Source organism: Dasypus novemcinctus, chromosome 1, assembly GCF_030445035.2.
Source record: "Dasypus novemcinctus isolate mDasNov1 chromosome 1, mDasNov1.1.hap2, whole genome shotgun sequence".
Taxonomy (NCBI): domain Eukaryota; kingdom Metazoa; phylum Chordata; class Mammalia; order Cingulata; family Dasypodidae; genus Dasypus; species Dasypus novemcinctus.
In genome coordinates this window covers 116,306,408-116,370,788 of record NC_080673.1, presented here as the reverse complement: position 1 = coordinate 116,370,788, position 64,381 = coordinate 116,306,408, and the positions used below count along the sequence as shown (strand labels likewise).

Genomic DNA, 64,381 nt, shown 5'->3' with positions numbered 1-64,381 from the left:
GCCTCAGCAGAGTTGCAACTCCTACTCTCTGGTTCGTTGGACTTACACAGGTCTGCTAACAGGGAGGTGAAGATGGTCAACAAACACACCAGGGAACTGAGAGTGCCTACAACTGCAAGCAGGAGAATTGAATCCATCATCCTTGTGTAATCTAAGCCCCCTCTCAATATAGAGGTATGGTGGACATCACCAACCCAGGGCCCACAGAATGGAGGAATAAAATATGGATTAGAGTGGACTTATTTATATTCAACTATAAAACTATCGTGACTACTAATAGAAGAAATTGTACCATTGATGGGGAGAAAGTGGCCACAGTAGTTGCTGAGGGCAGGGAGTGGGAAGAAGAGATGTGATGAGGGGGCATTTTGGGGACTTGGAGTTGTCCTAAATAATATTGCAGGGTCACATCCTGGACATCATATATCCTGCCATGACCCACTCAATGGACTGAGGGAGAGTGTGAACTACAGGGTAGTTTACAGGGTAAACTATTATCCACGTGGTGCAGCAGTGTTCCAAAATGTGTTTGCTGAGTGCGATGAGTATGCCACAATGATGGGGGAGGTTTGTTGGTGTGGGAGGAGTGGGGTGGGGGGATGTGTGGTATACGGGAACCTCTTGTTTTTTATAATGTAAAATTTTTGTGATGTATGTATCTTCAAAAAATACAATTTACAAAAATAATGGGAGTGGGGAGTGGGTATATGGGAAACTCATGTTTTTTTAATGTAACGTTCTATGTGATTTATCAACTTTAATAAAATAAATAAATAAATAAAATACTTTAAAAAATGTAAATGTGGAGAGATAGGAATGATTATCCATTGTTGGTGGGAATGTAGAATGGTGGAGCCACTGTGCAAGATTGTTTGTAGTTCCTATGGAAGTTGTATATAGACTTGCCATGTGACCCAGCCAAACCACTACTAGGTATTCCAGAAGAACTGAGAGCAAGTGACACATTACACTGTTGAGGAACATTTGTTAGAGATTATGAGATAATATCATCAGACTGTTATCACTAATTATGGTCTATAGTTTACATTTGGTATATATTTTTTCCATACCCCCCATTATTAATACAGTACTTCTTTGATATTGATGGAAGAATATTACAATATTTCTGTTAATTGTAGTTGATAGGTTACATTAATTCAATTTTTCCCATCCATCTCCATAGTTTTACCACTTTGTAAGAGTCATGTACATTTGTTCTAGTTCATAGAAGAACATTCTTGTATTTGTACTATTCATTGATTGTCATCCACCTCTGTGTTCACTATGTTATTCGGTTCCTCGAGTATTTGCTAGCTTTCTTGTAGTTGACATTTATGTCCTTAGACTAACCCTTTCTGTCACAATCATATTTATAAACCAGCCATGTTAGCTATGCTTACTGTAATGTGTTACCATCAACTCTATCCATTTCTACACTTTTGCAGTCAAGTTAATTAAAAATTCTACATATACTAAGCATTAATACCTCTTCTCAGCACCTATCCTATATCCTAGTAACCTATACTTTAGGTTTTAACTCCATGCATTTATTCTTTGTATTTAGTTCATAATATTAGTGAGACCATATAATATTGGTTCTTTTGTGTCTGGCTTATTTCACTCAGCATAATGTCTTTAAAGTTCATCCATGTTATCAGTTGCATTCCAATTTCACTTCTTACAGCAGCATGGTATTCCATTGTATGAATATATCAAATTTTGTTTATCCATCTATCAGCTGATAGATACTCATATCTTTTGGCAATTGTGAATAACGTATGACCAATTGATTTTTAAAATTAATTAATTTACTTTATCACCCAGATGGTTCATTCATCTGTCTGCTGATTGTTGTTCACTTGTCTGTCTGGTCATTGTTGTTTGTTTGCTCACTTTCTCTAGGAGGCACCAGAACCAAACCTGGGATCCCACATGAGAGATGAGTGCCCAATGGGCTAAGCCACATCTGTTCCCCAGGGCTGCTGCATCTGCTAGCTGCTTGTTGCAGTGGGGGTGGAGTCTAGCTTACTGCAGCGGGGATGGTGTGTAGCTCTGTTGCATTTGGAGGCAGCTCTGCTTGTCTTCTTTTAGGAGACACCAGGACCTGAACCTGGGACCTCCCATGTGATAGGCAAGTGCCCAAGTGGCTGAGCCACACCTGTTTTGATTTTTGACAAGGGGGCAAAGACCCCTCAATTGGAAAGAAGAGTCACTTCAACAAATGGTGCTTGACAAACTGTATCTCCATTTGCAAAAAGAATGAAGGAGGATCCCTATCTCACACCATAAATAAAAATCAACTCAAAATGGATCAATAACCTAAATATAAGAGCCAGAACTATCAAACTCCTAGAAGAAAACACAGGAAAGCATTTTGAGGACCTTGTGTTAAGCAATGGATTCTTAGATTTTATACCCAAAGCACTAGGAACAAAAGAAAAACTAGAAACATGGGATCTCATCAAAGTGAAAAACTTTTATCGCCTCAAAGGACTTCATCATGAAAGCAAAATACAACCTCCATGATGGGAGAAAATATTTGGAAATCATAAATCCAATAAGGATTTAATATCTATAAACTATAAAGAGCTCCTACAACTCAACAACAAAAAGACACACACCCCAATTTAAAAATGGGCAAAAAAATTGAATAGACATGTCTCCAAAGATATACAAATGGCCAAAAGGTGCAAGAAGAGATGCTCATTGGTCATCAGGGAAATGCAAATAAAAATCCAATGGGATACCATTTCACACCCTCTAAAATAGCTACTATTTTAAAAGTAAACAGAAATTACAAGTGTTGGAGAAGATGTGGAGAAATAAGAATACTCTTTCATTGTTGGTGGGAATATAAAATGGTGCAGACACAGTGGAAGATAATTTTGAGGTTCCTCAGAAATTTCCCCAGCAATCCTATTTCTACACATATCCCCAAAAGAATTGAAAGTAGGGACTCAGATATTTGCACCTTGATGTTTGTAGCAGCATTATTAACAATTGCCAAAAGATGGAAGCAACCCAAGTAACCACTAACTAATGAATGGATAAACAAATGTAATAAATCCAAACATGGAATATTATTCAGTCCTAAAAATATTGAAGTTCTGACATGCAGCAGTATGAATGAACCTGGAAGATATCATGTTAAGTGAAATAAGCCGGACACCAAAGGTCAAATATTGCATGATCTCACTGAAATATAATAATTAGAATCAGCAATCTCATGGAGTCAGAATCTTGAATATAAGTTACTAGTGTGTGGTAGGTTGAAATTATTTTATAAATCCCTAAGAGAGAAAGATTATGTTTGTAAACTAATCTATTCCACTGGGTGTGATACCCTTTCATTGCATTTAACTCAGCTGAGTGGCCTTTGATTAGATTACTTGATAAGATTGATATAGGGTTTTTGATTGGGCTATGTCAGTGAGGTGTGACTCAGGTTGAGTCCCCACCCCCTTGCTAGGGGACAGACACAGGAAAAACTCTACCATTTTTGACCCTGCCATGTGACAAAAAGGAAAGGCTCAGGAGCTGAGGCCCCAGGAAGAGATGAACCTTATACCTGAAAGTTTGCAGCTAAAATAGGGAAGAAAGTGGAGCAGGTTAGCCTGAGAGAGGAAGCCCAGAGGAAGGCAAAGACCAGGCAGAGATCACCTGTCATCTTGCTTCAACATGTGTCAGCTGCCTTTGATAAATTATGGTGCCTTGAGTTGATTTTTCACAACCTTGGAACTGTAAGCTTTTACCCCAAATACCCTTTTTAAAAGCCAACACATTTCTGGTACTTTGCATTGGCAACCTTTTGGCAAACTAAAACACAGGGGATGGGGTGGGGTAGGGAATTGGGAGTTAAGGCTTAAAATGTTACTACTTTTTTTTCATTGTGGTAAGAGAGCATATGCTATGATTTCAATTCTTTTAATTTTATTGAAACTTGATTTATGACCCAATGTATGATCTAACTTGGTGAGCATGCAATGAGTCCTTGAAAAGAATGCGTATTCTGCAGCACCTACAATCTGATTTATTGGACTTACCACACTCAGCTAAGATGGAGTTGAAGAAGGACAACCACCACACCATGGAGCCTAGAGTGATTACAACTGAAAATGGGAGGATTGCATCCAGCATCCAGGTGGAATCTGACCCTCCTCTTGACATAGAGGTGCAATGGACACAACCAATCCAATGTCCACATAGAAGAGGTGGCATTGAAATGGGAAAAGTGGACATAGTGGACGAAGGGTATGGGGAAAGGCAGGAAGAGATGAGAGGTGGAGGCGTCTTTGGGACATGGAGCTGCCCTGGATGGTACTTCAGAGGCAATCACCGGACATTGTAAATCCTCACAGGGCCCACTGGATGGAATGGAGGAGAGTATGGGCTATGATGTGAACCAATGTATATGAGGTGCAGAGGTGCCCAAAGATGTACTTACCAAATCCAATGGATGTGTCATGATGATGGGAACGAGTGTTGTTGGGGGGGGAGAGGGGGGGTGGGGGGATGGGGTTGAATGGGACCTCACATATATATTTTTAATGTAATATTATTACAAAGTCAATAAAAAATTAAAAAATAAAAAAAAAAAAAAGAATGCGTATTCTGCAGTTCGTGGGTATGTTTTATAAATGTCAATTAGATCAAGATAATTGATAGTGTTTCTCAGCTCTTTTGTCTTTACTGATTATGGATTTATCTATTTCTTCCTTTAATTCTGTCAAAGTTTTGCTTCATTCATTAAAGCTCCTTAGTTAAGTGCATAGGCATTTATATTTCTGATGGTCTGGCCCTTTTATGTTTAGAAATGTTCTATCTCTGATAAATTGTTTTAGCGTCTATTTTATCTGATACTAATTTGGCCACTCTAGACATCTTTTGCTTACTACTTGCATGTTATATTTTTCCCCATCCATTTACTTTCAAGCAATATGGGTCTTTATATTTAAAGGGCATCTCCTAAAGATACAAGTAGTATGATCTTGCTTTATTATCCATTCTGACAGTTTGTGCCCTTTGCTTAGGACATTAACATTTAATATAATTATTGATACAATTTATGTCTAACACATTATTTATTCACTCTATTTTGTTGTTGTTTCTGTGCCCAACTTTTTTTTTTTTTGCTTCACTGAATACTTTTAGAATTCCACTTTATTATTGGATTTTTAGCTATACTTCTTTACAGTATATTTTGTTTATCCTCTAGTGATTACAATATATATATCTTTAACATTTCTTGGTCCACTTAGAGATAAAGCATTTCACACAAAATGTAAAAAAAATAACAAGCATATAGTTCTATATATCCATCTCCCCTAACATCTTTAATAGTTGTCATATATATTACATGTACATGTAATACTTGAAACTTCCTATTGGGAATGATGGGATATGTTTTAGTAATGAATAGTGGTGACAGTAGCACAATATTGTGAACATAATTAATAACCTAAATATATTTCCGAATGTGGCTAAAAGGTGAAATGTTAAATTGTATATGTGGTAATAGAATAAAAATTAAAATAAAAAAATCCATGGGACTGCACAACACAGTAAATCCTAAGTTAAATCAGGGACTATAGCTAGTATAATTATAAAAATGTGCTTTCATCAATTGTAAAAAATGTTCCACACCAATGCAAGATGTTCATAATAGGGCGATATATGGAAACCCTGTTATTTTACACAATTCTTCTGTAAATAGTTTAAGCTGTTTAAAGTTCTTCTAACAATTCCTACTGCAGTTTTTCCAGTAAACCGTGCCTGGCATGTGGTTAATGCTCAATAAATGGGACTCATTATTTTTCTGTAAGCACAATACTGAAAGGAGTAGTACTTATTTATCATAATGATTAATGTTTATTGTGAAACAGTAAAAATTACCAACACACTTTAAGCCTAAGTGATCTTAATGAAGTCTCACTGAGGGCTTTCTCATAGTCTATTTCACTGTCAGGCAATTGGCAAGCTGGGGCAGGTATAACTCAATCAAAAGAAGCAGTTGAGAATATTTCGAAGTGTGTTTGAAATTGATTGTAACAGACTTTCCACCTTGCAGTGTCATTCTCTGGTAAGAGGATGGATGTTTAGGGAAATCTATAAAATCTGTGGAGATTCTAATGGCACAGTTACCTGAACAACCCTAAAGTGCTACTAGTATGTGGCTGATTTATGGAGAGGAATCCAAGTTATACTATTCAACTAAAATAACTTGAAAAGCTGGCTTTTAATTCAGGTATGTATTTACAGCAACTAAACACAGAATGTGGTCCAACAGCTATTAAATTTTAATGATTTGTGTTAGAAGAATGTAGTTGATGGGAAACAAGGAGAAATTCATTGCAGGCATAGCCCTCTGAAAAAGTTTCTTATATTGTTTAGAATCTGTGGTATAATCTTCCTTAAACAGATTATCATACTCTTTTTATAAGTGGAACTGCTGAGAGTGTAACTGGTTGAATGAGTTACTATAAATCAACTACTTAGGACTGTACCTGGCACATGTTGAATAAATATTAGTTTGTACTTAGAATATGAATCAAAATCTCTTACTCTGAGGTTTCCTAACCTAAATGTAGTTCATTTACAGGGGTTGGTTATGATGCCTTATATTTTTTCTGAGTATGAACTTTCTGATATAAGGAACAAATTTCTTTACTTTGTGTGTATGTCTGGCATACTCTGGAAAATGTTTTTCTTTAATAGAAACCCAACAAACCTACTTATTTTTCAACTGGTAGGTCTAATCTTATAGTCCCATCTCACTGTTCTTCACACTTAAGAAACGTCCAGACAATTAAAAAAAAAAAAGATACTCAATTAGATTGATTTAAGGATTAAGCCATGCTCTGTTCAAGATAAAAGGTTGGAAAACAAGTTTAAGTTTGATCCATTTATTATTGTTGCCATTTATGGGTACAATTTCCATCTCAAATCCCAGTGATGCTTTTTCACTTGTAAGGCAGGTCCATCTCTAGCTTCCCTGTGCTGAAATGTTTGGCATTGGAATATGAGGTATCTCTCAGGAAACTGAGTAGTAATATGCAGGATGAAATGTCCAAGAGTTATTTCTTACATCACATGGAATTCATTGTGTAATGCCTCTATAGTCCTTCATTTTATTTGAACCCGAAGTTTCTGATTATATAGAAAAGAAGTGAGTTACATAAAATTTAAGTGTAATTAAAAATAAAAAATATCTCAACAAATAAACATTCATAGAACAAATTTTACAAAATCTTCAGATGGGCCACAAAATCTTTGGAATAATTGTAAGATTATTTTTGTTGGTTTCATTTTTCATAAACTCCACTCCTAAGGTACTTCTCTCTGAGTTACATGAAATTAGCTTTCAGCTAAAAGGTAAGTTATGATAAATGAACTACCAGAGACTCAAGAGAAGATATTGAAGAAAAAATGGTAATTAGGAAAAGTCAAAGTCCAAACATGTATTAAAATTCTGATTAATATGAGATGAAATGAACTTAAACTGGTACCAATAAGTTTTCAAGAAATTCAGGGACTTATTGTTCTTTAGTTTTGTATTCAATAACTGCATCAAACTTAATATTGATCTTCCGTTTTAAAACTGCCAGGAAACGCTCAGGAAGCATCCTAAAAAAACCAAACATATAAACAATTAGGAAATTAATATTAAGTGCATGTGGAAAAAAACTTTGTTTAAAATCTTATATTTAATTTATCATGTCCATGCTCATTGTAAACAAGATCAAGAACTTTAACTACATGAGCTGCTACTGTGTTCTTTCCCATTGAATTTATTTCCTTTTCAGAGGAGATTTAACCTTTGAAAAAGTATATTACTATATTTTTCAAAAGATCTGAGACAGGAGGTGTATATAAATGAATAGGTGAGGTGTGCAAGTCTTTAAAAAAGAAAAGTGACACATGTCACTAGGGCTTTTGATTGCTTGACTTTGTTTCAGTCTCTAGCATAGTAATTCTCAAAGTATAATCTTTGGACTAAATGCTGGGATCTGTGGGATATTAAAATACAGACTTCTGGGACCCAAGTCAAACATCCTACATTAAAATATCTTCAGATGATAGACCAATGGAATAGAATTGAAAGTCCAACTGATTTTTTACAAGGGTGCCAAGTTCATTCAATGAGGAAATAACGGTCTCTTCAACAAATGATTCCTGAACAAGAGGATTTCCACATGCAAAACAATGTATTTGGATCCATACCTCACACCATAGAAAAATCAACTCAAAATGGATGAACCATTTAAATATAAGAGCTAAAACCATAAAATTCTTAGAAGAAAACATAAGGGTAAATCTTCATGACCTTGGATTTGGTGATGAATTAGTTAGACACTAAAAGTACTATCAACAAAAGAAAAAATAGATAAATTTGACTCCATCAAAATTAAAACCTTTTGTGCATCAAAGGACACTGTCAAGAAGTAAAAATGATAAACCACAGCATCAAGAGATATATGTGCAGATTTTATATCTGATAAGGAGTAAAAACCCAGATATATAAAGAATTCCTGTAAGTTAACAAAAACACAAATAACTCAATTAAAAAATGGGCAAAAGTCTTGAATAGACATTTTTCCTAAGATATATGAATGTTCAATTAGCACATGAAGAGATACCCAACATCATTAGTCATTAGGGAAATGCAAAACTAAACTACAATGAGATGCCACTTCATACCCACTAGGGAAAAAAACAAACAGAAAAGTGTTGGACAGGATGTAGAGAAATTGGAACTTTGTAGCACTGATGGTAGGAATGTAACATGTACAGCTGCTGTAAAAAACCATTTGGTAGTTCCTCAAAAAGTTAAACATAGAATTACCATAAGACTTGGCATTTTCATTTCTAGGTATGTACCCCCAAAGAAGTGAAAACAGGACTGAAACAGATGTTAGTAAACCAATGTTCATAGCAGCATTAGTCACAAGAGCCAAAAGCTGAAAACAACCCAAGTGTCCCCCAACAGATAAATGAATTTTAAAAATGTGCTATATTCATACAATTGTATGTTATTCAGCCATTAAAAAGAATGAAGTTCTGATACATGCTACAACATGAATAAAACTTGAAAATATTATGCTAAGTGAAATAGTCAGAAAAAAAAGGCAACTATTGTATGATCCCACTTATAGGAAATATCTAGATTAGGTAAATTCAAAGAGATAAAATGTAGATTAGAAGTTACCAGGGTTTGAGGGGAAAAGGGAATAGGGAATTATTGCTTATGGAGTAGAGTTTCAGTTTGGAACAATAAAAAAGCTTTTAGAAACAGTAGTGATGGTTGCATATAATTGTATATGTAATTAATGCTGCTGAATTGTTACATTTAAAAGTGATTAAAATGAATAATTAAAAAACTATCTATAGGTGAAATGCAGGAATCTATTTTTTAAATAGACATTCCAAGTGATCCTAATACCCTAGCCAGATGGAGAAGCCTGACTCTGGGAAGAGGCAGCAAGAAGCTTTTTCTCCTGGTTGACCAAAGTCTCCTCTTTCTGTTCCCCTCATTATCTGACCAGCCTCACAGTCATACAGCTTTCCCAGGTGAGTAACAAGAAATGTATTATGGGGAGCAGATGTAGCCCAGTGGTTGAGTCTGCTTCCCGTGTATGAGGTCCAAGCCCCAGTACCTCCTAAAAAAAAAGTATGATATGGTATTCTTTAAACCTGTGGTTTTCCATCTTGGCTGTACATGAGAATCACCTGGAGACCTGTTAAATCTTACAAAGTCCAGGCCACATTTTAGACCAGGGATTCTTAACCTTTTTGTCCTTGGACCCTTTTGCCAGTCAGATGAAAACCACCGACCCCTTACTAAGTCCACACTATACTGTGTATTATTTAAGAAACATATCACACCTGCAAAATGTCCCCACAACAATGTTTTCATGAATTATAATTCGAGCTCACAGACCCTTGTTAAGAACCCCTACTTTAGACCAATACAACTGAAATGTTGGAATATAGGTCTCAGGTCTCAGCCATCAGTGTTTTCTAAACCTCTCACACTAATTCCAATGTACATCAAAGTTGAGAGCTACTTCTTTAAAGAAATGCTTCTCAAAATTTTATTTGCATACAAATTATCTAGTGATCTTATTAAAATGCAGATTCTGATTCAGGAGATCTAGAGTAGGACCCAAGATTCTTCATGTACAATCACTTATAAAATAGGACCTCTAGAAGTATATAAATTTCTTTAAAAAAAAACACAAAAAACAAACAAAAAACCCTGAAACACTTATGGAAATGATTCAGTTCTTTTACCCAACAGCTAAACCAATCTTGCTTCAATGATTAACACATGTGGTTTTATAAATTGTCAGTTCCATAAGCCTATTATTATTAACTTGGTTCCATTTTATCAGTTGTGCTTTATCAACTATCTGATTTTAAATTTGAGTAAAAACATCATAAAAAAACAAAACAAACATGTCCTAAACAAATCTTAATTGCAAGTGCTGACAAACATAATTATTGCTTACTTTTCCATTAGTATCAAAAGGTGAATAATAGATGGAACAAAAATCATTTTCCTCTCAGTCAGGATCCCATTCATGAGTTCCTCCACCACGTGCTCAGGTTCCAGGGTAGGTCCCAAACTGAAATCAGAGGCAGTCTTCAGAAACAAAACATTTCACTTAGGCTTCAGCTTATTTTAATGCTGAATATTTAAGTTAAATTACCATAAGAATCATAACATAACTGACTTTAGTGTTGAGTCCATCACAGGTGCTCAATAAATGGTAACTGCTTTACCATTATTATTATTACCACTAATTAAATATCTAATAATTACCAATTGTTTATTACATACTATACTGTGTTAGGCATTCTACACATTCTTCAGCATTCTGTTGAAGTCATGCAACAACCTTGTCAAGGAGATACTATAATCTCTATTTCACAAATGAGAATTATAGATGCAAAAATAATTCAGCTAGAGTGGAAATGAAAAATTCACTTTTAAACCTTTAGGTGTCTTGGGAAAGAAGTCAGATAATATTGTACATGTTTTATTCCATACTGCTTAGTGAATAATTTCTAAAGTGTTAGAGGAATTAAATATGATAGGTATATGCCCAGCCCTCAGTCTTTCATCTCCATATAGAATCCTTATATTTAGTAGGTCTTGATTTAATTTTTAGCTTTGTTACTTGGTTCCATGTCAACTTCAGTCTGTAATCACTCAGGTATCTGCACAGCTGATAAGCAAATGGTACCTAAAAAGTGGCCTTTGTTACTTGGGTGTTGGAGGAAATGCAATTAGGAAGGAGTTGGACAAAAATGGTCCTGCTTTCTTGTCTTTCTTTAAATAAATTTTTTGTGGTAACATATATAACATAAAATTTAGCATTTTAACTTTTTATGTGTACAATTCAGGTGTATAAATTACATTTATAATGTTGGACTACCACTACCCCAATCCATTACAAAAACTTTTTCATCTCCCCAAATATGGTCCTGATTTTTTAACATTTTATTAGTGACTTGGAAAACTGGTATGTAATTTGTAATGAAATACCCTCGCTCAATTTGCCAGTGTCACCAAATAGTTAACATTTTGGCAAGGCAGATTTAATACGCATATGACAATGTGTATGATTAGTCAAAGAAGTGAGACCAAAACAAAACAAAACAAAACAAAACAAAACTGGATAAGTTTCTTCAGAAATAAAGTGTAGTTTGTGTTTAAAAGTGAGCATGATAATTGGATATATGAAGGAAAGCATTGCTTAAAATATATGATATGTGATTTCATTCTCAGCCTACTTCAGTCATTTATTAGAATACTGTATTTATCCCAGGACCCTGAAGCAAAAGTATTATGTATGAAAAGCTCAGACATGGGATGGCAGAAGAAATATAGTAATGAAAGTGAGTGGGATGTCAAGAGAGGAGATGAGTAATGCCCTCAAAGGTAAATGTACAAGTTTTCTTGTGCCGCAGTTGCCTCACCTGTAAATGGAGGCAGAATTAAAAAAAAAAAAAAGGAAACCTGAAGAAGACTAAGCAGACCCTTAGCCTGTGGAGTAGGCAGTCAAGGGTGCTGAGGGAGGACAGTCCAGAAACTCAAGGATGCTCACACCCTGGAAAAGTGTTCAGAGAGAAATTCACTTTACAGCATATTGGTAGCAGATTCCAATATTCCCAAGCTCCATGAAGGCTCATAAACATCTGTGTAAACAGTATATCACATTCCCTCGCTTACACTGTGGCCTTGCTAGCCTATTAATTAAATGCTGTTTTATTTAATTAGTTTTGATTTTTTTTTTGGAGGTCCTGGTGATTGAACCCAGGACCTCATACATGGGAAGCAGGTGCATTACGACTGAGCTACATCTGCTCCTCAATGCAAGTTGTTTTTTTGTTTGCTTTTGGGAGGTACCAGGGAGCGAACCCAGAACCTTGTATATGGAAAGCAGGCCCTCAACCACTTGAGCTATATCTGCTCCCTTCTTTTGATCTTTTATCTCACTGGATTAGTCAAAGCCAGCTTCAGTACTCCGCGAGTTGGTGATGGTTAAGTGGGAAAATGTACATAGAAATATTTCATACGGTTATACTATACAAACGTTACTAATGTAACCTTATATAACTGACAACAGCATATCATTATGTTAAAAAGGCAGGTTAGGGGAATGATGTATCATTAGCTCAAATGGTTGAGTGCCTGCTTCCTATGTACGAGGTCCCAGGTTTCATAGCTGGTACCTCCTAAAAACAAACAAACAAATGAAAAAAGTCAGCTCTCATATGGGAGCGGATGTAGTTCAGTGGCTGAATGCCTGCTTCCCATGTACGAGGTCTTAGGTTCAATCCCCATTACCTCCTTAAAAAAAAAAAAGGCAGGTAACAGACTAGTATAATATGCTTCCATGTACAAGAAAAAGAAATGTGTTGGTGGAGGGGTGATGTATGGGAATTCTGCATGTTAGGCATAATTGTTTTGTAAGCTCACTAATAAAATATGTATAGCTATATAAAATAAATGCATTAAATTATGGAAGTTTAGCTTGCTAAACTGGAAAGCTATAACTGAAAATCTGTAACTCTTTAAAAAAGTGGTTATCCCTAGAAGAGTAGCATTTATTAAGGGACTTTTCTCTATATTTCTATTTTGTTTACAATCATCATACATTATCACAAAAACAGATAAAAATATTTTGATGAAATAGTTAATATACATTTTAAAGATGATCATTCTCAGGAAAAAATTCTGATAAAAAGTTGTTAATGTGGGAAAGTGTGGGAGGAGGAGGGAGTGGGGCATATGGGAATTCCCTATGTTTTTAATGCAATATTTATGTAATCTAAAGTTTCTTTTAAAAGAAAGTTTATGTTAAAAAATAAAGCTAAACTTAGAATATTTAGAGTTAGAGGAATGTGGGATGGAATTCCAATTGTGCCAATTTGTGGCATTTTGACTTTGGGCACTTTTCTTAACTTCTTAGAGTTTCAGTTTCTGTGATTATAAAATGGCATCTTGCAGAGTTGCTGTAAGGATTAGAGCAGGGGTAGGCAAACTATGGCCTAATCTCTATTGGATTACAGATTAGAGGTAATTTATGGAAAGTACCTAGTAGGCCTTCAATAAAGGCTTTTAACAAAAGCTATTTCTTGATATCCACAATACTTAGCAAAACTCTTAGCTGTCAAAAGTTAACCAGACACCTGATTATACTTAATTCCGATACTTTCAGTTTATGTTGCATTATAATTTTTACAGCAAGCCACTTTGTTTGCAATTTTAGATGTGCAAATGTATGAATCAATAAATAATTTCTTAGATGTGCTTCAACAGAGAATTTAAGCTCCAACAAACATGAGATGAACTCTTTTTCAATCTAGGCATTTAGAGGTTGGTTCTGATTCTTCATTGAGAAACCCTGTCCTCCATATAAAGAGAAAAAAGAGTGGTCTGAATCTGTTCTGCTACTTCCAAGCAAGTTACTTGCTCTCCCTGAGCCACAGATAGCTGTTGTCTCCTAAAGAGGACAAAAAATATCTCCCTCAAACTACTATAATGAGATTTAAGAAAATAACAGATTTTACTTAGTGTTCAATATAAGTAACAGGACAATTAGGATAAGCACTCTCCTTCCTCTAATTAAAAGCACTAGATTAACACCAACTTTATCTCCGGGGTCCACTCTAGTGCCAACTTAGCCTCAAAGGGTTCATGTGGCAGGACCAAGTCCCCAAGGTCCTTCCTTAGCCGGGTTAATATTTCTGTGCCTCTATTCCCATTTCCCAATTATTTTTAACTTGTACTAGTAGAGTTTTGCCATGAGAGGGCACCCTTGCCCTTTGGTTTAGGTTTACCTAATAAAAATCAGAAAATACACTAAAAATGAAATGGGAGCTCGAGGGGGAAAACTTGTGCCCACGGTAAATCCCCAAAGGTAAAATTTGCCAGTTTTCCTCCATATACCATTTTAAGATGTAGATATTAAAATCACATATGTGAGCCAAGATTTTTACTCATACTGCATTTCAGTAATTCAAAATCTATATTTAAAATCTATATATAACTGAATTTTCAATTTCACCTCCAGGACATAGCTGTGTCTGGGATGGGTCTTAATCCTATTATTGAAGAAGATCACAGAGGGAGCAACGAGAAGCTGAACATCCACAGAACCCAGAGGGACGGGGGAAGCCAGGGGAGGCCACCATGACATTGTTGCCATGTGACAGAAAAATCAAGGACCAAGGGTCCCGAGCAGCCAATCACAGAGCACTGCAATCTTCTGAGAGAAAGCACTGCCTTGATAACGCCTTGAGTTTCAGTTTTCTCCTAGTCTCAAAACCATGAGCCAATAAATTCCCATTGTTTAAGCCAACCCATTGCACAGTATTTGCTTTAGCAATAAGGAAACTAAAACACTAAGTAATCAGTATAATTTATGATAATACTTTGTATTTACTGACATGAAAAGATGGATCTGATATAATGTTGGGGAAAGCAAGCAGTTTATAGAACCTCATGTACACTATATACCAGTAATGTAACATTTAAACACGTATCTATACACAGAGAGATGCCTAAAATATTCTCCAAAATGTTAAGGGTGGTTCCCACTGAACTGAGGAAAATTAAGAAAATTTAAAAAAAACAACACCTTTCTCATTTGTATTTTCAGTAATGTTAAAATTTAAAAAAAAAATAAGTATACATCATGTTTACAAAGACATTAGCTATTTCCAAAGAGAGGAAACATTAAAAATGAATTTCAGACCTGAATATTTTTTATTTTATTTTTTAACCAAGGAAAGGATTTAGTCTGGTAATCGTGTTGGGAGATAATCTCTAGATTATATAGAAGTGTTTCTCAAATAGTGGTTCTGAGTTCCCTTTATTGCAATCACCTATGATGCTTGTAAAACATAGAGTTCCAATCCCCTCCCCACCACTACCCTAACCCAGCTACAACCTTGAGGAGGGGAGGGGGATGGGGGGAAACAGGCAGGCTGGGAATCTGAATGGATTGCAAGCATTTCTGGAGTTATGTATGTATCCTTAAGTTTGACCTTAGGGAAAAAAAAAAGGAAGGGTCCATATGCTCACCTGTGTTCATATTTATATTTTTTTTCTCTCCCTTTCTCTCTCTCTGTTTTAATCTCTCTCCACCTGTTTTCCCACAATCTATAGAGCATGAAATCGAGATGAGCTAGGGTCATTGAATAACAGGAATTTTAGGGATTAAAGTATTTAAGAAAACCCACTGAATGGCTGACATTCACAGCAACCACCAATCTTTTTGTTTCAAATTCTGTCTCAACTTACTTGGTACTTGGATTTTTTATGAAACCAGTGTTTATGAAATTAGGACAGAGACAGGTTGTTTTAACTCCAGTTCTTCCTAAAGCAGCCAGTTCTTCAGTCAAGGCTCTATGAAATCCAACAGCAGCAAACTTACTTGAACTGAAAATAAACAGAGATCACAAAATAATTCAAGAATGTCCATCTTACCTATTCGATTAATTAAAATTTTAAAAAAGATTTATTTCTCTCTCCTTCCCCACCCTCCCTCCACCAGTTGTTTGCTCTCTGTATGTTCTTGTGTGTCTGCTTATATTATTGTCCGTGGCACCAGGAATCTGTCTTTTTGTTGCGTCATGTTGCTGCATCAGCTCTCCATGTGTGCAGTGCCACTCCTGGGCAGGCTGCACTTTTCTCGTGCTGGGTGGCTCTCCTTACGGGGTGCACTCCTTGCATGTGGGGCTGCCCTACACAGAGTACACCCCTGCGTGGCACGGCACTCCTTGTGTGCATCAGCAATGCGCGTGGGCCACCTCACCACATGGGTCAGGAGGCCTGGGTTTGAACCCTGGACCTCCCATGTGGTAGGCGGATGCCCTATCTGTTAAATACACTTCCCCCTATTTAATTTAGACAACTATTTCCCAAAGTTGAGTTCTCTGACCAGCAGCATGGGCATCATATGAATCTCAAGTTTCAGCCCAGATTTAATGAATCAGAATCTGCATTTTACAAGCTTAGCTTCTCAGGTTTTGAAGATATGCTTGTAGGCATATTAAAGTCTAAGAAGCATTGACATAGAACATCTAATTCATCATGGCAGCATCATTTATCAGAAACAATTTAGTATATTAAATGTTTCATTAGGAAAACCGGTGGGGTGTTTGTTTTCGTTGTCAAGTCCATAAAATTTAATGTCAATATTGGCTGTTAATGATTAATTATAAAATTTTGATCAAATTTGCTGGAAAATTCTCCTGAATAAACCCTATTCCTTTAAATCTCAGTTTGACTCCTAGACTAAAGTATTTCCCTATTATATAGTAATTTTCACTTTTCCTTTATTACATGTCTTGGATTTGTAACTAAATATTTACTTGTATGAATTTTTATTTAATATATGTTCCTCACACCTTTACTATAAGCTAGATGATTGTCTTGGTCACTGATGAATCCTCAAGACCTATGACAGTGCTTGGCTCTTGACTCTTAGCAGGTGCTCAATAAATATTTACTAAATGAATAAATCACAGTATAAAGCAATTTTTATTGTCATAGTTCCTTCATTTGGAAAGAGAAGGAAAATTAATCATATTCTAAAGAGACATTCCTTTTCAGACAAGTTGTTTTTTATACTTTCCTTAAGTCAGCATTTATACAGAATAGTAAAAAATTCATGAAAATTAACCTGTGTTTTGGAAAACAAAGTTGTGGAAAGTTTTCTCACTTTTTTTTTTTTAAAGCTTAGATACATATTAAAAGCTTAAAGGATGGGAAATGGATGTGGCTCAAGTGATTGAGCTCTTGCCTACCACCTGGGAGTCTCGGGTTTGGCTCCTGTGCCTCCTGGAGAAGATGAGCAAGACAGCAAGCTGGTGCAATGGGCAGCTGCAATGAGCTGATGCAACAAGATGACACAATAAAACAGGCACAAAGAGGAAAGATAATGAGAGATACAACAAAGCAGGGAGCTGAGGTGGCTCAAGCGATAGAGTGCTTCTCTCCCACATGGGAGGTCCAAGGTTTGGTTCCTGGTGCCTCCTAAAGAGAAGACAAGCAGATAGAGCATACAACAAATGGACACAGAAAGCAGACATCAAGTGCAAACAATGAGGGGGGCAAGGAGTATTTAAATAAATAAATCTTAAAAAAAAGTTTTAAGGACAAGACTGAAAGATTCAATTATATAAAATATAAATCTTCTGTATATTGAAAAGCAAAAATAAAGATAATCATATCTAAAATTGAGTGCCTGCTATCTGTCAGACATGTCCTCCGTTATGCAGATTTGTTATTTCATTTAATCCTCACAAAAACCTAGGAAAAAGATACTATTATGATCCCCATTTCAACAGTGAGGAATTCAATTACAGGGGGATTACAGAACTTGCCCAAAGGCATAAAACAAATTAGTTATAGAATCAGACTTTAAACCCAAGCAATAAGCCAGGCCTCTCTATGAAATACCCTAACTGGTATTACCTCCCAACTAAGAGACAAGTGACAAACTAGTGAAGGATTTGAAAGATATGAGACAAGAATGAGGATGAGTATATGGCAACTTTCATAAGTGAATAAGACAAACACTCCAATAGATAAATGACCAAATTATATTAGTAGAAAATTCACAAAATAAAAAATACCAATGGATATAAGCATATAAAAATGTTTTATTTCAGGAGTAATTCATATAAATACAAAATAAAACAAGATAGTATTTGTGCCTAGCTGTAACAGTAAGGATATGAGAAAAATTGATACCGTCTAATTTACAGAAGGCATTTTGGCAAAAAGTATCAAATTTTTTAAAAATGTGCCATGCTCAGATCCGGCAATTTAAGCATTTATCCTAAGGAAAGAGTCAATCATGTTCCCAAAGATTTATGTTCAAGGTTAGTCCCGGGGGTATAGCTGAAGAAAGCAAATAGCTGGAAACAATGAACGATTTTAAATATCTGTAGTGGACAGCTATTGTTTGTGTCCTCTGGCATTCATATCCCCTTCTTCTGATAACATCACTCTCATTTTGCCTAGTCATGCTACACCTCCTGCCCCCTCCTCATATAGTGAATGGATCCAAGTTGGTCCAATCTCTAGAACTAGCATGCTCAAAAGGCATGCATAGAAATAGCATAACTGGGGAGAGTCTGGTTTTTTCCTTCTGGCTGGACTTGGAGTTGAAAGGATGTAACTCTGAAACTGCTGGTAGCTATTTTGCCACTAAAGGAAGAGAGCCTGCCTGAGATTTTCATTACCATTACAACTATGGGATAAATTGTAACCCCTAAAAAGATAGGTCGATGTCTTAACATAGTCTGGGTTTAAAGTCTGATTCTATAACTAATTGTTCTCAGTACCTGTGAATGTGGACTTATGTGGAAAAAGGGTCAGTGCAAATGTAATTAAATTAAAATAGGGTCCTATGGAGTAGAGTGGGCCCCTAATCCAGATTCTTATAAGGACACCAGACACCAGAAAAAAGATGGCCATGTCATGATGGAGACAGAGACCGAGTTATGCCACAATCCAAGGAATGCCAAGGTATGCAGCCACCAACAGCAAATAAAAGAATCAAATATCTAGGAATAAATTTAACCAAGGATGTAAAGGACTTGTATATGGAAAACTACAAAACTGCTAAAAGAAATCAAAGACCCACATAAATGGAAAGACATTATGTGTTCACAGTTTAGAAGACTAAATATTAAGATGTCCATACTACCCAGAGCAATTCAACGCAATCCCAATCAAAATTCTATTTTCTTCACAGAAATTGAAGACCCAATCATCAGTTCATATGTAAGAGCAAGAATCCTAGAATAGCCAAAATCAACTCAAGAAAGTACAAAGTTGGAAGACTTCCCAATTTCAAAACGTATTACACAGCTACAGGAAGCAAAACAGTGTGATACTGGCACAAGGACAGGCATACAGACTGAGGTAGAATGAATTACGGACCCCCTCAAAGGACATGGTCTTAAACTTAATCGAAGTTCTTGTGGGTGTGAATTTATTTGCAAATAGAAACTTTAGAAGATGTTATTTTTAGTTATGGTGTGATTTAACTAAATCAGGGTAAGTTTTAATTCCTATTACTGGAGACTTTATAAAGAGAAAAAACTGGAAGCCAGAAGTCAGAGATGGCCACAGGGAGGAGCCAGAGTTCAGAAGTCAGCAGAAACCAGAAGAGAGAAACAGGGAGAGACTACTGCTTGAGTGAGGAATCCCAATTTCGGCAAGCCAGCACCAGAATGCCACATCTTCCTGGTAGACAGTACAGTCCTCCTGATGCCTTGAATTTGGGTTTCTAGCCTCCAAAGCCTAGACAATAAATACTTGTTGTTTAAGCCAACCCATTGTGTGATATTTGTCATAGACACCTGGCAAACTAACCAATGGAACAGAACTGAGAGTTCGGGAATAAACTCTCACATCTATGGACAGTGGATTTTTTATAAGGATGCCATATCCCTTAAATGGGGAAAAGAATAGTTTCTTCAACAAATGGTACTTGGAAAACCGAATATTCAAGTGCAAAAGAATGAAAGTGGATCCCTCACCACATACAAAAATTAAATCAAAATGGATCAATGACCTAAATATAAGAGCTAAAACTATAAAACTCTTAGGACAAAACATAGAGAATGTTTTCATGACCTTGCAATAGGCAATGGATTTATATCAAAAGCACAAGCAACAAAAGAAAAAAATAGCTAAATTGGGTTTCGTCAAAATTAAAAACTTTTGTGCACCTAAAGATATTATCAAAAAGTCAGAGGACAACCAACAGAATGGGAGAAAATATCTGGAAACTATATATAGGATAAGGGCTTGCTATGGAGAATATATTAGGAAATCCTATAACTCAACAACTAAAAAGACAAACAACCCAATTGAAAAATGGGCAAAGGGGGGACGGTGGGAAGATGGCGCCATTCTAAGACAGAGCTGAATGCTCTCACAAAGCTGTCTGAGGAACTGTGAGGACAGTACTACACAACTCCCAGGAGGGTGCGGGATGGAGACGAAGAAGCCAAAATGGCAAGCACTTTACCAAGCCCCCACGATGGTTGGGAAGGGCTTCCCTCTCCGACCCCCAAGACATTAAGCTGGGGTAAAACGCCTGACTTCCTGCATCTGACTGAGAGGGGAAAAGGCATCTTCTTCTCTGACAGCTGTTTCAAGGGAAAAGGGAGGGGAGGTGGGGTGCCCTTCATCAATGAATTCGGCCAGCAAAGCCTGCTTTGAATCTCGTATCTGGAGACTGAACACAGGACCACAGGAAAGCCAGGACTAAAACACCTCCATGGAAAGGTGCACTGACTGGTGCTGGCTAGTCTAAAAACCGCAAAAACTGATCTCAGCAGTTTGTTTGTATTTTGTTTATTATTATTGGAAGAATGAAATGCTCTGGGAGTGATTGGGGTGATGAATGCATAAACATGTGATTACTAAATACCACTGATTATACTCTTTGGATGGATTTATTAATGGCTTTATTAATATGTATCAATAAAATTGAAAAAAATGATAAGAAAAATTTGAATGTACAAAATAAATTAGAGAGATGGAAATGAAATAGCAGCTATGTATTGCAAGGGAAGCTTAGAGAGATTGAGAGATGAATATTAAGGGGTACAGTTATTTATTTGCCTGTTTTTTTAAGTTATTACTATTAACATTGGAATAATGAAAATGCTCTAATGGTGACTGAATTGATGAATGCACATATATGTGATTATACCAAATACCATTGATTGTACACATTGAATGGATTATATGTTTTAATATGTATCAATAAAACTAATTAAAAATTTTAAAAAATCTGTTCATAAAAAGGAACAAAGGACTTGAATAGATAATTCTTTAAAGAAGATATATAAGTGGCCAATAAGGACATGAAAAGGTGCTCAATCAAAATCACAATGAGATACCACCTCACACCTACAGAAGGCCATTATTAAAAAGGAAAAAAAAAGGAAAAAAATAACAGGTGTTGGCAAGGATACAGAGAAATAAGAACCCTTGTGCATTGTTGGTTGGAATGTAAAATGATACAGCCACTGTAGAAAACAGTTTCGCAGATTTTCAGCAAATTAAGTATAGATTAGCATATGACTCAGCATTTTCACTTCTAGGTATATATCCCAAAGAATTGAAAGCAGGAATTCAAACAGATACTACTAAACCAAGTTCATGGCAACATTATTCATAAAAGCCAAAAGCTGAAAACAACCCAAAAATGTCTATCCACAGATAAATAGATAAACAACGTGGTATTGTCATAAAATGGAATATTATTCAGCTGAAAAAGAAATAAAGTTCTGATACATGCTACAACATGGATGAACTTTGAAAACATTTTGCTAAGAGAAAGAAGTCAGTTCCAAAAGGAACAGATATTTTAAGACGTTACCTCTTACCTACAATTAATAGAATATGAAAATTCATATAGAAAGTAGAATATAGATTAGTCTGTATTCTAGGAAAAAAAAAAGAGCGCTATTGCTTAATGGGTAGAGTTTCTCTTTGGGGTGATGAAATCATTTTAGTAATAAATGGTGGTGATGGTAACACACATAGTCAATGTAATTAATACCACTGGCTTGTATACTTGCAAGTAGCTAAAATGGGAAACTTTATGTTGTATATGTTAACACAATAAAAATTTTTAAAAAAGAAAAAGAAACATCACACCTAAACTCAAAAATAAAATAAAATGAGAGGTGGGACCTCACCAGATAGAGGGTGGGATATGTTTTTGTGTGAATACAGGGAAGTGGCATTGGAACCTAACATCCATAGGCACTCTCATATTATTGAACATTTCCAAGATTCCAGATTCTATGATAAGTGTATTATATGATATGATTTAAACCTTACAACATCCTGATGAGTTAGATACTATTACTATCCACCTTATGGATGAGAAAAGCACAAAGAAGGTGAAAAACTTTCCCAAGGCCATACAGCTAATAAGTGATTGAATCAAGATTCATAAAATCATTATTCATTATAACTCTATCCTGGAAACAATGCAAATATTGCTAAACAAAATGGATAAATAAATCCCTGTTTAGCACTAGTATACAGCTACAAAAATGATCAAATTATAGCAGCCAACTATAACTGGATAAACCTCACAAATATAGATGATTCCATGTATATAAAGATAAAAACAGGCAAAATTAACCTACAGTATAACAAATCCTCCTTTGGTGATGAAAGAGGGGGTGGCGATTGGGAAAAGGGCCAAGAAGAGCTGCTGGGGTCCTGTAATGTTCTCTTTTTTTGACCTGCATGGTGGTTAAATGGATGGATGCATTTTGCAGTAAGTCATTTGAGTTGTGTACTTACGTGTGCAATTTTATAAATGTTATGTTACATTTCAACTTAAAGTTTTTTTGTTTTTTTTTTTTAAAAAAAGCAGAATCTCAGTTTAATTTGTCGAATTGCTAACAGGAAACTGATAAACTTTGCTTTCTGCTGGTAGAATGCTTTAGTGTTTCTCAGCAGAATTTCTACCATTGATCAAATACAAAGCAATAATCAAAGAGTCAATTGAATTAGAAACAGATGTAGTCAGTAAAAATCAAGATTCCAAACAGGAATTCTGCAAGGGCACGCAAACCATGGATCTGTCCAAGGCTAGAAGAACAGAGACAGCTTTGTGGCTACAACCCTGTCAGTTAGCCCAAATGACACCTTTGTGTGAATCAGAATTAAACACCCCTCTTCTCACACTGGTTGGTTGCCATCTGCTGGAAAAGGACTCCAATGTGAGTGATGCACCCTATAAATGTGGGTACACAACCTGCATGACCGTGTGTGGCATTCCTGCTTTGACAGTATTTGATGAAAACCTTTGCTTCTGCTGAAAGCACCATCATTAGTTCCCAAAATAAATTTGTTCTTACACAATGAAGGTTGGATTCCTTCATTTCCACTTTTTTTAAAAAGTATGCATTTTATTTTTATTTAGTATTTGAAACTAATCAAGATAGTATTTTCACAGTTCACTATGTCAATCTTGTGTTTTAACATTGTTTGTAAGTCAATATTAGTACATACCTGTGAATAAATCATGTAATTTGGTTAATTTTGGAGACTAATCAAGATACTGTTTTCACAGATCACTATGTCAATCCTGTCTTCTAACACTGTTTTAAAGTCAGTATCAATATGTAGCAGTGAATAAAGCATGTGTCTTAGTTAGTTTCGGAAACTAAACAAGACAGTGATTTCTCAGTTCACTGTGTGCATCCTGTGTTTTGCCATTGTTCTTAAGTCAATATCAAACCTTCATTCCCTCTTGGTTTTTACTGTCAAACACTTTCGTGGAGAAGAATTAAATTAGAACCAAAAGAGCTATTGTAATTATTACAGCAAAGGGAAGGAGTAAGTGTGAGTGTCGCAGGGCTCTGTTGGAATCTCTGATCCTCTTTGTTTACCTCAGTGCCCAGTAACTAAGAGATAAGAGTCTAGCAGGGGAGTGAAAAGTTATGTTGCTCAGCAGCAGCACTCGCAGCTATTTTCAACAAGGAAGTGGAAGACATGCCAAATTGTGTTAGCTCTTGATGGTTGGGGGCTAATTTCCTTGTGAAAACTATCTCTGACAAAGACTAAATAAAATCTGGAACCCATATTACTGTTCTGTGACTGATTTACCAGTTATTTCATCTTTTTTTTTGAACATTCAGTACAAGTCTGTATTTTTTAACCTTTTAAATAGAAGACAAATGCATGTTCAAGTTAAAAAAAAAAAAAAAAAAACAAAAAGAACAAAATAAAAATCACTTGTTTTTCTATTACCTAAGAATATGGTGTGGCTAGGGTAAAACAGTTTTGTATATATCCTTGCAAACTTAAAATGCAAGTTACATGTATACACCTTATATAAAAACAAATTACCCATTCATGCCTATGTCTATATTTTTATACACATATGTATAAGTTCATATACATTGCTATCCATGTTGTTTCTAGAATTTAGATACTTAATTCCAAAAGACACAATGATAGAAAACAAATTTGAGCATTATATATGTGTGAATATATATTTGCACAATCGCAATTCAAGATTTTAAAAGTTATCACTTATTAAGCCCCAGAATCAGCCAAGACTTGTTAAGAGTATGTGTAACTGAAATCATGACTTCGGCTTCGGTGGCCTCACTGACCAATCCATTACAGTTTGGCTTGTGATTGGTTAATTTCCCTGCAGCTACTTTTAGAATGGTCTGCTAGTTGAAATCTAGATGACATTAACAGTCATTAATGCTGCTGTCCAAGAGACTTTGTGAAACTCTTTGTGCCTATTTCAATAATATCAAATCTATTTTCATTAAAGGCAGTCCTCATTAGATAGGAAAAAACAGTTGCATAAAAATTAAGCAGAGGAACCAATTAAGGAAACATGTATTCACATACCAATAAGCCAGTAAGAAGGGCACTGCAGTATGCCCAGCTGCTGAAGCCACGGTGACAATATGGCCATGATTATTCTTCATCATTGCTGGAAGAAATGCCTTTGAGGTCTAGAAACATTTTTTATTAAAAGAGAAAAAAATGCTGTTATTTCTGATTGGCAGACCTATCGGAAATATGGTGACACACAGACATATTTTGGTAATGTTGTTCCTGGTATAAACGAAAAAGCCTAAGTTAACTGACAAATGCAACAACATAAAGCAAATAGAATGCTCAGATTAGAAAAACTAAGGGAAGCAATGAAAATGGAAAGCTTTGAGAATCCATCTCATTCCAACTGTTAACTTCTTATGTCCCCAATACTCTGCCTCATCATCAATGTCTTCTATCATCTCATTTTTTGAATGGGGATAATAATGCAGAGTTATCAAAAGGATTTACATTTAATATGAAACAGACAATTGTCTGTTTATGCCATCAAAATGCTGAGGTGACCAGAAGTCTTCCAGTGGTCACTAAGTGATTCAGGCAATAAATACTTACTGAGAACCTATTATGTGCTGGGAATGCAAAAATAGATCAGACAAGGTTTCTACTCCCAAATACCCACAGTTTAACAAAGGCAGTGAGACGGGCAAACACATTTAAGTCATACAAGTAAAAAGACTTGGGAATAGTAACATTAAAAAGTGCTGCAGTTTTGCTAACCTTAATATTTCTTTGAGATTAGTCATACTAAATACAAGTCAAATAAAAATTTGAGATCCTTTACTCACAGAAGGTGACTCAGAAAATCCCTACTCCCTTTCCTTTTCTTTTAAAGATTTATTTTATTTATTTCTCTCCCCGTCCCCCCATTGTCTGCTCTCTGTGTCCATTTGCCTTGCTGTGTGTTCTTCTGCTTGCATTCTTCTCATGTGGCACTGGGAAACTGTGTCGCTTTTTTTATTGTTGTTGTTGGGTCATCTTGCTGCGTCAGTTCTCCATGTGTGCAGTGCTGCTCCTGGGTGAGCTGTGCTTTTTTCACGCGGGGTGGCTCTCCTTGCGAGGCACACTCCTTATGCGTGGGGCGCCCCTATGCAGGGGACACCCCTGTGTGGCATGGCACTCCTCGTGCGCATCAGCACTGCATGTGGGCTGGCTCATCACAAGGGTCAGGAGGCCCTGGGTATCAAACCCTGGACCCTCCATATGGTAGGCGGATGCTCTATCAGTTGGGCCACAAATGCTTCCCCATATTCCCTTTCTTTATCTCTAAATGGGAGCCCAGTGATATGAGAGTCTATTTCAGAACTAAAACACGTGAAGTTTATTATTAATAATATTATTATTTTTGAGGGAGTTAAGAATATATGATATAAATAAAAGATGTTTGCGGTCACCCCTCAGGTTGAAGTGTGGTTTGCTGGCCTGGCGGGGGAGCAGCCGCAGGGCGGAAAATTCCAGTCTGCCTTCTCGCCGCCCCCCCCCCCCCACAGCAGCAACAGCCAGGCACAAGGCGGGAAACTCAAGTCTGCCCTCCACCCCAGCAACAGCAGCCCCCAATCCCTAAACCCTGCCACTTCCCCCAGCAATAGCAACAGTCAATCCCTAACCACCACCCCTCCCCCTTCCAGTACCTCCCACTGACCTTTCTCCCCAGTAACTGCTTGCGGCAACCAATCAGAACATGGCATAAGCTTCGACCAATCAGCCTTCCCCAGCCCCTATAAGACTGTAGCCACTTCCTCAATAAAGTGGGACCTGCGTGTTTACCTCGTCTCCGCGGTAGTTCTTCTGCCGTGCGCCCTCCAGTCCTGAGAGCCCCCGACAAGGGCCTGGCCTCCCTTGTCCCCAGTTCGTCGCCTGCTTCTCCGGGCGACCCCTTCGTCGCCGGCTTCGCCGGGCGACCCCGTCAGCCGAACCGTGCAACCCCTGTGAGACTGACCCCTCGTCTGCTGCCGGACCGACCCCTCGTCCCAAGCCGGACCGACCCTCGTCCAAAGCTGGACCGACCCCTCGTCCGCAGCCAGACCCCACCGCCACCGACCGAGTAAGCGCCGCAGATGTTATAAAATTTTTAAATTTTCTTGATAAAGATTTCAATTTATCTTTATAAAACATAAAATGACATAAATAAAAGAATAAAATGATGGGATTTGGTCATAGCATGAAAAATGATCTCCACGTGTTTTTTTGTTTGTTTGTGTTTAGGAGGTACCAGGGATTCAGTCTGGGACTTTGTAATGGGAAGCAGGTGCTTAACTATTGAGTTACACCCACTCCCTAGTGGTGTGTGTGTGTGTGTGTGTGTGTATGTTTATATATATATATGTATGTAATGTTGTTAACTGGCACCTGGAGAAAACTTTAATATTGATTTGGTACTACTTCTTGTCTGCTTAAAATACTACTTTAATCTTAATCTTCCAGTTATTCAAAAGAGAAAGCTTTCGTAAAAGAAATAATACTTACCCAGAAATGGGCAAGTACATTTACTTCAAAAGTCTTTTCAATCTGAGGGTCTTGTGTACTAAAGAAATCCGCTGTGTAAACCACGCCAGCATTATTTACTAAAATGCTAACATCTCCAACTTCTGTCTTCACCTTTAAAAACAAGATTAAAATACATGCATCATTAAGAGATATGAGGTTTGTATGCAATAATTGTTTAAAGCAGGGGTTCTTAATCAGGGGTCTTCAAGGGGTCCAGGAGCTTGAATTGAAAAAAACTAACTTATTATCTTCATTTTCTCTGACCCCTAACTGAAATCTTACACTTCCTTCACTTATGCAATAAATAAATTATAGTAGTATTCATTTCACTTTACTGGTAAAGGGGTCTGTGGAACAAAAAGGTTAAGAACCCCTGGTTTAAAGAGTATGAACTTTTCTGCTAGATGAGGAAGAAAAAGTAATTTTGTAATATATGAGCCAATATGAAAAAAACACTTTTTAGTTTTTTTAGGTACTTACATCCAAAACAGCTCTGCCTGTAAGTCTACTAGGTAGAAATTTAAGTCTCAACTTTATTCTACTTGCAATTTAGTCTCACCTTTATTTTGCTGATTATAGTTCAAGAGGCATTTGACTAACAGAAACATAACCAGTGACAACTAGTGACCTTTTTTTTAAGGTGGTACCAGGGATTGAACGCAGGACCTTGTATGTGGGAGGTAGGTGCTCAACCACCGAGCTACCTCTGCTCCCTATTTTTTAAACAGTACTTCAAAAGATAAGCAAAAAAAAAAGTTAATTAATTGACCAATTCAGGGACTACTATGAGAAACTGTGTAAATTTGACTATAGCATTAAATTGGCCACATCATTTATTTCTTTATTTCTATTTCTTTATTTTCATGGTCACTCCATTCTCTTGCTCACCAACTCTTCTCCATCAGGTGGCAACAGGCTTAGGAGTGAAACATGAGGTCTCTTTGGTCACCCTTAAGTTGAGTCCCGGCTCTGCCACTCACACTATCTGTTGGACCTTGAACAAGTTACTTAACCTTTTACAACTTCGGTTCCTCCTCTGAAAACAGAAATAATAATGCAGCTTCCCCTTATGAATTGTGGTAACAAATGAAATAATGTGTATAAGGAGACGAGTTCTGGTACACATAATGGACTATTATTGTTATTATTGCTCATTATTACATATTCACTTATACATGTCCTCAAGTATCATATTTAAAGGTCATTTCTCGACCTTCTGAGGTGAATATGAGGGTATTTAAACTGTAAATAAAAATATGAGGTAAGTAAGATAAAAAATACAAATGTTTTTCTAATATCTATGTGTGAAATGTGTTTTTTCCCCTGTGATAATTAAATCTATTTTGGGATTACTTCAGAAGGAAAAACATTTGAGAAATTAAAATGCTAAAGTGGGAGGGTTTATATAAGTTTTAAGGACAGATTTTAACTGCTCTTTGTAGCTATCACAGGTCAAACGATCTTAGTTGAGAAAAATAGACCCAAAAGAACAAGGTTAGCTGCTAACAGCAATAGAGGGCATCCACTGATAAAAAGACTATCTGTACTCAATAGGGAAGAACTGAAAGTAACATAAATTTTTTTCAAAATGATTTTTTATATCTTTTGGACTCTTACACAATCAGTAGCAGTGCCTTCAAATAAGAAAACTCAAAGGATCTTGATGCTTAAGCTTTAGTTTTGATAAAACTGGAGGATCACAGTTCCAGGGCTAGGAAGGAAAGAATACCTTATATCTTTATGTTTCTTTCAGTAACTAAGCTCCTTGGGTGTGTGGACCTTAAAATGTTAATGCATTTTGTTATAACCTTGCATTCCAAATAAAAGCTAGCTTCTATCAGTAGAGGTATTTACAGAGAGTGCTATGCTGTGCTGGGGGTTGAAGGAAGAGGGATGTAGTAAATAGTCTATTAAGGCTTTCACTATGCTAGGCATTTTACATGATTTTATCTCATTTAATTCTCCCAACAATCTATGAGGTAGCAAGGCTTAGTATCCCACCTTACAGAAGAGAAACTTGAAACACAGCTTTCAAGGTCACACAGCTAGTAAATAATGAAGCTGGAACTCTCCCAAATCTGTCTTACCTCGAAGCCCAAATCATGCTACCTCAAGCAGAAAGGGAGCCAGGGAACAAAGGTCCATCAACATCCCAACAGGACATCAGCCAGCACTGACTTTTATGAGGTTATATTTAAAATAGTAAGAGTGACAAGCTAGGTTAGTTAACCCTTGATCAACAAAATTGGCACCTATGGCCACATGTCTAACAATATGAAAATTCATACTGGCTTGGGAAACCCCTACTTATTCTTTTTACCTAGCTCTGGCTTCACCAATAAAATATTACAATCTAAAAAAGAAGTTAAAAATGACCCAAATCTAAAATTCCCCGAAAAGAAATTCTCAAGTCTGGTTGAATCAGAATCTTTAAACCATATTGAATCAGAATACCAAGAGATGAGGCTGCAGGAATATGTATTTTAAGGACTGCCCAGGAAATTCTGACGATCACCCAGTAGTTTCCTTCCTACCTCAAGATACTTAGCTAACTGGTACATGCCAAGAATTCATTTAGGGTAAAACCCCATTTTTTATGTAACATTTCTCAGTTGTATACAAAAGAGGTAAACAATGTTTTAAAGAAATAGATCTGTTTACTATAAAAGTCCTGAATGACATTGCAATGGCAGATACAGGCCATTATATAGCTTGTCATAACGTATGAAATTGTGCGGGAGAGAGTGTAAAGTACAATGTAAACTATAATCTATGCTTAGTGGCAATGCTCCAAAATGTGTTCAACAATTATCAATTGTAACAAATGTACCACACCTATGAAGGATGTTAATGTGGGAAAATGTGGGAGGGGTAGGGAGCGGGGCATATGGGAATCCCCTGTATTTTTTTTATGTTACATTCATGTAATCTAAGTATCTTTAAAAAGAAATAATAAAAAAGCATATATTTTTTAAAAGTCCAATAAAGAAAGGGTTTATTCTAACTCAATTTTTAGCAATAGTCTCCTTTCCATTATCTATGGTTTATGTGAAGGAACGTTTGACTGGGCTTCAAAAGACCCTATGAGTGATCCTGCAAACGTCAACCAAAGATGACCTGTATCAGAATCAGTTTGGGGGTGAGTAGGGGAGTAGAGGCGCAGATTTCGGGGCCTCACTAATAACCACTGAAAGAAAACCTCTGGGGGTGGGGTCCAAGAATGTGTATTTTTACCAAGTTCCCTGGAGGATTCCCAAACAGGCTAAAGTCTGAGAACCACAGTTCCAGGTTCTAGTTCTGGGTCTGCTACTGGCTAGCTGCATGAACTTCTCAGTTCCCTTATCTTCAGTGTGAAAGGAATGGGTCATCTCCAAAATCTTCCCAGCTCTAACATGACACAATTCTACCCAAACGTAAATTCTCACCTTTTTCGCAGTGCTGTAAATATCTTCTCGGTTACTACAGTCCACTACAAAGGTATGAACTTTGGCACCCAGTCTCTTGCATTCTGCTGCTGTGTCTTCAATTCCATGCTAGGAAAAGCAAAAAAGAGGGCAAGAGAGTAAAATAAATGATATTACCATATTATATCAGCCAGCTGAATATAATTAAGGGTAGTCATAGTCTTTGACCTTGGATTCTTAAATTTGTATTTAACAGACACATACTTTTGAAAAGGATATAGGCATATTTTGCTCTCAATACTACGACTAACTTATTTTATTTGGTACTGAATTTAAAGCAGTATTTTAGAAGACAAAAATCTTAAAATACTAGTTTTATATTGATGAATTTCACCTACTTGATGACCATTAAGTATGTACATTCTTTCTCAGGCTTTAAAAAAATAACTAAGCCTTTTTTCCCATATCAGTCAAAACTACTGGCCATCAATTGGCTGCAAAATAAATAAGTAATGAGTTAATTACAGTTCATTCATTCATTCAGTCATCCAACATTTTAAAGTGTAGGTCATAATCACTGTGTTCAGAAGAACCTCATGGACACAAATATGAATGAGGCAGAGTCCTGACCTCAAGGAGCTCACAATCTAGTAGAAAGGTAAAATAAGACTAATATTTAAGGTGGACCATATGAAATTGTTGTCATAGGTAATAAAGGATTAAATACTGGCATTCCATATGGTTCAAACTAACATATTGTGGCAAGTATAATGATAGAGCTATATACAGGGAGTAATAGCAACACAGAGGATGGGCAAGCAATACAAGTCTCAAGAAAAGATACTTGAGTTAGGTCTTAAGGGTGAGCAAAACAGTCAAATAAAGAATTGGTGAAATTTATATGAAACCCCTGAAAGAAGAAAATGAGAGAGACAGAAAGTAAATTAAAGGTTACCAGAATCTGGGAAGTAGGGGCAATTGGGGAGTTAATGCTTAACGAGCAGTTTCTGTTAGGAGTAACAGAAAAGTTTTGATAATGGGAAGTGGTGAGGGTGCTGCGGTATTGTGAGTATAATTAACATAACTGAAATTGCATATATGAATGTAGCTAAAATAGGACATTTGAGTTGTATGTAAATTGACACACACACATACATACAGGTGGTAAAAGGATCTGCTGGGATGGAAGAACAGTACTATGGGAAAGCACTAGTAGATCTGTGTTGCTGGATCAAGTTCAAGGCCAGCAAGAGTCCAGATTGAAGGCATTATATGTCATATTTATACGTTTTATACAAAAAGTTTATTGGGGAGGGCACTCATTGAGTTATACAGTCAGATTTGTGTACTTTATAGATTATTCTGGCTAGAGTATCAAGGACAGATTTTAGGAGACAACACAGGAGGAAGAGAGAAAAAGCAGAAGACATTGATGAAGGCATGAGATGAAAAAGCTTCAATTATGGCACTAACGGAAAGAAGGCAGAAGAGAGAATAATTCTTAAAATTATATTTAGATGGAAAAATCAGCAGGACTTGATGAGGGAGGAGGAAGAGGAGCCAAGGCTGATGTCTTTGTTTTTAGCTTGGACGGCTGACAAAATGGTGGTGTAACATCTGGGAGAGATTACAGCAAATGAGCAGATGTAGGCAAAGGGATGATGAGGGCAAATAGGGGCATCAGTTTCAAATCACTTTAAAGTAAGAAACATGCCACAGAGTTTTATTTTTGTTGTTGTTTGTTTTATTTTTGCTTATTTGTTTTTGACCAATTTTGTAGCTTTTTTATCTTACGGGAATATCTCAAAAGGTATCTTGGTTGAGGTCTAATCTGTAAACTCTGCAGGCCCAGATATCACTGTCAGCTAATGCACAAGTGGACTGGCTCTGGGAGAATTTAACACATTCACCCCTAAAAAACAGGGAAAATCATAATACCAGAGTACAAATTTGCTGGTAAAGAGCAATCAGTGTTGCAGAAAACCACGTCTGGACACCAATGGAAAGAATTTGCCGTTTGTGTAGTGAGCTTTGTTATGATAGTAAAAGGAAATGGGGTGGATTTCCTTTACTGAAATCTCCCATGCAAAGCTATAATAAATCTAGTGAAGATTCCCCAAGGTACAGCAAAACATCTCAGATAAACTGTATGCACATCTTAATAGGCTGCTTTTAACACTCTCTTTAAAAGCAGATCATGTTACACTCTGTACCACTCCTCATTCCTTAAAGAGGGCAGAAGAGGCGTCCAAGTCGGTGCTATATGTCTGGATAACATTTGTTCACCACCTACTGCAGAAGCAGCTTTCAGAAAACTTGTAACTGATCAAAATATTTCACGTAACTGGAGGACGGACAGTGCTGCCAAATCCACATATGAGATAAGAAAGCCTCCTGATTATCGAGGGCAAAATAGCTTGAAGAAGCATGATGTTCCTATGAATCACACTGCCCAGTAGGTTACCACAGAATACTTTGCGACATTTGATTATAAACTGTGTATGGATGAAATCAATCTGAGGAATTTGAATAGAAACGGTAATCGAGTTTAAAACTGCAAAGCCAAAGTGAACTACTTGGGAGCTCTGATCCACAAAAACAACTTATTATTGAAGATCCCTATTATGAGAATGACTCTGACTTTGTGACTGTGTACCAGCAGTGGGTTAGATGCTGCAAAGAATTTTGGGAGAAGTCACAGTAAAGCTGCATACATTCATTCCTGAAGACCAAAAATGATTAACATCTTTACAGTAATATTTTAGATTTTTCAATCAGTGTATAATGTTTCATAGCTCAAGGACACAACTGATTTTTCATTTGATTTATTATTTCTTATCTTAAAAAATAATTGTGATGGAAATCAGTGTTGTGCGTGGCAGAAGAATTTATAAAAATCTTTGATTTAGACAGTATGGGGCACATTAAATGTTCTCAAATGAATAGGAATTCTTATCTTGCCCCAATTACAAAAATAGTGAAACAAACAAGACATAGAACCACAAAATATAATGTTTTATATGTATTTTGTAACATAGTAATTTCTTTTCAGTGTTCAACCTTAAGGTACTAATTCAGTGACAGCATTCTAGTATTTTTAATTATGATCTTAATAAATAAAACAAATTGAAACATCACTTTAAGATCCAGGTCAATACCTGAGCCCATTGAGACTTTTAAATAATCTACCTCTTCAGTAAGGTGATATGGATAACTTAATGGACAGGTGTTCTCTACTCACCAAGACTACCCCTCTTTTTCGCAGGGCATTTTATTGAATTACATATCCCTAGTCATAGGAGTTTACGATCTTGATTGGAAGTATTCTAATTCACACACACACATGTGTGTACATTCGTATATTAAAAAGATAAGAAAGACAATTATGTATAGAATTGATCTTTAGCCTTTTTTTATTCAATAAACAGTCTGAGCACATACTATATGCTTAGCACTTATTGTAGATTTATCTTCCACAACTACTCTCAACAGGCACAGGCGTGGGGGTGGAGAGTGAGAATGGTCAGTGCTGGGTAAAGTCTTGCTACTCAAGAAACAGGAAGGGACAGACATAGGTAAGCAGGATGAATAATTGATGGCATGCTTTCAGTTTTGATGGAATAAAGCTGAAGCCACCACTAGCCTCCTGTTCCTTTTTTTTTTTTTTTTTTTTTTGTAGACTTAGAGATGGATAGGAAGATGCCAGTCCCTGAAATACTGAGATTGAATATTTAGATATTGCTGTCCTCACTGGTTGGATTAATCTGAGAAATTTTCTCTAGGGACTATTTGTCTCTGGGGACTATTTGATGATAAACAATTTGATCTGGTTCTACCAACAACTCCAGTTGGGTCCCTTGACAGTGTTAAACTTTCTCATTCATTCTCCACACATCCACAAAACCAAGAGTTTTACATCTCTAGTTTCTTCTTCCCGGACTGCTCAAAATTCCCACTACCCTCTCCTTTCTGTAGCCCCATGCCAGGGTTAGTGGTTCTCTGACTTTTGGTTTTTAAGTCCGTAAAATTTCAAGAAAAATAGTGAGCTGTGTTTGTAAACTAGGATTGTCAACTTTTTAATTTGCCAAAATGAAAACTAGCAAAGCAACGATAGTGTATTTTCATGGTAATTTCATTAAAAAGTAGGAAAGGCGTAATCTCAAATGAAAAGATGGATTATTTAAATTAAACTACTTTAACCTAATTAAAAACTCACTACCTTGTCCTTAATTTTCTGACCACTTCTCACCACCTCCAAGAGCACCATTCCAGTCTGACAAGCCACTGTCAACTCTTACCTGGATTATCACGGCCGTCTCCTCACTGATTCCCCTGCTTCTGCCCTTGCTCTTTTTCCAACTGTTCTAAACACAGCAATCAGAATCCTCTTCATAAGAATTTTGCTCTAAACTCTCTTTAGGCTCCCATCAAGTAAAAGTCAAAGCACTTTCAACAGCCTACAGTAGCCTCCACAAGGATACCACTACTTGAAATATAATGTGAGCCATGTATATAATTTTAGTTTTGCTAGTAGCCACATTAAAAAATAAAATATAATTTAATAATATAGTAAGTTAATCAGTATAGCAAAAATATTATCATTTCCACGTGTAATCAATATAAATATTTATTATTAAGATATTTCACATTCTTTTTTTTCATACCAAGCTTTTCAGTGGATATTTTACACTTACAGCAATATCAACTGATAATAGCCAGATTTCAAAGGCTATATAGACACATGTGGCTAGTGGCTACTTCTTACTACGGTATGGGACAAAACAGATCTAGATCTTTCTTTTTCTTCTCTCCCTTCCCTGACTCTACGCATGACCTCTCCCATCTCAGGGAGATCCTCCTCAAGGGAGATATGCCCTAAGCATCTTCTGATCTTGACTCAACTGTCTCCATCTCAGTGAAGCCTTCCTGGGCCACCTGTGTAAGATCGACACCCTCTACCACCCCCACCCACCACCCCAGGCATCTACACAGCCTCCATCTCCTTTCATGTTTCATTTTTTTCTTTATCCTTATCACTGTCCAGCAATTATATATTTTACACATACAGTGTATCTGTATCTTTTTTATCCCCCCTACCTCTTGAGGCTCACATTTTCCATTGCTGTACACTCGGTTTTGCATCAGAACAGTGCCTGGCAGATAGTGGGTACTCGAAAAATATTTCTTGAATAAAGGCTTTTCACTCCTGATCAGAGAAACATCTTGTGCAAACCAGCACTGGACGCTATTAACTTAGCTAACTTTTACTCAGCTATTAACTTAGCTAACTTTTACTCATCTTTGAATTTTAGCTTAAACTCCACTTTGTCAAGAAATAATAATACTCAACACTCTTGTGTGTTTACTCTGCGCTAAATGTTTGCATGCATTATTATATAATTCTCCCCACCCTCTGCCCTTTTTGCAGAAAAGGAAGCTGAAGCTCTGGAAAGCTGAATAAGTTACCCAATAAAGCCCTGGAGAACCCAGACATGAACGATCCCACCACCATGCCAGATGTCCAAACCCTTGCCCACACTGCATCAGGCTGAGTTCCCTCAGGGTGTCCTCATAGCCCCTGTATTTTTAATCGCATGTGTGATTATTTAAAATCCACTTTTCCCTACTAACCTGAGAGCAGGAATCCCTTCTATTCTATTTACCATTAACATCTACACAGGGGTTCTTAACCTGTTTTGTTCCACAGACGAGTTTACCCATTAGGTGTAAACTACAGACCCTTATTACGTCCACACTATACTGTTTATTATTTAATAAGTATTTCGCACCTGCACCAACATGTCCCCACAAGAATTTTTTTTAATTTAATTTAAATTCAAGCTCATTGACCTCTTGTTAAGAACCCCTGATCCTACATAATGGATTAAGTACTCATTAAGTACCTGTTGATTGCTGTTTCAGTCACCCACTCAGTGGGTTAGTGCTCATTTAACTTCACATCCCTGAATTCTTGTTTACAGCATTAGCTGTTGACTAGTTTGTTTTAGGCTGTCTTTGTACATCTGTACATCTGCAAAATTAAAAGTAAGAATATCTAGGTCCTCTTTTCCCTAGGCCTATACTTGTCCAGGGTAAAAAACAGAACAAAACAAAAAAACCATTGAAGGTCTTTTCTTTTCTCTTTTTTACTCTTTTTACTAAAAAATGATTTTAAAACATCACTCTTGGCAGCTGGTATGGTAGGGTGATATTGCCTTCTGTTGGGCATAATCTTTTAAACCCACTATATCTATTGGTGAAACTAGGATATTTTCTTTATAGAGACCAGTCTCTTACTCTTTTACTATACTAGCTAAAAAACGATTACTTTTTCCATATGTTTAAGATAGGGGGATAGTGAAATATGTTCAGGAGCCGCTTACACACTGTTTGCAGCGTAAAAATGCGCGTAGATTTACAATGCCAAATTACTCGATAGGAGTACCTGGGTCCTAGTTAGGTCCTCTAGGTCCGTTCATCATGTGACCATAGACACGTCAATTAATCTAGCCCCTTCCCTCATCTGTAAAAGAGCAGCAGTAATTTTTTCTACCTCCTTTAAGGAGATACTGTAAGAGGTCGTATCCATAGATTAAAGGCAGCAGAAAGTAAACATAGTAAGCACTATTACCTTATTTATATCCCAAAGAACCAGTCTGCTTTTAAGTTTGGCAAATTCAATGGCAGTCAGTCTCCCAATTCCATGTCCAGCTCCAGTAATCAGTACGATTTCTCCGGTGACTGATTTTTTCTTCTTGGGAATAAAACACTTCACTAAAGACTCGAAGAGGAAGATGATCAGAAGGGGCAGATGAAGGAAGCAGTCTAGCAAGAAATTCATGCTTTTCGTTGCCGCGAGCTCTTTGGTATGTTTTTTTTTTTAAGCAATCAATCTAGATTCTGCTACCAAAGGAAACAAACAACTGGGAAACCGTTCCTTCCGCCGCGTGGGGCGGGGCTGCGGCAGGCCTCTTGCGATTGGCTGCGGCGCGGCGCGGAGCGGCCTCTCGCTGGCTCAGAATCGGGGAGGGACCGAGTCCTGGCGAGGGCGAACCCTCCCGGTCCGCGCTTTCCTCGGCGCCGACGCTGCGGCCAGATCAGAGTTTTACACGCTTTCTCTCTGCCTTGTGAGCCCATCTGGGGTTGTTAGTTGCCCAATTTCTGCCTAAATTTGATAAATTCCTGTCTCTTACAAGTGTAAGAAACACGTTTTTCCCCAGAGCCCAGAGGCTTTTTTGAAAGTCGGTGGTTGCTCATCGCTGGGTAAGGGATGCAAATGTTTTCAGTTTTAAAGGATCCTGAGGGGCCACTTTTTCTGCTCCCTGATGAGAAATGACGCTACATCAAATTTAGTGTGAATTAGATGTCCTCTAGAGAACATGACATTTTGTCCCTTCAAGGACAGCAAGAATCAAGCCACAGGACAAATCAGATCACGTTAAAGAGGGCTGGGTTCAGAAGGAAGCGCAGTATATAGTTAGATAGTCATTTTGTCCTCTTAAGAAATAAATTAGAATTTGTGAAAAAAAGGCTTTACACTTTAAGTAACTCTATCTTTATCCATGCTAATCATCCTACCCATAGGGTGAATAATAAAATAGAAAGTAAATCACTTTCCCTAAAGATTACCTATGTCATTTTTAGTCTAGTGGCCTATTTATGTGTGTATTCAATATATATTAACTGGTGATATTTGCTAAAATGCAAAAAAACAACAAACAAAAAATCCCTAGAGGTTGGTTCGTGGACGAATAGACCTAACTCAGGCCTTACATGGGATAAGAGTTTAAAGATTGTCTGTTACATGAATTATTTCAATTCACTACTTAACAGTAATTGAATCTGGGCTTTGTGCAAGACACTCCAGTGCTTGGGAAGCGCTCTTTGTCATGTGGATGACTGATGATGGTCAACGTTTTACATAAGAGCCTAGAAGATCACAAAAAAATTGAAGTTCACAAATAATTCATTCTCTCTCCTCCTTTTTAAGTAGCCCTACATACATTATGAGAGGGAGAAAAGATAGTGACAGTCCCACAAAAATAAACTCCATTGTGGTGTTTTTTTAATCCTGAATATCTTTTGCAACTTTTTCTCATAGTCCCAAATCCAAGGGTACAAAAGTACCCTTGTATAGTTTCCAAAGTTTTCCCCCACATACATTATCTCATTTAATTGTCAAAAACCTCCTAGGAAGTGAAGAAAAATATTTATATCCCTACTTTATAAATGAATAAATCAGATTTAGTTTTTAAAGTGTCCATAGCAAATAAAAGCATAATTGTGGCTAGACACATGGTCAGGTGTTTTTGTTTTTGTTTTTAATTTATTTTTATTTATTTCTCTCCCCTTCCACCCCCACCCCCCGCCCCAGTTGTCTGTTCTCTGTGTTCATTTGCTGTGTGTTCTTTTGTCCGCTTCTGTTGTTGTCAGTGGCACAGGAATCTGTGTTTCTTTTTGTTGCATCATCTTGTTGTGTCAGCTCTCTGTGTATGCGGTGCCATTCCTGGGCAGGCTGCAATTTCTTTCGCGCTGGGCAGCTCTCCTTACGGGGCGCACTCCTTGCACGTGGGGCTCCCCTATGTGGGGGACACCCCTGCGTGGCAAGGCACTCCTTGCGTGCGTCAGCACTGCGCGTGGGCCAGCTCCACACGGGTCAAGGAGGCCTGGGGTTTGAACTGCGGACCTCCCATGTGGTAGACAGATGCCCTAACCACTGGACCAAGTCCGCTTCCCATGTGGTCAGGTTTTGTTAAACTTTTCGCTCAACACCTTTTGGAAGAAATTACATTTTACATGCAACATAGTACATGTGTGTGCTTGCTTTTATATATATTAAGATTCATATACATTGAGGCTTTAGCTCTCTTTTCTATTCCATTCTATTTAAAAAATTGTAATGGTAGTTTTGACCCACTAAGTTGACCAAGGTTCTATTGATTTAAATAAAGAACATGGTGTTTGGAAACAGGTGCACCTGAGTCATATATAGGTTTGGGACCTAACCTCCCTTCGCATGTTTCCTCATTTGGAAAATTGGGATGTTACCAATATTTAGCCTGTAGGATTCTTGTGAATTTCAAATGAGTAAATATAAAGCCCACTGTTCTACCTACTATTCAACTCTAAAGTATAATTTAATGTTAATGTAATTATACTGTGAATGATATTGTGAATGATAATTAGCTACTAGTTTGACACAGAGGTAAAGTCTGTGATTTTACATATTTGAGGTGTTTAAAATACCTTTCAGTGAGAGAGTTTAAAATGTTTTATATATGGGGCATCCTAATTTTATGCTGTCCTTCTAGCTGTTGAAAGTGGCATTAAAAAAAAAGTTAGAGATAAGGGACGCTGCAATGAGAGCAATGAAGATGTCTGGAATATTTATTATAGCCCGGCAGTATGCTAAATGTTTCATGTACATATGCATTTCATTTTTTCTTCTCTATAACCTTAAGCTGTAGATTCAATAAGATCTCTATTATGTGAATGAAGATACAAAGGTTAAGATAAGTTAATCAAATTGTCCAGGGTCATAGTATAAATAGTAGAGCGGAATTTAAACCTAGGTCTGCTAGGACCATCATCAATATGCTCAATTGCCTCCTTTTTTAGGGGAAAAAAGACAAGCTAAACCAGTTCTAAATCACTGCATAAATTCAAAAGGAACAAAATTCATATTATCAAATCACAGCATTCACTTCTGTCTCTCACACAATTAGTAGGAATAGAAAGTATTTAAAAGGAAACAGAATGTAGCTAATAAGCAGGTAATAGAATTTAGTGATTAAAACAACGAGTTTGGATTCCTGCCAAGCTTTTTACTAGCTTTGTGATATCTGGTTAATTAACCTTCCCTGGGGTCTCAGTTACTTATTGTGTAAAATGGGTATTAATAGCAGTTTGGTTGCTGTGAAGAGTAGATGAGATAAAAAGCACAAAGCATAGCATCTTACACACATATGTACTTAATGAATGATAGCTATTACTACATATTAACCAGTAACAGGTCCATGTTTGCTAGACTTCTCTGTGTTGTCCTAGCAGGTTCAGAATTTTAAAAAGGCAAACGAACTAGCAATTACAAAATCCAGTTTTCCTGTCATTCTGGGATAGAAGGCTGGAGGTAAAGGTTAGCTTGTCCAACAACCAGTTTGTTTGTTTGCTTGTTTTAGTAATGCATATATAAAGTATGTTAGTAGCCAGGATTTTGTCCAGGGAAACAGAATGGACAGGAAGTAAGAACGAGATTTGTTATAGGAATTGGCTCACGTGGCTGTGGGGATTGGTAAACCCAAATTCTGTAGGGCAGGCCACAAGCTCTGAGGAAGGTTTCAATGGACTCCCCAGGAGAGGCTGGCTGGCTGAAGTAGAGCTAGAAGTTCTTTCTGACTGCTAAAAATCATCAGTTCTTCTTTTAAGTACTTCGGCTAATTGGATGAGACTTCCCTCGTTCCTGAAGGCAGTCTCCTTTGCTGTTTGTAGATGTAATCTGCCATAGATACAATCAGCTGACTAGTGATTTAAATCCATGAAATATCCTTACAGCCTGACCAAACAACTGGACACCATAACCAGTCTAAGTTGACACATAAACTTAACTATGACATAAAGTAATCAATATATCTGGCTTTAAAATGGCTCAGCATGGCTGATAATAAAAAGGCACTTGGGAAGTGGACATGGTTCAATTGATAGAGCGCCTGTCTACCATATGGAGGGTCCAGGGTTTGATCCCCAGGGCCTCCTGACCCGTGTGGTGAGCTGGCCCACATGCAGTGCTGCCATGCACAAGGAGTGCTGTGCCACAAAGGGGCACCCCCGCATAGAGGTGCCCCATGTGCAAGGAGTGCGCCCTCCAAGGAGAGCCACCCTGTGTGAAAAAAAGCACAGCCCGCCCTGGAGTGGTGCCACACACATGGAGAGCTGATGCAGCAAGATGAGGCAACAAAATAGAGAAGCCCTTTCCCAGTGCTGCCTGATAATGCAAGTGGATGCAGAAGAACACACAGCAAATGGACAGAAATAGCAAACAACAGAAGGTGGGGGGTGGGGGGGAGGGGTAAGTGGAGAGAAATAAATAAAATAAATCTTAAAAAAAAGAGAAAGAGAAAAAAAAGGCACTGTCTTTAGCCATCTCCTTCTTCCTGAGCCCAAGTCTTCAGATGAACCACTTCTACCCCTTTTAGCTGTTTCTTGCAGAATTGACTTCCGTGCCTCTATGAAAGGTGTCATTGCTTTATTTATCAATTGTAGATATTATTAGTTGTAGGAGACAAGGACAGTTGAGGAGTAGCTCACCATTCATCCCCTAACTCCCTTCTCTCTATCCTCCAAATATAACTATGTCAGTATTTCAACTACTTCAGATTTGGTTATAGTTGAAACTTCAGGGAACATCCTTATACTTTTTTGTCTTGTTTTAGCAATTATAGGCCTCAATTTTTGGCTTCTGATTTTTGGAGAGGAGGAAATTGGTGCCCTATTCTTTTCCTCAGCTTTCCATTTCTACCTCACAACTTCTATTCTCTGTACATTTACTTTAACATCATCAGGGCCGATAATATTTATATATTTACTTTTGTAGTTTGCCAAAGGCTGCCAATACAAAAATACCAGAAATGATGGGTTGGCTTTTATACAGGGAATTTTTGGGGGGGTAAAAGCTTACAGTTCCAAGGCTGCAAAAATGTCCAAATCAGGTATCATTAGAGATGCTTTCTCACCAAAGATCGTCTGCCAGCAGATCCTGGAGTCCTGCCATGTGGCAAGGGAAGATGGGGGCCTGCCAGTCTCTTTCTCTTCTTGAGCTCAGCTTTGGATGATCAGGCATCTCTTCCTGGGCTTCGGCTCCTTGAGACTATCAGGGCTTCTCTGTCTTTCTGCAGCTGTAGGTGAACCTGGAGTTATCCCTCTCACATGGCAGGGTTAAATGGTTCCTTTTCTCTGTGTCTCTTCTTCCACTTCTCAGTTTACATGAGATCCCAGCAAGAGGGCAGAGAGCCAACCTGGGTCACTCCTCACTGACTTAGTCCAATCAAAGGCCCTGAAGTGATCTAATCAAGTGATCTAATCAAAAGTCCAGGTCCCATCTGCACTGCATTTACAGGCACAGGTATAGGATAGCTTAAGAACATAATTTTCTAGGGTCCACAAAAAACAAACCAGGACATTTACATATTGGTCTATTGACTGATCCTGAGAGCTGAAAGTCAATAAATAGTATTTACATTCATGTGACAAATAACAACCTCTTTCAGCATGCTGCTGTTTAATTGGAGTGCCTGGGATAGATTTGATCAGTAGAAATTGATGTTATCTCTAAAGTATTTAACTATGGGCCTTTTTGAAGCAGTATTAAAAGAAAAACTCTAGAGTCAGATTCAAATTCTGGTTCTGTCACTTTCTAGTTGTGTGAATTTAGACAAGTCACTTAAACTTTTTTGGGTATCAGTTTCCTTATATGTAAAATAAAGATAGTAATACCTTCCATATAGGGTTGTCAAGAGGACAAAAAAAAGTTAGCATTTATAAAGTTCTTACATCAATGCCTGGTACATAGTAAGTTATGGCAATTTGAAGCTTTTGTGGACCCCAGAAAATCCTGTTCTTAAAATGTGGGGACATTTTTGGGACTTGGAGTTGTCCTAAATGATATTGCAGGGACAGATGCTGGACATTATATATCCTGCCATAACCCACTGAATGGACTGGGGGAGAGTGTAAACTATAATCCATGCGGTACAGCAGTGCTCCAAAATGTATTCACCAAATGCAATGAATGTGCCACAATGATGAAAGAGTTGTTGATGTGGGAGTTGTGGAAGGGGCTGTGGGGTATATTGGAACCTCTTATATTTTTTAATGTAACATTATTTGTGATCTATGTATCTTTTGAAAAATAAAGACAATTAAAAAAGAAAAAAAAAAACCTAATCCAGTCCTATGGCTGTAAACGTATTATAGGTGGGATCTTTTGATTAAATTACTTCAGTTAGGGGTCTCTGATTGGATTGTGTGATCCATAGTGGGTCTTAATCCAATTACTGGAGTCCTGTATAAACAGAAGAACAAAAAGCCACAGATACAGAAAAAAGCTGCAGAGACATATAGGAACCCAGAAGGCCCTGAGAGCCAGAAGCTGAAATCAATAGAGCACAGAAGCTGAGAGGAAGCCACTTTAGCTAGAAGCTGAAAGCATTGAGGCCGGGAGGAGAGGGGAGAGGCCAGCGGATGCCGCCTGTGCCTGACTGCCCACCTGTGCCTGACTGCCCACAGCTGCAGCTTGGGGAGAAAGGATCTCCTGATAATGCCTTGATTTGGACATTTTCATGGCCTCAGAACTGTAAGCTTTTAACTTAATAAATCCCCACAGAATTGTAAGCTTTTAACTTAATAAATCAGCCCATTTCTGGTCACTGTTCCTAGCAGCTTTTAAACTAAAACCAAAATATAAAAATCTCATAGGAAAAATAAAGAAACACGAGAAACATGCATGTTTTTAAAAAGTACTCATTTTATCTTTTAGACTCATTTTGTCTGCTATCATTCATTGCAGGTACACAAAGTTGTTCAAAACTGTTGTCTTAAGAATACGATTATTCTAGGACAATAATGTTTTGGTTTTTCTCCCTGAGTAATTTTAAAAGTCACCTTTACCACTATGACTTTGGCTGAAGTAATCCTCTACCTCAAACTTCCTTGAAGGGTTATATAAATTCTATAAAATACTAGGACAGATTATCTTCTCTTTCTATTCTTTCCTTTCCAGCAACAGCCAAGGACAGTTCTGTAGACCTTGTGATTATGGTGATGTAAGGTTTGACAAAGAGTAGGTATAGGGACTCACAGCTTGTGGTGAATGTGAGCCATGAGCCATGAGCCTTCTTCCAGTTGCTGAGTGTGCTGTCATAGCCTTCAGATGTCAACCAAGTCAGGGATTGCTTCCGCTGCAGGAAGCTGAATGCACCTAAGGTAACTGAAAAAGCAACCCCTTGCATATAGAGCAAAGGTATAAATAGAGAGAGAGGAGATAAAGACATCTAAGGTAAACTAAATATGAAAATGTTGCTTAAAGTTGTTTTGATATAGTTACTCTGTACCTTTGCCGCTTTTTTTACTTAAACATTTTATAGCTACTGGAAGATTCTAATTTAAGGGACTACATGCTAATATTCCCAAATTCTTTATTTAGAATTGAGCAGAAGATCCAATTAAGCTCTCCATAGCGTAATTTTCTCTAATAATCTATTTTACACTACATTTTCTTATCTTGCAGGCTGTGGCACAAAACTAAAGTCTTTATTATAAATGGCATTATAACATAAAAATGCACAAACAATGTTTACCTGAAAGTAGGCAAAGATCCACGTAGAAACAGTATTAGGTTAATAGTCATTAATTTAATTCATAAATTTGAAAAACAAATAATTTTTTGCAATTTCTTAGTTTAATTTTAAATTACTTTTGTATTTAAACATAAAAAATTATAACTTTATTTGTGAAAAATGGAAATGGTCCTCTTCAAAATAAGAGTCAAAGAAAATGTGATCATATACTGTGGAAAGCTGAAACTATTTGAGTGTCCTTATTCCTTCTAATGAAATACTAATAAGGGATTATTATACATTCCATATAATTCAACAAATGTTATTAAATATTCTATGTGCAAGGCACTGTGGGGGAAATGAAGTAGGGAAAAAGATAGCTCTTCAGGAGCCTACATCTAGATAAATTATCTTGGGAAAAACAGGACATATTTGAGTAGAAATTAAAACAAAAAAGGTGCTACGGAAGTATAGGAAAGAGAGACTAATTCCAATGGCTAGTGTTAGAAAGAGCTTATTGGAGGACTGGATTGTAGCATGTCCAAGGACTAACGGGACTCTAAAAGGCAGAAGGATTTTGGGAAAGGGCATTTTAGTCTTGCCCCTAAATCCAGTTAGGAGAAAAATAATAATAATTAAGTTGATGCGTGTGAGGAGAGTCTTCATTTTCAAATAATGTGGTTTATTCTGTTTAAAATCATTAAAATGTTTAAAATCCATGCGGTATTATAAAGATTACTTGCTTCATCTACAACTAAGCAGGCTAAAGAAACTCATGCCCAGGTGGGAAAGAAAATGTCTTGATATTCCAGTCTGGTGCTTTTTACATCATGGGTCATCATCCATTGGTGAGTTAGGAGATCAATTGTGTAAAATCAGAAAGAGCATTTAAAAAATATACTGTAATACGTTTACAGAATATTGATGGAAAACACCAGAGGATATTGCTCTGGTTACGTATTTTGGTGAAACATTTCAGTTATATAAGTAGATGGGGTGGAGAAGTGTATGTGTATGTGAAAGTTTTTTTGCATCTACTGGTACTAGATACTTGACAGGCACAGAGTAAAGTATTAAGAATATTTTAATACTGGAGTCAGACTGCCTGGGATTGAATCCTGGCTCAAATAATTACCATCTGTTGACCTTGGGCACATTACATAACTACTTGGTTTCAGTTTCCTCAACTGTAAAAGGAGGATTAATATAGTGTCTATTTATTAGGGTTATTACAAAGAGTAAATGAAACAGGTGTGGCTCAAGTGATTGGGCTTCCGTCTACCTAATGAGAGGACCCGGGTTCGATTGCTGGGCCCTACTGATAAAGGCATGCCCTGCGCAGAAGCCAGGTGGGCAGTGCAGCAAGATGATGACACAACCAAAGAGACATGCAGGGGAGAGGTAAGGCAAGATGCAACAGAAACCAGGAACTGAGATGGCGCAAGTGACAGGGAACCTCTCTCCCAAATCAGAGATCCCTGAGATCTAATCCAGGTAAAGCCTAGAGAAGAAAATGAGAAGAGAAGACAAAAAGAAACAGACATAGAAGATCACACAGCTAATGGGCACAGACAGCAAAATATCAGGGTGGGTGGAAGGCGGGGAGAAGGAAGGGGGCAAAAGAGTAAATGAGATAATATTTATAAAAAGCTCAGAATAGTGTTTGGTATGTGGTAAAAGTCTCAGGCAAAATATTTTGCAAGCCATTGGTGTAGTCAAATATGAATTAACCAAATACTTTAGAAATTGATCATTGATCAATAATAATTTTGTAGGTATAGTGTGTGATATATCATTGACATTTTATGTTCTCTTTGGTTGGGGGGTTATATGTATAAATGTTGAATAAATGAGAGAAGAAAGACACTCCTGAGAGAAGGAAACTCAGCTAATTCTGATGACCCCTATTATGTGCCAGGTACTTTCACAAAGGGAACTCATTTAATCTTCAAAACAGTGTATGCTATGGACCATAGTTGTGGTGATAGTCTGATCATTTTCTTTCATAATCTGTAACAAATGTTCCACAACAGGAAGGAGATTTGGCTCAACTGATAAGAGTACCCGCCTACTATATGGGAGGTCCATGTGGTGAGCTGGCCCATGCGCAGTGCTGATGCGTGCAAGGAGTGCCCTGCCACACTGGGTTGTCCCCCGCGTAGGGGAGCCCCACGCGCAAGGAGTGTACCCTGTAAGGAGAGCTGCCCAGCGCGAAAGAAAGTGCAGCCTGCCCAGGAATGGTGTCACACACACAGAGAGCTGACACAACAAGATGACGCAACTAAAAGAGACACAGGGGGGCAGGGCAAGATGGTGGCTGAGTGAGCATACCTGATAATCTCTCCTGCAAAGAAGCGGCTGGGCAGTGTTGGAAATTCTTTGGGATCAGGCTGTTTCGGGATCCTGCAGGGCAAGAGGTGTCTGGACATCAATTTGGTGGGAAAGTAACAGAGAAAATTCGTGTATAAGATAAAATTGAGGCTCTATTACATGGAGGTGGGAGCTGCGCACCAGATGCTCCCTCCTGGGGTGGGTGGAGCCGTGGCATTGGCCCGGCGGCGGCGGTTCCTGGAGGCTCTGCGGTACTGGGGGATTCATAAGCCCTGACCAGGCTCTTAGGGGGCTAACAGGGCAGGAAGCCTTCGCAGACCGATTTCGGGAGACAAACGGGAGTTTTATTGCGAGGCAGGGAATTTTTGATTGCGGACACAAATAATAGCGCTTCTGCCTAGAGCCCCGCCCCCCAAGGCTGGCTGCCAATCCGCAGTAGCCTTAAATTGTTCACAATAAAGAGACGTCACCAGGAGACTGTTTCAGGGACTGGCAGGGTGGGAGACATCTGGAAGCCGATTAGGGGAATATTTTGCGAAGCGTGGGAATGTCGGTTTTGGACTCTGTTATCGGCATTTCCGGCTGGAGCCCCACCCCTGGGCCTGGCTACTGATCTGCATCATTAAATTGGCTGCAGTGTAGAGGCACCCCCAGGTGGCCATTCCGGGGGCTTACAGGGTGGGAGGTGTCCTGAAGCCGAATTGGTGATACAGCCACAGAAGAGACCCAAGTGAGTGAGTGAATCGCGGGGTTCAGACACATAGGTCAGAGTTTGTGGATGTGACCTCTCCCATATGGCTGGCACCCAGCTGTGGGGATCCCTGAAGGCTGTGTTGCACTGCGGTGCTCCCAGGCTCCCTGTTTTTTTTTTTTTTTTCAGAGAATGGCAGAGGCAGGTTTAATGGTGTCACCTTGTCTTTTTTGTACATTGTGATGAGCCAACCAAACCCAAGAAAAAAAAATTGCAGGTAAAAAAAGTTTAATCACAGCACTTTATACAGATATTGTTAAGCAATAGGCATTCACATCTCCACATGAACAACGCACTTGGAAGCGCAGCCACCAGTCACTCGAGGTGTCCCTCTCACAAGCTCCCACTGGGCTCCGGGGCCTGTCGTCCTTCCGAGCTGCTGCCGGCCAGCTGGGGGCGGCGCAGCACAGCTGTGGAGGCTCCCTGTTAATGAGATTTGAGGTTGCCAGGTCTGAGTCCCTATAACCCTGGTGGCCCACACCCCAGAGACTCACACCTCTTGAGTCTGCAATATCACAGACTTTCCATCCCTGAATCCATCACGCCCTGAGGTCCATCTGAGGTCCTTGAATGTCCTAGCCCTCAACATTTGTGTTTTTTCTTTTTTGTTTTTATTTTATTTTATTTTATTTTATTTTTTTATTTTTTATTGTCCTGATTGCTAACATTGCATTATCTCCTAGTCTTTTCTCCCAGCATATCCCCCAAAGTATTTTTTTTTTCAGTTTTTTAGGGGAGTTTTTTGTTGTTGCTGTTGTGGTTGTTCTATATCTTTTTTTCTTTTCCTTACTTGTTCCCCTCCCTTTACCCATCCCTTTTTCTTTCTTTCTTTCTTCTCTCTCTTTTTTTTTCTCTCTTGTCCCTCATTTCCTTCTTATTTTATTTTATCTTAATTATACAATAGGTGCTGCAGGGAACACCTCACATTTGCTCCATTGCCTCATTTCTGTGTGAACTGATTTTAGCTACCTACACTAGCCCCTTTCTCCTACATCTTGATATCCTCCATCATCTACTGTCTCTCCTATATTCCGCCTCCCTTTCTTTGATCCCCAAAGTGTCTGACTCTTAATTTCTAATACCCTTGTTTTGTTTTCTGTCTTTGCCTTTCTTTTCTCTTTCCCTCTCTCATGAAAACACTAGCTTTTTAATTCATACCATATTCCTCTCATATTCAGTCAACTACCTCATTATAGGTACTCTACCTACTGCTATAACTCTACACAACTTACATGAATCTAATATCCATCCTCCCAGATCTTATATTGTTGCTCTGTTAACATTTATCACCAATACTACTTTACACTTTTTCCTTGCTTACACAATTGCCTTTCCCTGGCCCTAATACTTTCCTTTAAAGTGAACTCAACCAGCAATAAGAAATTAGAATAAGAAGAACAAAGTGACAAAGAGAAGATATAACACTTACAAAAAACAACAGCTAATTAATCCCCAAGACTAGACAATGAAGCTAAGGAACTGATTAAACCCGTCAAGATAAAATGATGACCAGACAGCAACAAAAATCTACACACCAAACCAGTAATCAAGAAAACATGGCTGAATCCAATGAACAAACTAAAAACCAGAAGGGGAGCAGAACTTCACACAAGTAATTAAAGATCTCAGAACATATGTCACCAACAAATTTAATGAAGTAAAGGAAGAGGTTAACAACATGAAGACAACACTTGGAGGGGAAATTGCAGACATATGCAAAAAGATAACAGATATGATGGGAATGAACACCACAGTTCAAGAAATCAAAAATACACTCGTAGCAAATATCAGCAGATTAGAAGAGGCAGAGCAGAGAATTAGTGATGTGGAAGACAGTACATCGGAAATCAAACAGATAGTAGAATTGATCGATAAAAAGATAGAAAAAATCCAGCTAGGACTTAGGGACCTGAATGACAATGCAAAATGCTCAAACATACCTATTATAGGCATCCCAGAGGAGAAGAGAAGGGAAAGGGGTCAGAAGGAGTGTTGCAGGAAATAATGGCTGAAAACTTCCCAAATCTACTGAAAGAGACAGATGTACATATCCAAGAAGCACAGCGCACCCCAATCATCATAAACCCCAATAGGCCCACCCCAAGACATATACTTGTCAAATTCTCCAACGCTCAAGACAAAGAGAAAATTCTAAAAGCAGCAAGAGAAAAGAAAACCATCACATATAAGGGAAGCTCCATAAGATTAAGTGCTGATTTCTCATCTGAAACCATGGAGGCAAGAAGGAAGTGGTATGATATAGTCAAGGTACTAAAAGAAAAAATTTCCAACCAAGAATACTCTATCCAGCTAAACTAGCATTCAAAAATGATGGAGAGTTCAAAATATTCACAGATAAACAGAAACTGAAAGAGTATGCCAACAAGAAACCTCCCCTTCAAGAAATTCTAAAGGGAGTTCTGCAGGAAGAAAGGAAAAACAGGACAGGCAGAGTTGGAGGAGAGTGTAAGAGCAACAAAAAAGACAAAAAGAGAAGGAAAAAAACAAACAAAATATGACAAACACAAGTCCAATCAAAATATGGCTAACATAAATAATTCCTTGAAAGTAATAACACTGAATGTCAATGGGTTAAACACACCTATCAAAAGATTCAGACTGGGACATTGGATAAGGAAATATGACCCATCTATATGCTGTCTACAAGAGACACATCTTAGACCCAGAGACTCATGGAGGCTGAAAGTGAGTGGTTGGAAAACAATCTTACAAGCAAACAATAACCAAAAAAAGGCAGGAGTAGCTATATTAATATCAGACAAAATAGACTTTAAATGCGAAACAATTGTGAGAGACAAAGAAGAATACTACATATTAGTGAAAGGGACAATCTGTCAAGAAGAACGAACAATCATAAATATTTATGCTCCTAACAAGGGTGCCTCTAAATATGTGAGGCAAAAGCTGGAAAAACTAAGTGAAAGAATAGATGCATCTACAATTATAGTGGGGGATTTTAATACACCACTATCAACTCTGGACAGAACATCTCAAAAGAGAATCACTAAAGAAACAAAATATTTGAACAGTATATTAGAGGAGCTGGATCTAATAGACATATACAGATCATTACACCCAAACACAGCAGGATATACATTTTTCTCAGGTGCACATAGATCATTCTCCAAGATAGACGATATGCTAGGCCACAAAGAAAGGCTTAATGAATTCAGAAAGATCAAAATCACACAAAATAATATCTCTGACCACAGTGGAGTGAAGCTGGAAATTTCCAAGGGCCAGAGGCCCAGATTTCACACCAAGATTTGGAAATTAAACAGCACACTCTTAGAAAAACAGTGGGTCAAAGAGGAAATCTCAAAAGAAATCAATGACTACCTTGAAACAAATGATAATGATAACACAACATACCAAAATTTATGGGATGCAGCAAAAGCAGTACTGAGAGGAAAATTTATAGCCATAAATTCATACATCAAAAAAGAAGAAAGAGCAAAACTTGAAGAATTAACTGCACATTTGGAGGAATTAGAAAAAAAAACAACAAAGTAATCCAACAGGAAGAAGGAGGAAGGAAATAACAAAGATAAAAGCAGAACTAAATGAAATAGAAAATAAGAACGCACTTGAAAAGATAAACAAGACCAAGAGCTGGTTTTTGAGAAGATCAACAAAATTGACAAACCTTTAGTGAGACTAACAAAGGAAAAAAGAGAGAAGATGCAAATACACAAAATAAGAAATGAGAAAGGAGGTATCACCACTGACCCCACAGAAATAAAGACTACCATAAGAGGATACTTTGAAAAACTATATTTCAACAAAAATGACAATTCAGAGGAAATGGAAAAATTCCTAGAAACACATAAATAGCCTATATTGACAAAAGAAGAAATTGATGATCTCAGCATACCAATCACAAGTAAAGAGATAGAATCAGTCATTAAAAACCTCCCAATTAAGAAGAGCCCAGGGCCAGAAGGCTTCACAGGTGAATTCTAAAAAACATTCCAGAAAGAACTAACACCAATCCTGCTGAAACTCTTCCAAAAAATTGAAACAGAAGGAACAGTGCCTAACTCCTTCTATGATGCCAACATTACCCTAGTACCAAAGCCAAAAAAAGACACCACAAGAAAGGAAAATTACAGACCAATTTCTCTAATGAACCTAGACGCAAAAATACTTAACAAAATACTTGCTAATCGTATTCAACAACACATTAAATGAATTATACACCACGACCAAGTGGGATTCATTCCAGGTATGCAAGGATGGTTCAACATAAGAAAATTAATCAATGTAATACACCATATAAACAGATCGAAGGAAAAAAATCACATTATTATTTCTATAGATGCAGAAAAAGCATTTGACAAAATACAGCACCCTTTCTTGATAAAAACACTCCAAAAGATTGGAATACAAGGAAATTTTTTGAACATGATAAAGAGTATATATGAAAAAACCTACAGCCAACATTGTTTACAATGGAGAAATCCTAAAATCCTTCCCTCTAAAGTCAGGAACAAGACAAGGATGCCCACTGTCTCCCCTTCTATTTAACAGTGTCTTAGAAGTACTTGCTCGAGCACTGAGGCAAGAACCAGATATAAAAGGCACTCAAATTGGAAAGGAAGAAGTCAAAATTTCCTTATTTGCAGATGACATGATTCTATACATAGAAAACCCTGAGAGGTCTACAGCAAAGCTTCTAGAACTCATAAATGAGTTTAGTAAAGTCACAGGTTATAAGATGAATGCACAAAAATCAGTAGCATTTCTGTACACCAATAATGAGCAAGATCAGGAGGAAATCAAGAAACAAATACCATTCACAATAGTAAATTAAAAAATCAAGTATTTAGGAATAAATTTAACTAAAGATGTAAAAAACTTATACACTGAGAACTATGCAAGACTGTTCAAGGAAATCAAAGAAGACCTAAATAAATGGAAGAATATTCCCTGTTCATGGATAGGAAGACTAAATATTATTAAGATGTCTATCCTACCAAAACTGATCTACACATTCAATGCAATCCCAATAAAAATCAACACAGCCTTCTTTAAGGAACTAGAAAAACTAACTATGAAATTTATTTGGAAAGGAAAGAGGCCCTGAATAGCCAAAGACATATTGAAAAAGAAAAACGAAATTGGAGGAATCACACTACCTGACTTCAAAACATACTACAAAGCTACAGTAGTGAAAACAGCATGGTATTGGCATAAGGAGAGACACACAGACCAATGGAATCGAATTGAAAGTTCTGATATAGAACCTCATATATATAGCCATATAATATTCAATAAAGCCACAAAACCCTCTCAACTGGGAGAGAATGGCCTATTCAACAAATGGTGCCTGGAGAACTGGATATCCATATGTAGAAGAATGAAAGAGGATTACCATCTCACACCTTATACAAAGATCAACTCAAGATGGATCAAAGACCTAAATATAAGAGCCAAGACCATAAAGACCTTGGAAAGCAGTGTAGGGAAACATCTACAAGACCTTGTAATAGGAAATGGCTTCATGAACATCACACCAAAAGCACGAGCAGCAAAAGAACAGCAATATAGATAGCAAAGAGCAGCAAATAGATAAATAGGACTTCCTCAAAATTAAAGCCTTCTGCACCTCAAAGGAGTTTGTCAAGAAAGAAAAAAGGGAACCTACACAATGGGAGAAAATATTTGGCAACCATATATCTGATAAGAGACTTATAACTTGCATATATAAAGAACTCCTATATCTTGAAAATAAAAGATAAACAACCCATTTAAAAAATGGGAAAAAGATTTAAACAGACACTTCTCCAAAGAAGAAATACAAATGGCTAAAAAGCACATGAAAAAATGCTCCAAATCTCTAGCTATCAGGGAAATGCAAATCAAAACTACGATGAGATGCCATCTTACTCCCATAAGATTGGTAGCTATGAAAAAAACAGAAGAATACAAATGCTGGAGAGGATGTAAAGAAATGGGAACACTCATCCACTGCTGGTGGGAATGCAGAAGGATCCAACCATTCTGGAGGACAGTTTGGCAGTTTCTCAAAAAACTAACCATAGATTTGCCATATGACCCAGCAATACCACTGCTGGGTATATACCCAGCAGAACTGAAAACAAGGACACAAACAGATATATGCAAAATGTTCATAGCAGCATTGTTCACTATCGCCAAAAGTTGGAATCAACCCAAATGCCCATCAACAGATGAGTGGATCAATAAAACGTGGTATATACATACAACGGAATACTACTTGACTTTAAGAACAAATACACTACAAACACACGTGATAACATGGATGAATCTTGAGAACTTTTTGTTGAGTGAAGCAACCCAGGCATTGAAGGACAAATACTACATGACCTCAATGATATGAAATAAGCAAGCTGCCTCAGAGAGCTAGAGACTGGAAGATAGGATTACAGGAAATTGGGGGGTAGAGGAAGGATGTAAGCTGACATCTACATGGGTGAAATCTATGATAAGCTGGTGGTAAGTATGTGCACAAAGAAGAGATAAAATGGGTGCATAGGGTTACCTTTGGGTGGGGTTTTGCGAGTTTGAGGGGGGCTAGGGATGGGCGGATGGGTAATATTGCCAAAAAATTGGGGGGAGGGAGGGGCAACATACGAACATAGGAGATTGTCAGGTGTTAGTTGAAAATAAAATGCTGAGAAAACCATATCAAAATATAATTAGGAAAGTTACCTGTTTAAGATACTCAAAGGGGATAATCTGATGCAGGACAGACTCCTAGGGAATATCTGAATGCTCATTTTGCCAGAGTGGGTTATACTATTGGGTAGAGACCCATATAATGAGAGTGAAGGTAGACCCACATCCTGGGGAGGACTAATGCCATCAAATAGAGGGAACTTTATCTCTCAATAGAAAGGGTGGCTCCCAGGGCATTAGGGCAGTTGTGCAAGTCAAGCCTCAACACTGTTGCAAGTATCTCTGAACATGGCTCCTCAAGAAATGAAGATTGACTGTCACTGTGGGCCCCAAGGGGAGGGGGAAATAGATATTGAATAGGTGGAACCAAAGTAAATGTGAGGGCAAAAGAAGTGTTTCACAAGAGTACACAAGGATGGATATAAAACATGTAATATTACACAAAAAACATATAGGGGACGACAGACTAATAATGTAAACCATAATGTAAAACATAGGATAACTAAAAAATTTAGAAAACTGTATAGCCTAAAGTATAAACCACAATGTAAACACAAATGTCACCTTGTTTGAAAGCTATTGTCTCAATATCTGTACATCAGTTTCAGTAAATATGATATGAATAAGGTAAAAGATTATCACTGTGGAAGGGAAAAGGTTTTATAATGGATATGTGGGAGTACTGTATATTGTATATATGAATTACTGTGATCTAAGGCTCTTGTGAAGAGAAACTCAATAATTAGGAAAAAAGAAAAGAAAAAGATAGGATGTAGAATTTTTCCAAGTCAATATGTATTCTATTTCTAACCTTTAAACTCATTGCTATATTCCATTTTACTAGTAAGGGAATTGACATTATATTGGGCTTCACTTTTCAGGAAGTTTTGGATCACAGAGTGGTTCAACAATGGCAGCGGAGGAATACTGGTATGGGATGTTATTGACAGTTGATAAATGGTTGTCAGGGAGTTATACAGGGCATGTGTCCAGGATGCATGGAAATGTTTGGATATACTCATAGTGGAAACAATTAAAAACAACAGCTGGGGGGGTACTGGGTTCCTGGCCGGGGCAGGGGGGGGGGGGCTCTGTCGTGGTCCCTAGGGGAGCAGCAGCAGTCCCCCAGGTGCAACGGTAAGGACCAGGAAGGAATGAGGGTCCAACAGTGAGCCCCTGATACTAATGACTATGCTTGTAAGCCTATACATCTGAAATAAGAATAAGGCCTAGAGCAGCACTGTGCCTAAGAGTTCCCTCCTGACAGCCTCTGTGTTACTCAAATGTAGCCAGTCTTGAAGCCAAACTCAGCATGTAAATGCAATGCCTTCCCCCCAGCGTGGGACATGACACCCGGGGATGAGCCTCCCTTGCACCGAGGGATCGCTACCAAGTACCAGCTGATGACGTAACTAGAAAATGACCTTAAATTAAAGGTTCAACGCGAACCAGCAGAATATCCCTGTCTACATATAATAACAGTAGTTAAAAATACTGTTTGACCTAAAGTAAGGGGGAAAGGGAAAAGACAAATGAGTTCATATGGCTGTGAGTCTCTAAAAAAGAGTCTGGAGGTTGTCAGAAAGATTGCTCTTATGCACACCTGAGCAGAGTCTCAGAGACAGATAAAGTAGATACAACCCCAGATATTGCTCCTTTTGAGGGCTAAAGAGACCCACAGGTTCTATGGTCATTGCAGATGGGGTTCACTGCCATGCCAGTTGGCCCTTCTTTGGAGCTGGTGTTTCTGCGTGATGGAGCTGGACTCAGATGGGATCTCTTTTCACAAGCCTTTCATGCTACTTTACTGGAATTGTAGTTGGTGCTGGGGCTTAAGATATATCTAGGGGATTTGAATCTCTGGACTGACAATATGATAGCCAGGCCCTGAGCCTCAACGGACTTCAGCTCCTACACTCTGATTTATTGGACTTACCCCACTCAGCTAACATGGAGTTGAAGAATGTCAACCATCACAGCATGGAGCCTAGAGTGCCTACAACTGAAAGCAGGAGGATTGCATCCAATATCCATGTGGAATCTAAACCCCCTCTTGACATAGATGTGGAATGGACACAACCAAGCCAAGGTCCACAGGAAGGAGGAGTACAGTAAGGATCAGAGTGGACTTAATGATATTCTATTCATGAACTATTATGGTTAATAATTGAGAAAATGTGGCATTGGTGTGGAAAAAGTGGCCATGGTGGCTGCTGGGTGCGGGGAATGGGCGGTAGAGATGAGATGTGGAGGCATTCTCGGGACTTGGAATTGTCCTGGGTGGTGCTGCAGGGACAATTGCCGGATGTTGTACGTCCTCCCATGGCCCACTGGATGGAACATGGGAAAGTGTGGGTTATGGTGTGGAACACGGGACATGGGGTGCAGCGATGCCCGGAGATGTACTCAGCAGATGCAATGAATGTGTCATGATGATGGGGGAGAGTGTTACTGTGGGGGGGAGTGGTGGAGTGGGGGCGGTGAGGGTGAATGGGGACCTCATATTTTTTGAATGTAATATCTTTTAAAAAATGAATAAATTGAGTAGAATTTGGAAGAAAAAAAAAAAAAAAAAGAGGCACAGATTCCCAGTGCTGCGGACAAGAATGCAAGTGGACAGAGAAGAACACACACCAAATGGATACAGAGAGCAGACAATGGCGGCGGGTCGGGGAAGAGGGAAAAAATGTTCTACAACAATGTAAGGTGTTGATGGAGGGGTGATGTGTGGGAATTCAGCATATTATGTGTGAATGTTTTATAAACTCATAGCTTCTCTAATAATAAAATTTAAAAATTATTAATTTTAAAAAACAGACCTATATGGCACAAATTATAATTCCCAGTTTATAAAGAAGGGACAGTTTCATGGAAGTTAAGTAACTTGCTGAAGGGGTTGCTGATAGCTATTGGGTGGGGGTGGATACACATGTAGGACTTACTTTATTAATAACTACTGAGATATAATTTAAATATCATAAAATTCACCCATGTAAAGCGAACAATTCAATGGTTTTTGGTATATTCACAAAGTTCTGTAACAATCACCACTATCTAATTCCAGAATATTTTCATCATCCCCCAGAAAACCCCATACACATTAGCAGGGACACTGTCCCCAGTCCTAGACAACCATGAATCTACTGTTTCCATGGATTTGCCTATTCTTGACATTTCATATAAATGCAATCATGTTATATGTGATTGTTTGTAATTGACCTCTTAGAATAATGTTTTCAAGGTTCACCCATGTTATAGCATGTATCACTACTTCATTTTTAAAAATTGTTGGAGAGTAGTCCATTGTATGGATATACTAAATTTTATTTATTCATTCATAATTGATACATCATTATGCATCAATGATGTTTCCAGTTTTTGGCTATTATGAGTAATGCTGCTATGGATATTCATGGACAGGTTTTTGTGTGTGTGGGAAACAAAGGCATGTTGTTTCCATAACAGCAAGTTACTTCTTGACCACTGGGTCATGCTATCCCTGGAAATACATGTGCAGGTGTCTAATCTCTCAGGGAGATTTAACATTCCGGCAGAACCAAGACTTGAAAGAACGAATAACCTGGGCAACAAGATTTATGAGTATATTTGTTTCAATAACATAATATAATATCATGAGCTTTGGTTATTATCTTATCCTCTGTAAGAATGAGGTAATGGGACTAGTTAGCTAGAATAGTTGCTGGTTCTCACGATTGCTTGGGATATTAAAGAAGCCCCTGAGATTAATAAACTTGTCTGATTGAGCATTGAGGAATCAATGCTCTCAGATCCCCTGGTCCCAATTTCTCTTTATCTTTCATTCCCAATACCCTTCGGGTCTGCGACTCTGACATGTGTGGACATATGTTTTCAGTTCTTTTGGGTATATGCCCAGGAGTAGAATTGCTGGGTCAAAGAGTAGCTTAATGTTGTACCTATTGAAGAACTGCCAGGCTGTTTTTTAAAGCAGCTATATCATTTTACATTTCCCCAACAGTGTATGATAATTTCAATTTCTTCATATTCTTACCAATACTTGCTATTATTAGTCTTTTTAATTATAGTCATCCTAATGGGTATGAAGTGGCATCCTATGGTTTTGATTTTATTTCATTACACTGGTGACTAATGATATTGAGCATCTTTTTATATGCTTATTGACCATTTATATATCTTCTTTGGAGAAATGTCTATTCAGATCCTTTGCCCATTTAAAAATTAGGTTATTTATCTTTTTGTTATTTGTTTATAAAGGTTCTTTATATGTATATTTATTTTTGAGGTACCAGGGCAGGGGATGGAAGCTGGGACCTCATATACAGGAAAATGGTGCTCAACCACTGAGCCACATCAGCTTCCCAGAGTTGGTTTTTGTTTTTTTGCTTGTTGTTTGTTTTTTGTTTGGTTGTTTTTAGGAGGCACTAGGTACCAAATCCAGGACCTCCCATGTTGGAAGCAGGTGCGCAACCACTTGAGCCACATCTGCTCCCTTTTTTATGTATTCTGGTTTGTTTGTTTGTTTGTTTGTTTGTTTGTTTGTTTGAGGTACCAGAGGCTGGGGATTGAACCCAAGACCTTGTATGTGGGAAGCTGGTGCTTAACCACTGAGCCACATTGGCTTCCTTGAGTTGGTTTTTTTGTTTGTTTTGCTTGTAGTTTTTTTTTTTTTTCAAGAGGCACCAGGACCAAACCGGAGTGTGAGAGATGGACACTCAACTGCTTGAACCACATCCACTTCTCCTATATTCTTGATTCAAGTACCTTATCAGATATATGACTTGAAATTTTTCTACCATTCTGAGGTTGTTTTCACTTTCTTAATTGTATCCTTTAGAGCATAAGAGTTTTAATTTCAATGATATCCAACTTATCTATTTCTTTTGTTAACTATTCTTTTTTTGTCATATCTAAATAAACTGTTAGTCTAAGATCATGAAGATTTATGCCTTTATGCCTATGCTTTCTTCTAAGTTTTATAGTTTTAGCTCTTAAATTTAGGCTGTTGATGCATTTTGTGTCAATTTTTTGTATATGTGTGAGGTAGGGGTCCAAATTCTTTCTTTTGCATGTACTAGCATACCATCCATTTGTCCTAGCCCCATTTGTTGAAAAGACTAGTTTCCTCCAAAGAATTGTCTTGGGAATTTTGTCAAAAATCAATTGAGGGAAGCAGCTGTGGCTCAATCGATTAGGCTCCTGTCTACCATACAGGAGGCCCTGAGTTCACGCGTCAGGGTCTCCTTGTAAAGGCAAGCTTGCCCGCGCCCATGGAGAGGCGACAGCCCATGCCCACAGAGAGCTGGCGCAGTTAGATGACACAACAAAGGGAGACAAGCAGACACAGAAGAACGCCCAGCGAATGGTCCAGAGCAGACAACAAGCAAGCTGCAAAGGTGGGGGGATAAATAAAATAAAATAAATAAATAAACCTTTAAAAAATCCATTTATCATTGCTTTAGTTTGCTAAAAGCTGCTGGAACAATATAGCAGAAATGGGTTGGCTTTTACAATGGGAATTTATTAAGCTTATAGTTCTTAGGCTGTGAAAATGTCCACATTAAGGCATCAGAAGCGGGCTTGGCCCAGTGGATAGGGTGTCCGCCTACCACATGGGAGGGCCACGGTTCAAACCCCAGGCCTCCTTGACCCGTGTGGAGCTGGCCCATGCACAGTGCTAATGCACGCAAGGAATGCCCTGCCACATAGGGGTGTCCCCTGCGTAGGGGAGCCCCACACACAAGGAGTGCGCCCCGTAAGAGCCGCCCAGCATGAAAGAAATTTCAGCCTGCCCAGGAATGGCGCCGCACATAAGGAGAACTGACACAGCAAGATGACGCAACAAAAAGATATACAGATTCCCATACCGCTGACAACAACAGAAGTGGACAAAGAAGAACACACAGCAAATGGACAGAGAAAACAGACAACTGGGGGGAGGGGGATAAAAAAATATCTTAAAAAAAAAAAGGCATCATCAGAGATGCTGTCTCATCAAGTTGCAGCTATAGTGATCAGGCACATGGCAGTGTCATCTAAAGATGCTCTCTCTCTGAGCTCAATTGTGGGCACTTAGGCACATTGTTGTGTCCACTCATCTCTCCACTCTCCTCCAGGACTCATTGCTTTCAGCTCAGGGCTCTCCACATGCCTTCTCTTTCAGCCTCTCAGGGGCCTCTTTCTATTCTTCTGTGCTCCACTTATTCCAGCTGTAGCCTTTGCAAAATCTCTGTGCCTCTCAGGTTTTCTCTCTGTTTTGCTGGCGTTTTCTGTGTGTCTCTGCATGTTTGTTTATGAAGGACTGTAATAAAAGGATTATGACCCACCCTGGGCTATGCTCTATTGGAGCAATTTAATCAAATGGCCTTTACCTGATCTAATCTAATCAAAGGTTCACAACTGGTTCAATTAAAGAACATAATTGTTGGGGGTCCATGTAGAAGACTCAAATCACAATCATAAATGTATGTTTATTTTTGTACTTGCAAGTTTATTCCATTGGTCCATATGTTTATCTTTATTCCATTAGCAAACTGTTTTAATTACTATAGCTTTTCAGTAAAGTTTTGAAATCAGGAAGTGTGAATTCTTCAAATCTGATCTTCTTTTTTAAAGATATTTTGACTATTCTGAGTCCCTTGGGTTTCCATATAAACTTCAGCATCAGCTTGTCAACATCTGCAAAAAATAAAGGCAATTGGATTTTGATAGAGTTTGAATCTGTAGATCAATTTGGGAAGTATTGCCATCTTAGCAATATTAACTCCTCTGATCCAAGAATAGGTCTTCTTTAATTTCTTTCAATAATGTTTGTAGTTTTCAAAGTATAAGTCTTTTACTTTTGTTAAATTTATTCCTAAGTACTTTATGCTTTTTGACACTATTGTAAATGAAATTATTTTCTTAATTTCATTTTTATATTGTTCATTGCTAGTATATAGAAATATAAATGATTTTTATATATTAATCTCATATCCTAAAACCTTGCTGAACTCATTTATTTGTTCTAACAGATTTTTTTTCCTTCTGTCTGGTTGAGTTACCTTTTTGGTATGTCGTTTTGCTGTGTGGGGGTCTGCACCTCTCCATGCTGCACGGGGCCTGTACCTCACCATGCAGGTCTGGGACAACTTTTGTCTTTTCTTTTTTTTACCAGTAAGTAACCCAGGTTGAACCCAGGTCTTCCATATAGTAAACGAGAGCTAAATTTCTTGAGCTACAGCTGCTTCCCTGTTTTAATAGGGTTTGAGTGAATTTGTTAGGACTTTCTGTATGTATACAAGATCATGTCATCTGAAAACAGAAATAGTTTTATTTCTCCCTTTTCAGTCTGGATGTCTTGTATTCTTGCCTAAAATCCCTGGCTAGAACCTCCAGTACAATGTTGAATAGAAGTGGAGAGAACAGACATCCTTGCCTTGTTCCTCATCTTAGGGGGAAAGCTTTCAGTCTTTCACCATTATGTGTGATGTTAGCTTTGGGTTTTTTCATATGTGGCCTTTACTGGGGTGAGGGAGTTATTTTTTATTCCTAGTTGAGTATGTTTATCATCAAGGAGAGTTGAATTTTCTCTGCATCTTTGAGATGATCATACAGCCTTTGCCCTTTATTCTATTCATATAGTATAGTATATTATATAATTGATTTTCAGGTGCTAAACCAACCTTTCATTTCTGGAATAAATTATACTTGGTTATGGTATATAATCCTTTTTGTACTTTGCTAGATTTAGTTTCCTAGTATTTTGTTGAGGATTTTGTGTATATATTCATAAAATATATTCATCTGTAGTTTTCTTGTGATTCATGAGTGAAGCCATCTGATCCTGGGCCTTTTTGGTGCATTGTTTTTTGAGTATGTATTAGTCAGCCAAAGGACTGCTGATGCAAACTACCAGAAATTGGTTGGTTTTTATAAAGGGTATTTATTTGGGGTAGGAGCTTACAGATACCAGGCCATAAAGCATAAGTTACTTCCCTCACCAAAGTCTATTTTCACATGTTGGAGCAAGATGGCTGCCAATGTGTATAAGGGTTCAGTCTTCCTGGGTTCCTCTCTTCCTGAGTCTTGCTTCTTCTGGCTCAGGTCCTCTCTTCCCAGGGCTTGCTTTTTTCCCTCTGTGTGCTTACTTCCTGGGGCTCCAGCTTAAGGTGGCAGCTCCAACTCCAACATCAACACTCCAACATCAAAAACCCCCCAACTCTGTTCCTTGCCATATTTTTTATCTGTGAGTCCCTATCCACCAAGGGGTGGGGACTCAATGTTCTATTGGCACAAGAGGTTTACTGATTATTTAATCAAGTAAGCCTATGAATCCAATATAATCTAATATGCCCAGAGGAGATCAGTTTACAAACATAATCCAATATTTCTTTTTGGAATTCATCAATAATATCAAACTGCTACAGAATACTAATTCATTCTCTCTCCTCGTTATATGTTGTGGCAGTTTGAAATTATTTTATGAATCAAAAAACAGAAATACTATGTTTGTCACTAATCTGTTCCTCTGACTATGATAGTTTTGATTGCATTAAATTCAGTTGAGGGACCTTTCATTAGATTACTTAATAAGATTGCTTTAGGGCTTTTGATTGGACTGTGTCAGTGAGGCATGACTCAGGTTGAGACTCTGCCCCCTCACTGGGTCTGATATAAATGGAAACAGAGAGAGACTCACTCAGACAGACATAGGAAAAGGAAGCCACCATGTTTGATCCTACCATGGAAGAGAGAGGACTACAGGACTGCTTAAGCATGAAGCTCCAAGAGGCTAGTTCTATGGAACAGCTCAAGAGGAAACAGTGAACCCAAAGGGGAAGGTTGAAACCTCAGCAGAGATTGGCAGCCATCTTGCTTCACCATGTGGCAACATGCTAGGGTTAACAGTAGCTGAATTTCTTGAGAAAGCCTCTCTGATGCTTTGGTTAGAAAGCATCTGCCTTGGTTTGGACTTTTCGTGTCCTTGGAATTGTAAACTTTTACTCCACATAAATCTCTTTTATAAAAGCCAATACATTTCTGGTACTTCACATTGACAGCCTTTTGGCAAACTAAAACAGAAATTGTACCAGGAGTGGGGTTATGCTGCTGCACTTACCAAAAATACTGTAATGGTTTTATAAATGGGTAAGGGGTATTTTTGAACAAATTGTGATATGCTTGGTAGAAAAGGCCTAAATTGCTTGAAAGAGACTGTTGGTAGGAATTTGGACCCTAAAGTTATTTCTAATAAGGCCTTAGAAGGAAATTAAACTATTACTGGAAACTGGAGGAAAGGTGATTCTTGTTTTAAAATTGCAGAGAACCTGCAAAACTGACTCCTGATATTAGATGGAAGGCAGAATTTGAAAATGATGAGATTGTACATTTAACTGAGGAGATTTCCGAAGTAAATGTGGAAATTGAGCCTGGTTTCTCTTTGCAGCTTACAGAAAAACATAAGAGGAAAGAGATAAACTGACAACTTAAT

The 64,381-nt window shown here is 37.8% G+C and overlaps 1 protein-coding gene across 2 annotated transcripts; it reads right to left on the bottom strand.

Annotated features, from left to right (window-relative positions):
* Window positions 1-6,886: 6,886 nt before the first annotated feature.
* LOC101422442 (estradiol 17-beta-dehydrogenase 11) lies at window positions 6,887-42,387 on the bottom strand. Of its 2 annotated transcripts, XM_004463936.4 has the most exons (8): window positions 37,451-41,996; window positions 30,841-30,948; window positions 27,395-27,526; window positions 24,941-25,047; window positions 15,815-15,952; window positions 10,509-10,625; window positions 7,506-7,623; window positions 6,887-7,146 (listed from the first exon to the last, which is right to left on the bottom strand). In XM_004463936.4, the coding sequence occupies exons 1-7, from the start codon at window positions 37,658-37,660 to the stop codon at window positions 7,533-7,535; spliced, it is 903 nt and encodes a 300-aa protein (XP_004463993.1). In that variant the 5' UTR covers window positions 37,661-41,996; the 3' UTR covers window positions 6,887-7,146; window positions 7,506-7,532. The 2 variants fall into 2 exon arrangements, with proteins under 2 accessions (XP_004463993.1, XP_004463992.1); XM_004463935.5 differs by having other exon boundaries at window positions 6,887-7,623; window positions 37,451-42,387.
* Between the last annotated feature and the right edge of the window lie 21,994 nt (window positions 42,388-64,381).

What these genes read in the sequence shown, in the direction of transcription:
- LOC101422442 (XM_004463935.5), bottom strand. Translation starts at nt 37,660, where the DNA reads ATGAATTTCTTGCTAGACTGCTTCCTTCATCTGCCCCTTCTGATCATC. An exon ending in ATGTACTTGCCCATTTCTGG is followed by an intron (nt 25,048 to 27,394) that starts GTAAGTATTATT and finishes AAATGTTTCTAG; the next exon opens with ACCTCAAAGGCATTTCTTCC. An exon ending in CTTTTGATACTAATGGAAAA is followed by an intron (nt 7,624 to 10,508) that starts GTAAGCAATAAT and finishes TGGTTTTTTTAG; the next exon opens with GATGCTTCCTGAGCGTTTCC.